General features: G+C 35.1%; 1 protein-coding gene across 1 annotated transcript; it reads left to right on the top strand.

Annotated features, from left to right (window-relative positions):
• Positions 1 to 16,762: 16,762 nt before the first annotated feature.
• On the top strand, positions 16,763 to 56,904 carry LOC150097547 (beta-alanine transporter-like). Its single transcript, XM_090406950.1, has 10 exons — positions 16,763 to 17,167; positions 24,412 to 24,515; positions 30,618 to 30,772; positions 41,117 to 41,285; positions 41,857 to 41,989; positions 45,777 to 45,889; positions 50,899 to 51,110; positions 54,284 to 54,465; positions 56,305 to 56,468; positions 56,604 to 56,904. The coding sequence occupies exons 1-10, from the start codon at positions 16,763 to 16,765 to the stop codon at positions 56,707 to 56,709; spliced, it is 1,743 nt and encodes a 580-aa protein (XP_090263076.1). The 3' UTR covers positions 56,710 to 56,904.
• The last annotated feature ends 15,185 nt before the right edge of the window (positions 56,905 to 72,089 follow it).

Here is a 72,089-nt window from a genome sequence, read left to right as displayed (position 1 = left end):
GCACACACACACACACACACACACACACACACACACACACACACACACACACACACACACACACACACACACACACACACACACACACACACACACACACACACACACACACACACACACACACACACACACACACACACACACACACAATAACTTGGAACGTATTGATTGCGTCGCTGAACTGGAAGCCTGAAAACGAATATATTGTGTTTCATTAAGTTTGTATGGTATTTTGGGTGCGTGTTTCTTGTTTGTAGTATGTCCTTAGAGCTCTTCTCAGGCTATTGTAGTTTGTAAGGTTTCTGTATTCAAAAGGTAATTTGTTTATCATGTCTGGGATGTAGAAGTTTCGCGTGGCCTTTCCGTAGTGATTATTGTATTTATATGTGATATAATTAGTGGTCTGAGGTCTTGTTATACGGTATGTATTTCTGTCTGTCCTGTAGTTGGTATCGAAATAATGTTTTAGCAAAGCTGCATAGTGGCATAAATGTTTTGCTGTCAGTATTTTGTGTTCTGACATTGCAATATTTATAAGGTCGTGATTTTCTCTTTGTTCCCAAAAGATCAGTTTTATCATTTTGTACTGTAGCGACATTAATCTATTTAATTTGTAGGGAGCACAGAAAGCATACGTTGTTATAGCGTATCTTAGTATATTTTGGCATAGTGCTTTGTATATTAGTGTTTTTAGGCGTATGGGAGCTATGTCTTTTAACCTGTAGAGTTTGCCACTTATTGTTCGGAGTTTGTTGTGTAGATGGTTTATGTGGCTATTCCAGTTCATATCTGCATCTAAGTAAATTCCAAGGTATCGTATTGTTTCAACCTGAGTGATTGTAGTGGTTTTGCTGTTCTGTGTGTTTTTTATGTTGGAAAGTGGATGTTGGATGGTTATATATTTGTTATCAACTGGTAGAGTCAGTGAATTTCTGAATATCATCAATTTTGTCTTTTCTGAATTTAGGTGTATGGAGTTTTTCGTGAGCCAGTCTATGATCGGATTTATGTCATGTTTCATATTTGTTTGTGCTATGCTTGCGTTATTATGGATGGATATTATTGCTGTATCGTCTACGTATTGGAATATCTTACCTTTGAGTGGTAACTGATTAATATTGTGCGTGTAAATGTTGAATAGAGTTGGGGAGAGTACTGCTACCTGTGGCACTCCACAGGTTACTGGTAGCTCTCTGCTTCGGTTTGACCCAATACGTGTGATATGCTTTCTATTTTGGAGGTAGTTTGTAAACCACCTGTGAAGAGGCCCGTATATTCCAACATGCCTCAGCTTTTCTAACAAGGTTTGATGTGTAAGTGTATCGAATGCTTTAGTTAGATCAATAAAGACTACCATGGCAATTTTGTTTTTGTCTAAGGTATACGAGAAAGAGCTAATAAACAATAAAATCTTTTCATTCCCTAAAAATCTGATTAGAACGAAAATTTGACGGTTTTTTGTTATGTAACATAGCAATAAGTGATAAAAGTTAATTATTGTACTCATGCTGAGAAATTAAAAAAAAAAAAAACTAATGACATTACCTACTCTAGAGATGTCAACGAAGTGAAGATAGGAGTGTTGATTAATATAATAGCATATTACGATGAATTCAATGCTGATGATAGAAGGGGAATATTATTTCTTAAATCTAGAGGCAAAGCATTCAGGAAATTGAAGAAGGGCAAATGAAATTGTTTCAGAAAGACGCCCTCAGTTATAGCTTAAATTGGTTAATAATAACTTAACTTTGGTGAATTATCAATAAAGAAGGCGTGGTTAGAAAACAGAAATGGGTGAGAACGAATAGTAACTTCGGTTTTTCCCCAAGAAAACCAGTTCTAATACATGCAGTTTATAATAATATTAATTAGACTTGCGGATGTTCAGAAAGTTAGGAGAAACTACCAAGACAAGACTTTCTTCCATTTACTTACATCACGAAATGACGGCAGACAACTACCGCTATCTCGTTGTCCCTAACACCCTAACTTTATATATTATTGTTTCATATAAAAAGCTGCTACTTAGTGAATAAACTGTGAAAATTCTTGATATTATTGCAAAGAACGTCCTCTTCAGCAAACAAGTAATTTTCTTTTAAAACTAAGAACTTTATGCTTGCCTGTACATAATTCGGTCTTATTGTGGTGCATGTTTTATAGTCTAAATTCTAATAAAAACGAAACAGGCAAAAGTCTAGGAATAGCTTATGTACGTTGGGAACAAACATTGCAATGTTCGTTTTTTTACTCTTGTTTAGTAGTAGGGTAGCCACTCTGAACCAGATCAAGATCAAGATAAGATAAGGAATCGTGACGTCATTGGTTGATAAGAAGATGACGTCATGAGATTGGAATGTTAGGAATTTCGCTGCTGGTATATGTGTCAGTGAGGTGAGTTGTTGTGTTTTGGTTCGCGAATGGAATTATGGGTGATGGTAGAGATAAGGATTGCTGAGGCTCTATTGACCAGATCAAGATCAAGATAAGATAAGGAATCGTGTCGTGGGTGTCTGTTGTTCTCATATGTAGATAAGTGACGTCATTTGTTGTTGTCAATAAGTGACATCATTTGTTAGTTGTAAATAAGTGACATTGTTGTTTTGAATGGAAAGGGATATTTATTAGTGTAAAAGGAATCGTGTCATGATTGGTGGGACACTAGTGACCAGATCAACATCAAGATAAGATAAGGAATCCTGACATGAATGTTTGTTGTTATAGAGTTTGGGATGTTTGGATTATTGCTAGGGGCCTTGTCTGTCAGGTACATCACATGGTGTTTTTAGTTCGCTTAATGCCTTGTGGGTTTTATTTAGAGGTAAGAATCGTGACGTTATATGTATGAAAATTTCTGGGGAACATATGTCTCTCTGTGATATCACATGGAATTTTGGTTTGGCTATGGAATTGTGGGCGATGTTTTTAGGATAAGATATCTTGGAATTTTCCAAGGGTGACACACATCCGTCATGGTCATCATGTTTTGTGTTTGGTTGTCTATAGATAGGTCTACTAATTTTGCAATACATTTTGAGGTATTTCTTTCCTGTTAAAGGGTGGGAATTCTTAGAGTAGAGTAGAGTCGTGATGTTGGCCTTGTTTAGGCTTTTCTGAATAATTTAATTATATGCTAATGTCACTCCAACACTTTTTGATAACATATTGTGGGAAATTATTATTGAATATCATATTGTGGGAAATTATTGCTGTAGTAAACTGTTGCTTACATTTATTTTTTTTTAAACCGATATTGACTATTAATTTTATCTGCATTTCCTTGAGCTCTTAACCTATATCTGTAACTGAAATTTATTTATTTTATTTATTTTTTTCTTTAGCATTAGTAATTTTAAGTAAGGGATATGCGACAAACAAGGTTTTGAACTCTACGTTGCATTGTCTTTTAGAAATTTCTAATGCTTTTTTTCCCATCACATCAATTTCGGACATATGAGTGAGAGAAATAGTCACATGGTCTAACATCAAAAACACTTTTTGAGGATAAAATACTTAACATAATAATGACAAATAATATAGAATACCCTTTGAGCCACAGAGATAACATTTGCTCTATGATGTCTCAAAGTAAGATAATCTCACATCAACATCATATCCAACAGCATGTAGAAACACGTCCTTGAATCATCTGCATGAAAGTTTCATTTTGGAAGGAACGGTCAGGGTTAAGGGTCAGGTAAACTGTACTATAAGGAAAAACAAACGAGTCAAGTGTCTTTGCAGTTATGACAATTTCTTCATCCCATACAGCTATCATATTGTGTTGTAGTGATTAGTATCCAGGAAAGTAAAGTAAAATAATGGGTGAGCCACAAAAGTCATTGAAAATTTCTTTCTTCAGGAAAATAGCATGAGGTAAAACTCTTCACCTAACTCTAAAAGGATGGAAACCGATTATTATTTTAGAAGACACATGCATTGTGATGTATTTATAAAGGACCACTTGGGAAAAGTTATGCAGGAAGTGGTCTGATATCCTCGGCTACTTGCAAAGAAGAGTTGACTATGAAATGGACCTCGGTGAGTGTTATATTCTGAAATGCCAAGATGGGAAACTAATTCTGGATGATACAGGAGCTGATGCAAGTAAAGTTTTTCCTATTAGTTGTGAAGAAGCTGAGAGATTTTTACCAAAAATGTATGACATTGATAATCATTTACTATTTTTGGAAACTAAATTACCATGTATTCGTATCATGGGGATAATTATCGCTAATCATTTAAATTCATAAATCGTAAAATTAGACTTTCAAGATTTTATCCAATTCAATAAAGATTCTTTATTTTGGGACATTTATGAATATTTTACAAAAACTGTTTGTGTATATTTGCTGACAAAAGAATACACAGAATGTTTAGGGAGGCATGGTGTTATTTCCAGACTGACACAATATCAAATGTATGGAAGTGTGGTTATGATGGTATCTGATTTGAAAACTCTTTTGCATGACCAGCTACCTTGATGTAATGTAACCAAGAAACAGTGAGTAACAAAAATTTTATTCATTGAACTCTTTGGAAAATGTTAAGAGTCTAAACTAAATATTGTGAAATATTTTTAGGTAATTACATGTTTTGAATTTTTGTCAGTGAATATACTTATAAATAGTATTTCAGCAAAATAAAATATGCATTTGTAAACTTAAATGAACAAAGATGTGTGCTTTTGTTGTTGTGTTTTTCCACAGTGAGTTTTTTACTCAGTTATTCTGATTAGAACTTGATATTTAAATCCACAACTTTATACATTAATGCAATTCTGTTTAATTATTTTTTTTAAAAATCACTACTGTGAAATTAATGCCAGGAACAGGGGGAAAAAGTGTTGAAAACTGATATCCATGTATTGATTATGTTAGAAATTGTCTGATGCTTCCTATTGACATTGTTTATCTCAAAACAATTCGTTCACATAACCGAAAATCTGAACTGTTGGAATTTGATTGTTTTACAGAGATATAGCAGAGCATTAACCACAAAACGTGACTTACTCTTAAAGTTTGGTATAGAAAAAATGTTTGTACTCACCAGATAACACATATAGAAATTTTCCCTTTTCCCACACAAAGTAAGATAAGACACACAAACAGCATATCCAGCAGCATGTGGAAACATGTTGTTAAGTCATCTGTGGGAAAAGGTTTATTTTTGAAGGAACGGTCAGGGTAGGGCACAGTAAGAGTAAACAGTACTATAAGAAAATACCATAGAGTCGAGTGTCTTTGGACTTAAGGTAATCGTTCATCCACTGCAGCTACTGTTTTGTGTTGTGGGGTTTTGTGTTTGATAATGTAAAAATAATGAGCCACAAATTTCTTTGAAAGTTTCTTTGTGAAAAGTTCTAATTGTTTAGAATTTTGTAACAGAAAGTTAACATAAAATATACGATCAGATCTAATAATCAGTGAAATAATAATAATAATAATAAATAATTGTTTATTTGTGGGTGCCATATGAAGTAATCTAAGAAGAAGAAGAATGGAGGAAAACGTTTATGAAAAATCGACTGTGGGTGAAAAATACGAATTTTCAGTTATCATTAGGATAATTGATTGCCAATTTCATTTGAATAAGACTTCAATTTTATTTCCTAAAGACATTTGTATTTCTGATGGAATTATTGTAACATATGGATTGACAAAAATCACCTTGTAGTTGGAAACAATTACCTGAAAGATTTAAAAAACAGAATTCTTGGTTATTAAAATATAACCATCAACTGAAGTGGGAAATTGGTTCACTATCTCTGGACAAACGAAGAAATTAGATAATAGAATCAACATGCAAATATCAAATATTATTGCCAAAGGAAGAGAAAAATCAAAATCATCAACCAGGTTAATAGGGAGGCCTCCTGTTCTTGATTTAAATGAAATTGGATGTCCAAAACGTGAAAACATAATGCGTACTTTTAAATGCTTTTGGAAACATAACAAAAGATTCTATGCTTTTAATAATTCTCAGAAGTGTATGTATTGGTTTCAAAAAAATAAATATGCAACCCTTAATTTTACTAATGTAATAAATTTCCAACGATTACCAGATAAAAATTAACTTTTGGATGAGAGTCGCATTCTCAAAAACCACACGATTGCAATTCCACAAGTATGGGAATTGAACAACAGAGTAAAATTAACAATAAGAAGATTAAGGAACAAAAAAATAAACTGTATTTTTCACTTTATTTATTTCTGTATGTTTGATTCAGTAAATAAAATTTGTAAATAATATTTCATTCAAATAAAATGTGTAAATGTAAATTAACAAATTGGGTGTTGTTGATGTGTTACAAATTAAAGTAAAACCATAACATTTTTTTCCTTATGAAATTCCATGTCATAAACTAAACAGAGACTTTTTTGATTCAGTGAATTAAAAGTCTTATTTGCTGATGCAAGCCCTTAAATATTCAAGAAACTGTCAACTCTTGGAAGCAAAAGGAATAATTGTGTATTAAATTAATAGCCAGAATTTCAGTGGAGAAGATTTCACCTGAAAAGTTACAATAGTGTTAGAATTTGGCTATTTTACAGAGCCATTTGTTAATAATATTACAGTCAAATAAAAGGTAACAGAAAGTAACAAAGTATATATTACAGAGCTAATATTCATTTGAAATAATAAGAAATAATTATTTATTTGTTGTGCAGGCAAAAGAAATTTCTAAAAGAAAAGGCAACAGTGAGTTCAAAACATCGTTTGTCGCATATCCGTTACTTTAAATTACTAATGCTAAAGAAAAAATAAATAAATTTCAGTTACAGAAATAGGTTAAGAACACAAGAAAACAGCGGCAAAATGAATAGTCAATATTGGTTTCAAAAAATAAATGTAAGCATTAATTTACTACATATAATTTTCCATGGGAACAAAGAGATCCAACCTAAACACACGAATTCTCACCTACATACAACAAAAATGGCGACTGGATAAGAGAGATTACAAAGCTAATATTCATTTGAAATAAATTCCAGTTTCCTAACTACACAAAATGTAATCAAACAAACAACTCGTCTACTTGAAAACAATAAATGTATAAAATCCTTAATCAGAAATGAATACTTTTAGGATATGTGTCATAAGAATTTTACACTAGAAAAATAGCCGTACTTCCCTGAACTGATAATACCATGCAAAGGGAGAACTTGATTCATGAAAAAGGAAACGATTGGATTGTGGTGTGTGTGTGAAGTATTATCAAACCCTCAAGTAAGACCAGGAGAATTCCAATCCCCCAGATGATTAAGTTTAGGATATGTGTCATCACAATCATGTGAATGCTAATCACTTAGTCATATGTAAGTGTTTGAGAAACAACCAACAGTGGGAAAATGATACCTTTTGAACAATACCGTAACAGGATGTGACGGTATTGTTCAAAATTAATAATACGAACAGATCACAGGATGTGATCTGTTTGTATTAAAGAGTAATACAAACAGAGTAAACTACAGTTCCATAGTCTTTTTTGTGTTGTGAATATATGTTACCCTCAGTAACGTACAATGAAATAGTCAACTGGATTTTAAAACTTGTGTTTGTGTTCTGTGCTGTGAATATATGTTAAAAATCTATAATTTGGAATATGCAGAAACCTAGATAGTACCAAGATGTTCCCATTCTGGAAAGAAATGTAAGTTTATTTATTTTTTTAACATAAACTTAACAACTGATAATTGTAATTTCAATAATCACTGCTCGTATATTTTGGTAAACGTAATTCTAATACTGAATAGTTTTTTTCATAAGAATAATCATAGGGTACATATTAGAGTATCAACATGGATACATTAGTGCCTTTTCATGCCTAATGTGTGTGTGTGTGTGTATGTGTGATACCAGCATATAATTAAATTATTCAGAAAACTCGAAACACAACTGCCACTAAACTCTACTCTACTCTAAGTATTTCCACCCTTTAACAGGAAAGAAATACCCAAAAATGTATAAAAATGAAAAAGAAAGTGTGTGCTTGAGTGACACCCGCATATAATTAAATTATTAAGAAACGCTCCAAAGGGTGCCACCATTACGACGACTTTTTCTAAGAATTCCCACCCTTTATCAGGAAAGAAATACCCCAAAATGTATTGGAAAATTAGTACAGTCATCTCTATAGAAGAAGAAAAAAATTGTATGCTTGAGTGACATTAGCATATAATTAAATTATTCAAAAAACCCTAAACATGGCCGCCATCACGACTCTACTCTACTCTAAGAATACCCACCCTTTAACAGGAAAGAAATATTCCCAAAATGTATTGGAAAATTAGTACAGCCTTACTCTTAGAAACTACACCTGTCTATAGACAATCAAACACAAAATATGACCACCATGATGGATTTGTATCACCCTAGGAAAATTCCAAGGTATCTTATCTCAAAAACATCGCCCACAATTCCATAGCCAAAACAAAACACCATGTGATATCACAGATATGTTCCCTAGAAAATTCCAAACATATAATGTCATGATTCTTATCTATAAAAAAGCACCCATAAGGCATTAAGTGAACTAAAAACACCACATGATGTCCCTGACAGACGAGAGCCTAGTGAAATTCCAAACATTCCAAACTCTATAACAACAAATATTCACATCATGATTCCTTATCTTATGTTGATCGTGATCTGGTCACTAGTCTCCCACCAATCATGACATGATTCTTTTTACACTAATAAATATCCCTTTCCATTCAAAACAACAACATCACTTATTTACAAGTAACAAATGACGTCACTTATTGACAACAACAACAAATGACGTCACTTCTCTACATCTGAGAACAACACACACCCACGACACGATTCCTTATCTTATCTTGATCTTGATCTGGTCATTAGTGCCCCACCAATCACAACACGAATCCTTATCTCTACCATCACCCATAATTCCATACGCAAACCAAAACACAACTCACCTCACTGACACATATGCCACCAGGGAAATTCCTAACATTCCAATCTCAAGTCGTCACGTCCACAATGACATCATCTTCTTATCAACCAATGACGTCACGATTCCTTATCTTATCTTGATCTTGATCTAGTTCAAAGTGGCTACCCTACTACTAAACAAGCGTAAAAAAACGAACTTTGCGATGTTTGTTCCCAACGTACATAAGTTATTCCTAGACGTTTGCCAGTTTCGTTTTTATTAGAATTTAGACTATAAAACATGCACCACACTAAGACCGAATTATGTACAGGCAAGCATAAATTTCTTAGCTTTACAAGAAAATTACTTGTTTGCTGAAGAGGACGTTCTTGGCAACAATATTAAGAATTTTCACAGTTTATTCACTAAGTAGTAGCTTTTTATATGAAACAGTAATATATAGAGTTAGGGTGTTAGGGACAACGAGATAGCGGTAGTTGTCTGCCGTCATCTCGTGATGTAATAAATGGAAGAAAGTCTTGTCTTGGTAGTTTCTCCTAACTTTCTGAACATCCGCAAACCTGATTAATATTATTATAAACTGCATGTATTAGAACTGGTTTTCTTGGGGAAAAACCGAAGTTACTATTCGTTCTCACCCATTTCTGTTTTCTAGCCACGCCTTCTTTATTGATAATTCACCAAAGTTAAGTTATTATTAACCAATTTAAGCTATAACTGAGGGCGTCTTTCTCAAACAATTCCATTTGCCCTTCTTCAATTTCCTGAATGCTTTGTCTCTACATTTAACAAAGTATATTCCCCTTCTATCATCAGCATTGAATTCATCATAAATATGCTATTATAATAATCAAAATTTACATTTTTCCAGAATTTGATTTCCGTTCTTTTTAAAGAAAAAAAAAACAACAACCATTTTTTATTTTATTTTATTATTATTTTTTATTTATTTGTTTTTATTAGAAGAGGTCGATCTCAGTGACACAACAAAGTTTTTTTTTCAATTCACTGTGTTTTATATAGCTTATTATATAAAAAATACAATCCAATTACCGGAATACACCATGTGAAGTAAATCATATATCCACGACGCGCGTATTGTCTCACGCGCACTATTTTGTTATTGAAATAGAATTGCCAGTTAACGTTTAGCTTGTAATTTTCGTTTTCTTTGCTTTCCTGATAGTACCCTGATGAAGCCGACTGCATAAGCCGGCGAAACTAGTTGGTAATTAAAATAGTTACTCACCTACACTTGGCCAATATCTAAATAATAGTTTATTCTCATTAATCCTTGTGGTCAAGAATCAACAATTTTGAAAGTTTTTTTTTCTTTGCCATAATGCACATCAGATAAATTCTTGAAGTTTATGGTTATAATAAAATCATTATTGTCATTAAGGGGATTTATGACAGTTTCCTTAGCGAAGCTGGTTTTGACAATGTCCTTTGGTTGGAAAGACCAAGATTAAAATCCTGTCTAGGAGAGGAAAAGAACTTTTCATCTGTGGCTAACTTAGAAGTTTTCATAAGGTAATAAAACTATTTTTCCTGCTAAGAAACTCGGATTTTTTCATCCTTCTCTTATATATTCGTTAGGAATGATGATTATATATATATATATATAATCATCATCATCCATCATCATCATCACGAACCATAGGCTCACTGCCCGTTGGTGCGAGGCATCCTTCACTATCTTCTTCAACCTTTCTTTGTCCAGTGCACATTGTCGCAGTTTCTGTACACCCATTCTATCCATTCTCTGAATGGTCTACCTCTTCTATTTAAACCATCCAAAATACCAAACATAAATGTCTTTATCTTCCGGTCCTCACTCATTCTACACGTGTTCAGATAATTGCAGCTTCCGTTTTATAATCTTTTGCCTTAGATTCTCTTTTGGTTGTATATTCCGATAAAGCTCTTCCTTTGTGATTTTCGGTACCCATTCTATAAAAAATCTTCTTGTAACAAGTTCTTTCAAATGCCAAAATTCTTTTTCTTGATTCCCTATTTATTACCACGTTTCAGATCCCTACAGTACACCGCTAAAGATGCGTGTTTCCAATACTTTTAGTTTTGTTTGCAGCTGATCACTTTACTTCTCCAAATGTTACCCATGGCCTTCAGATTTGTTGTTCCCTTTGCAATCCTGATCTTTATTTATTTTTTACAGTCCAAATCATACGTCATTTTACTTCCAAAATATGGGAATTGTTTTACATTTTCTATATCAAACCATCCACTTGTATCTTTTGTTTCATGTTCTTCACACCAAATACAATTTGATTTGTTTTTTCCAAGTTCATAAGAAGTCCAAATCTCTTCCCTTGCTCTTTTAACAGCTTCATGTTTTTTGTAGTTCTCTTTCGTCTTCCTTAATAATAACAATGTAATCTGCAAATCTCAGATTGTTAATTCTCATTCCGTGTACAGACATTCCTTTGGCATCTTCCTTCAATTTGTCTATTGCTCTTTCTAAATGTGCGATGAAAATGCTTGGTGATATTGGGTCCCCCCCCTGTCTAGTATCTCTGCTTGTTGTAAATCATTTCCCTAAATCATCACCTATTCTAACTGCTGCAACTTCATTCTAATGAACATCTTTTAATATAGATATTAGTTTTTTTATCATTTCCATAGGATTCCAGAACTGCCAATGTCACTTGCTGGTCAATACTGTCAAATGCTTTCTGAAAATCAACAAAGCAAGTATATGTTTTTGTTTTTTCTCTTAGCTTTCTCTGCTATAAACCACATTGTCAAAATCTGTTCAATTTTAGTTCTATCCTTCCTAAGTCCTGCTTGCTCGTCTGCAAGGAGGTATGCTTCCGAATGTGTTCTCAATCTTTCTGTGAATATGATCATCATCTCTTTATCAAGGTGACTTATCAAGGCAATTGTTCTATAATTTTTACAATCTAGCTTATTTCCTTTCTTGTATAATGTCCCTAATATTGATTTCACCCACTCCTCTGGCATTTTCCCTTCTTTCCATACCATGTTACATAGTTGGTGCATTTCTGTAACCATACTCTCACCACCATATTTAATAATTTCTCCTGTAATGTTACGTTATCAGGACTCTTGTGTTTTAGCCGTCCTATTCTACCTCTCCTCTTAAAATATCCATATCATGCTCATTACCTGGTGGTGATATCCGCTTCAATTCTTCAGTCAGTTTCCCAACGCTATCTAAATCTCTTCATATAACTCACTATAGTATCTTATCCACCACTGTAAATTTTTTTCTTTATTCATCAATACTTTACCTTTTTCATCTTTAATTGTGGTCTGTTTTGGTTGCCACTTTCTATTAATGGTCAATTTGTATACCTCACTCGTTTTATGCTCTCCATAGTACTGCTCTATATTGTTGCACTGAGCTTCTACCCATTTCATCTTATCCATTCTGACTGCTTCTTAACCTCATTACACTTTCTTCTATATTGCTCCTCTATTTATTCTGATATATCCCTTCTTATCTTCAACATTCTTTTCCCCTGTACTAACTTCAGTGTTTCTTGTCTAATCCAATTCTTCTTAATCTTCTCTTCTTCTGGTACTGTTTTTTTCAACTGCATCTTCTATCCCTTTATTACTCTTTTCACTCTTAGATTCGAGTTTTTTTCTTTCTCCACACTTTTAAGTTTCTCTTCTAACACTGTTCTGTACCTTCTTCCTCTTTCTTCTTCACTTATTCTTGCTATATCTCTTCTATTCTGATGTTAGGGTTTATATTTCTTTTTTAATTTCAACTTGATTGTTATAATCACTAAACTATGGTCCGAGTCTATATCCACTACTTGAAACGTTCGACACAGCTGTACTGATGTTATCCATCATCTTTAATCATAATGGCATTAATCATTTTCTTGGTTTTTCTCATCACTTGAGCGCCACGTCCATTTTCTACACCTCTTTTATTGAAATCTTGTGTTACAGATCATCATCTCGTGGTCCACAGCAAATTCTAACAATTTTTCATATAAACGTTTTCTACGGTATTTGTTGAAAAGTAGATGCTGCCTATGAAAAAATATCTTCCATTGATTTTAAATTTAAATTTACCACGTATGTCTATTGCGGAAGTCGAATATAATTGGATTTTCCTTTATTTTAGAATAAATATTGTATGATAAGCGAGTATGAAAATACTACGTAAAATAGGAATCAGCTGAAGCATATTAAGCGGAAATGCTATCTGCTTACTGTGGTACATTGACACGGGATTCATCAAGGTTGATTTGGCCTCCTTCTGTCAGTGCATCAGGAGATTGGAGGAAAGCAAATCAGAGATTAGTTCTAGATGATGGTAATGGAACTAATTATATGCAAAACAAGTGATGAATGAATGAGGGGATAATGACTTTATTAAAAAAAAGAAAGAAAAAAAGCACAAGTATCATATGTCGCTATGTGGCAGGTTTTCCTGTTTTTGTTTTTTCCTCAAGTTGCCAGTTTGTTGGTAATTTGCTTTTTCCGTTACTAGCTCTGGTACAGAGAATAAAAAGTAACCTAATGTAACAATCAACATCACCTTTTCTTTTTCTTTTCTTTTCTTTTTTTTTAAATTGAACTCCTACTAATGGATCTCCTAGTGGTGGTTTTTCTCTTTTTTAAGTCGTTTCCGACCCTAGGTGACTTTGTAGACATTGCCACAAAGAGTTTTTTTGTGAGGTGTTTTTACAGGGTAGTTCGCCATTGCTCCCCCAACCCCCTTTCAATTTTATCTCTGCTGGGGAATGGCATATGGCTGGGACGTATTCATGTTTGTAATCCATGTGTGTTCACAGGGTCGGTTTGCCTGTTCTGGGGGACGAAAAACCCGAGTTTCCGGCTGAAAAAAAATCCCTATCTCCTTATGAGTCCCGCTAACTCACTTTTAGTGGAAAGAGACCAGATAACGGTTCCTCACCTCTTTGACGAGAATCGAACCCAGGTCTTTCCGACCAGAAGGCTTCGTCTATACTGGCTGAGCTACGGAGGCTCAATAAACATCGTAGAGATAGTTAAAACACACAACACTCAACTAAAATAATGAACTAAAACCGAAACCAGAAATTAAACAAAAACCTCAAACTTGTCGAAAAGTTCGCTTCTGTAGGCATTGATTAAGAAAAATATTTTATGCCTGTAGACTAAGAAGGAAGGTAATAACTTATTGCAGTAAAGAGTGAAACGCTCTGTTAGTTGTTGTTCTACATTTATGTTGAACAAGAAAATTAAAAAAAAAATTTTAAAAATTAATTCACGATTTGCAATTATTGCAAAGTTAAAGCAACCAAATATTTTTTTATTTTCTTTTTATTTCATTTTTTTTACTCACCTAAAGTTTGTAGTAGAGCGTGATTTAATTCTATATAATGGAAAGATCGATCTGCATACTGCCGCTTACATTATAGTTATAAAGTGGATTTAAATTTATTTTAAAAGAGTTTATTTATTTTTTTTAATTTAAGAATGTTTTTTTAATAACATTTTTTGCCAAAATATGTGCAGCGGGAGCAGTGAAATAAAATATAATATCTGACAATAAAAGCTTCCCTTTCATGAGAAGCTAGATATTATTATTATTATTATTATTATTATTATTATTATTATTATTATTATTATTATAGACCTTATAAGAGTCATGGACTCATCGGGGGTTATATAATAAAGTTTTTTTTTCCATGAAATTTGAAATACTATTTATATTGATTATCGATGTATAGTGATTTTCAAATGGTTTCTGATTTAGGCAAGTCGTATTAAATTCGACTAATTCGAAATTCGAAAAAAACTATTCTCTCTCAAATATTTCTAATTTCCATGAAAACGTTTCTTCATGATACTGTGTCGGAAATTCTTTGGAATAATTTATTAAAACTGATAATATATTTCTTCAGATGGCGCCACTGCAAACGCAGTAACAATTTATTCTGCATGGAGGTGGCTGTTTCCTCTATTGTTCGTATTTTTTTAATAATTTTTGAGAAATAAATATTTTCCAAACGGTTTTACTATATTTTACAATATCCACATAGGACTGTTTGGAAAAATAAAATCAACTAACGCTTTTTATTCCCTTATAGTAGGCGAGGCCGTATAAGCACTAATTGTTTCAGGTTAAGTGGGTCGCATTTCCATATTATTTGTAATCTCTTAGCCCACGGATTTCATCTAACATGCACAAGGAATCAGGAAATCAAATAGATGGATATCAGATTTTAAACAGCGTTAACTTCTTAAGTAATCTATACTATATCTTAACCTTTACCACATTACTTTACGTAGTACTGGAACCTTAATTACTGGAACAATTGACGGACAGTTAGGGTGGATCTTTAAAAGCTATATTTTATAGCGATGTTTTCCAAGAAAAGTTATAATTTAATTTCCATTTATACTTTTCCTCACGCCCACTTGGAGCGCTGCTGTTAACACTTGTAATAAATAAATAATAAAATCTTATTCGTTTAAATTAAACCATTATAATATATAAAAAGAAAAAGAAGACTGCAAGTTTCATTATTTTTAAAACTAAGAATTCCATTTCATTCTACTCAATAGTATTGTTTTCCATCTAAGAAGACACGGAAGCAACTATTTCTAATAAATCGCAAGTTTGTTCGAATGGAAGTGGTTGAATCTAAAACTCTAAGAAGCATTAGGGTTAGTAAATGGTCACTAACCCTAATTCAAGCAATTCTATTGTTCAATGAAAACAGGAAATGTATTAACTGTGGAGCATTGATGCCGAATAAATTATACGCAATTGGAATGTTTTCAAACAGATTCAAATAACAGACATAAATATCATTTATATTCTAGTACAAATCACGACATCTTTATGCATCACTAAATTTCGTAAACGAGCACTATTTACATAAGCCATATATCGTCTGCGTTTTGGTTTACTGCGCATGAATATTGCTTGATGTAAGAGTATGTTGTCGTTTGGCAGAAAAAAAAATACAAGAAATTATAACGTTAACAAACTGATGCATTTTAGTAATATAGGATAATTTTTTTATTTGTAAATGAATATGTAAAAAATAATTAACAGAAATATGACAGTTTTAGTTGTTTAAACAGGCAATCCATGAATTTGTATGTGGACACGATCAGGTGGAAATGTAGGACAAGAATCCCACAAACAGTTTATAGAATTGCGGTATTCATATGCTGATCAGTAACGTTTTTTTCACTTTTATTCATAAATATTAATAATATAATATATAATATAATGTACTCTAGTTTTTAAGTGCAGTATTATTCTTCGTCGGAGATATATACATCTTGTCGACATAGCAAAGCACATTATGACATTGAATATAAATACCTCAGCGTTTGTAATACATTAATATTTTGTAATATAAATAAAAAATCATTTTAAGATACGTAAAATGTTTAGGAGGTCCCTTTTAGTGATATATTAGATGGGATTATTTCTATTTGATTAATGTCAATCAAATTATAGATATACGAGTGATTTAATAATGTGTATGTGTAATTGTTTAAGCTAATAAAACTTACAACAGGAGCATTCAGAATTGAGAAGAAATGCTTCATTTTTCTAGAAACTGTTCAGCTCGTCATGACGCTGTATAAAGCTGCAATAAAGCGTATGACGCAGATGATGAAATTATAGTCACGTGATATATACGACATAGTTGTTTCGATACATAAGCATGATGAGACTAGTTCGGGTAATTTAGTGTCATCATGGAGCAGGTTCGGAACTAAGTGAAGCTGTAGAAGAGTCTTGAGGAAAAGTAATCAGGGCGCCTTTGAAGTTTGGCGTCTGCGGTGAAATAACTAACCAGACCGCATCTTAACATCGATCTTCAAATGGAGTTTGAACACATTCTCGCTGATGTCGGAGATTATGGACGCTACCAGAAATTTCTTGCAGGGTTCTTTCTCTTACCTTCATCGGCGGTAATAGCGATTCTTGTGATGAATAACCTTTTGCTGTTGTCCGAACCCGATCACTGGTGTCAGGTACCGGAGCTTATGACCTCGAATCTTTCGTTGTCATTGCAGCAATTATTGATCAGACCGTCAACTCCCGATGGTCCTAGTAAATGCGAAATGTATTCGGTCAACTACTCGGAAATCCTCTCTGGTATACAGAACATGGGTCAAAACTGGACTGAAATAATTAGAGTCGAACAACTGCAGTGGAACACCACTTCCTGTCCACACGGATGGGAATATGACAAAACGAATTATGAAGAGACCGCTGTTACAAAAGTAAGTGATTATAATTAACGAATTGTTGTCCTAATTTGTTATTCTTCCGTTCTTTGGCGGGAACTTCCAACTAGGTATTTCCGTATATTTTGTCAATCGTAAAATAGGTGTATTGAAAGATGCTGCAATTTATTGAAGGAAACCGAACCTTGAATTTAATTAGCGATTTTCTAGAATCGCTAATTATCATTGTGTAAAATCTCAAGGGATTTTACACAATGATAAACCATTGAACGAATGGAAAATAATTTTTTTTTTCAAAAAATGGATTATAATTTGGTTTACTGCGCATGCATATTGCTTTATGTAAGAGTATATTGTCGTTTGGCAGGGAAAAACATAAAAGATATTATAAATTATCTTACTGATGTACTTTAGTAATATAGGATTTTTTTGGTAATGTTGCGCTATCTGAATGCAAGCGAAAATTAAATCACTATTATTATACATACATACATACATACATACATCTTCAAGGCCCACCCTTCCTAATTGGGTTGTGGTGGTGGTGGGGGAAGCAGCTGCAAGAGGAACATCCAATGGTCACGATCCTCTTGCACCAAGCTCAGGTGTTCTGGTGGGATTCCCCAACGTGTAAACCCAAGGTTTTGGATATAATCTATCCAGCGAGTCCTTGGCCATCCACGTGCCCCCCCCCTCTGGCTTGGCAAAGAGGGCCTGCTGAGGGAGCCTCTCTTGTGGCATTCTGACCAGTGCCCGTACCAACGTAACTGTGATCTCTCAACACGGAGAAGCAGCGGTTGAGTATTGAGGGTTTCCCGAATTGCAGAGCTTCTGACTCTGTTGAGTCTTGTCAGCCCTGCAACCCCTCAAAGGAACCTCATTTCAGCCGCTTGGATTCGTGTCCGCATTTTTTCAGTTATTATCCAACTCTCATGACCATAGGTGAGGATGGGGACATAGACTGTATTGAAGACAGCCAGCTTTGCCTTCTGGCTTAACTCCCGCTTCAATACTACCGAATGGCCAAGCTCCCGCAATATTGAGCTTGCTAAGCCAATTCGAGTATCTAGCTCTACGTCCCATTTTCCATCATTCGTGAATATGGACCCCAGGTATTAAAACTTCTCCACCCGCCTCATTGGGACTCCACTTACATTTAGAGTGCACTAGAATGGTTGTCTTGAGACCACAAATGTTTCAGTTTTGGCCACACTGATCTTCATTCCGACGTATGCACAAACAGCTACAAACCTATCCAGGGTTCGCTGCAGGTCATCTGTGGAAGAATTAAGCAGAACTAGGTCATCTGCAAAAAGCAGACGTCCAATGCTACATCTTCCAATTCTGACACACTCACTGCCTCGGCTGTGCCTATCAATCCAGTCCATAAATATTATGAAAAGGAGGGGTGACAGAACACACCCTTGGCAGAGGCAAACGGAGGCTGTGAAAGGTTCAGACATTGTGCTGTTTACCCTGACACAAAACTCTGGGCATTCATACAGGGACTTGATGGCAGCTAATAGTTGGCCATCCACTCCATACTCCTGTACTACGTGCCAAAGCTCATCCCGAGGAACCCGGTCATATGCCTTCTCCAAGTCCACAAAATATGTGTAGACATTCTTGGCATATCCCCAAGATTTCTCATAAACTTGCCTTAAAGTGAAGATTTGGTCAGTTGTGTTTCTACCAGGATAAAAGCCACATTGTTCTTCCTGGAACTTTGACTCAACTATGCTCCTTCATCGTCTTTCCAAGCACTTTGCATACACTTTCCCAGGCAGGCTGAGCAGAGAGATGCCACGATAGTTACTGCAATCCTTCTGGTCTCTCTTCTTGAAGACTGGTATTATTCTGCCCGTCTGCCATTGCTTTGGTGCTCGCTCAGATATCCAAGCAGCCTGACACACTCGAGTCAGCCAGAGAACACCGCCTCGATTTAAGGCTTTTAGCATTTCGGGTCGAATTTCATCATCGCCAACAGTCTTGCCCGATTTTAGCGATTTTATTGCTAAATGGACCTCTTCTGCTGTGAGACTAGGCATTGCCACGATCTGCACCTCTTGGATGTCCACAACTGCTGGGCCACCCTGGTTAAAAAGGCTCTCAAAATATTCCCCAAAATATTCCCACAGCAAGGGCAATTAAGAGGCCTTAATTGCCCTTGCTGTGCACGATTTCCTCCCTCGAAGGCGGGATGGTCGGCCAGAATACTTTGTTTGCATTTGCATAAGATGAGTCTAATCTTTCTCCAAAGGATTCCCAATAATGCAATAATTTCAAACCATTCGTGTTAATATCAGGGGCGTCGTTTCTCTCAACCACACCTCTCCATGTCTGGTTATTTGTTCCAACATGTGCATTGAAGTCACCCATTAGCAGGACTAATTCCATGTCTGCCACCCTGTCAAAAGCAGCATCCACTTCCTCTAGAAGGCAGAGTATTCTGACTCCAGATTAGGTGCATAGGCTTGCACCACAGCCAAATCATGGTTTTTCATCTGAAGCCTTAACACACATACCCGTCCCCCCTAATGGGATCCACTCAGCAACACAGTCTGACAGCTGGGGGCTTGTGAGTATTCCCACACCCGCCTGAGCAGACATTGTCAGGCTCACACCAGAGTAGTAGAGCTTCCACCCCTTATCAGGTCGACAGTTCCAGAGCCTCTCCTCTTGGTCGAAGAAAGCCCGATTAAGTCTAGCCGGTAGCGCTTGGCTTCCTCGACCAGTTCCAACTCCTTCCCTGTCAGAGAGAAGATGTTCCAGTTGCCTAAAGACATACTCTGGTGCGGTTGTCGTTGCCATTTCCGTCCTTTTGCAGAACCATTTCTTTAAGCTGCCCCTAAACACCTCCCCAAACGGGCCCATTGATGGAGTTTCCTCTAGCAGAGTGCTGAGGAGTGGTGTCCAAGGGAGACTGTAACATATTTTTCGAACGGGTCCCTCTGCCTAAAACCCGAACGCGTCCCATGGTAACCCGCGCGACAGACGATGCGGTATGAACAATTTTTGATGGCCTGATCATGTTACAGTGTTTGATAATGTCCTGTTAGCACAAGACGAAATGACACAGCAAAATAGGAAAGATTCCCCTCGAATACTCTAATAGCATTCGGGGGAAGGAGCAAGAAGAGAAGAAAGAAAGAAGCAAGGGAGGAAGAGGAGGGACCAGTCTACAGATAATATAACAGATGCATGTTACATGAAGTAAGCAATGTTCTTCTTCTTCTTCTTCTTCTTCTTATTATTATTATTATTATTATAGATCACTATAAGGCTGAAGTCCATTTAAGGATGGTAGATGAGAGCGGCATAAACTAACTAATTATCGTAATTGAGGGGTCAGTAACCAGCTGCTCTTTGAGATATTTTTGCCTCGTGATATACGACATGTATATCATGGCTATTCAAGATATTAGTTTGATTTTTGTTTTTTTCAATGAAAAGAATCGGAGAATTGTCTATTTCCATTTTCTATTTTCATTGTAAACTTTTATTTCATGATAAACGTGCATATAATCAATTTAAATCAAATGTATTTAAAAGGCGTATCAGAAATGCATTTCGAGAGCTGTAAGTTGTTCAAGAAATATTCGACTGAATGCGATCTTCACTAAAAATGGCTTATCATTCCAAAAAAAGTCTTTGATCCCTGCCCTAATCCACACTTTATGGTTTCATAGTACAGTACTTGTAATCTGAACTATTTCTGAGGTAAGAGGCAAACATTGAAAAGATCCGTAACGATAGCAAATGCCAACTGCCAACTAAAAGCTGCACACTGGAGCTTTTGTAGGAAATATGGTTTCCCAACTTGCAAAACCCTTGGGATCACAGAGTTGAAGATGTTGAAAATGAAAGTGCCAAGATATTATGGGACTTTCAGATTCGACAGATATCGCTGTAGGTGAACACCATTTGCAGGTGATATCGCAGACATCACTGTAGGTGAAGAACAACATTTGTAGTTTATTCATGGCAATGCCAGGGAATAGTAGAGTAGAAGAAAAAAATGCATGAAAAAGTAACCAAATTGAGGAATCTGGAGGTTGAAATTCAATGACTTGGTAACAAAAAAGCATCAATAGTTCCACTTTTCATAGGAGGGTTAATAGCGATACCAAAACCATTTACGAAACAGAGAAATCCTGCTGCCTCTCATATAACACCATCTCAACTTCAGAAAATTGCACTTTTAAATTTCAAATTCCTCACACACCCAGATTCTGAATCTTAAAAGACGAATACATTCTCCTTCATCTCTTCCACAATTTCCAGAACTTTGTCCTTTTATAAACCGAACTATTAAATTATATCGCTGCTAATCCTATCTCCATATGTTAGCTACCTGACTGAAATGCTTGTACTTTTCTGATCAGCTTACCCTTTGCCAGAAAAGTTAAACTGACCTTAATTTATAAGCGCTTTATCCGTTGAAAAAACCCTTGTAAATGTAACTCGAGCCCTAATCCTATTTCTGGGATTTTATTTCTAGTTTGCATCCTTATATTGAAATACACTTGAAATAATTCATCTACGCAGTTGTTTCTGAAGAAAACCTTTTCACCTTTGCTTCTTCTTTTTATTATTACTCTCTTCAATTAGTAACGAGCTCATGATTTCATCAGCTTTAATTACAGATTGTTTCATGAATCTGCGAATCTTTATTCAGATAAGTAAAGAAACGATTGTAAATAATTATTAAATAATCATTAAAAAAAAGGCGAGTTTTTGTTTCAGCAGTCTTGTTTCATGACGTCACTCCTAATGACAAAAATTGAGCGTAGAGACGTTTTCGACAGCTTATTTCACTTTTGTAGCAGACGATTTTGTTCTCTTTTGGATCATTTTGCCTAATTTTGTTCCACACTGAAAATTAGGACGATTTTCAGGTAGTTTTGATTTAATCCAAGATTAAGAAATGTCTGCAAATTTAATTAAAATCGTCTGATCTGATGTTATCAAGAGAATACAGACGGACATACAGACAAAACGAACCTAATCGGCACCACATATTCGATCACAAATGAACTTTCCCCCTCTTTTTGTTAGCATTAGCACTTCGCAGTTCACTTAAAATATGCTGTCCAGTTAAAGATTTTTATTAATTTATGAATTTTTTTATCTTTAAATGAAAGAATGTATAAATCTTTAGTAACCAAAATACTTCGTACTATTTTATGAATACTTATGTTATTAATTAATTGATTAGCACTTTTTCATCAATTTTCCTTTTAGAAAATTAATTTTTATAAGTAATAATTTAAAAGAAAATAAATCTTCTAGCACCTTATAATCCTCAGAGAAAGAGAGAGAGAGAGAGAGAGAGAGAGAGAGAGAGAGAGAGAGAGAGAGCGTTAAGACCTAATTTTTTAAATTTGATGGGAAACTGACAGGCAGATAGCTGGTTAAAGGCAATCGATGATTTTATAGGTATTAAAGGAGGAGAGTACAACAGACAACCAACATCTTGTGGTATAAAAAGCTTAAGCCAATAATATTGTTTCATATTATTGTTTGAAATGATGTGGGTTCTATGGTTTTCTTGATTTGTATTGTTAAAAGTCCAAGATTCTGCTGAAGTCAAGATTCTGACTAAATTGACTAACTCGGAACCGGTTGAATGCATCCCAATGGCTTTAACAGGCCTTTAAAGCTCACAACCTTCAAATTTTGTAGCTGAAGTACGAGGATAGGATAGTCACCCCTATGCCTGTAAGTATTCTTGGCTGTATCCCTGTGTGTTCACGGGACCGGTTTGCCAGCTTGAGGGATGAAAACTCCCAGAAAACTGGCGGAAAAAACCCTGCTATCCACGCCCAAGACCGGCTAACATGGCTATGGAAGATCCTTAAGCTCCTCACGTCGTTGACGCAAATCGAACCTAGGACATTCCTTCCGCGGGCATATGGTTGCGAAGCCACTAGGCTAACCGCGGTTGAATACAGGCGTTGGGAAAAAAAAAATCTTCTTTTAATTAGAATCACACTTCTAACAGCCATTCTTTCTGGTGGTCTGGCCCTATTGAAAGAAAGGCCATTTCCACAGGGCTACACCTAAGTATTAATTTTATTATTTTATTGAATTTCTTACTTCTAATAAGTAGTTTAAAAATATAACAGACTGCGGAGTTCTATTCTTTCTTATTATTATAAAAGTTCATACATTCCGGACTGACTTGCCTACCATTGCTTGAAACTGTTCTTAACAATTTATATCAGTTAATTGTTACAGTATGATGCAATAATGAAATGAAAATTAATGACATCAATTGTCACAGTATAAACAGATTGTTGCAAGAACGCAGCTCGCTAACAGAGAGACAGAGATCGATTAAGAGTAAATTAAGATCAAAAATTTATTTTAATAAATTTTTAATAAATTTATATGATTTATTAAAAACGCTGCATTGTTACTCAGTTTTTCCATTTTTTATTTAAGATGTGTTAAAAAACTTGTTAAATTTATACAATTTCTAATAAAAAAATTTCTCAGATTGCTTCGTCTCTTCGATTAACATATATTGCATTGACATTTAATGCAACTTCCTTCACTGTTTTATTTACAGAATTATACTTTAAGTACCAATAATAATACTCATATTTTATGTACCATTTTTATACTTAATGAGGCAACGCGCAAAGTATGCAGTCTCATAAGTATAAAAATGATACATGAAGATCCGTATAGTAGTTCGTTTTTAAGATTATTCTTGGTACTTAAAGTATGTTTTTCATTCACTAAGACAGAGTTAAGCCTTAAAAGAGAGTTTTTTTTTAAAATTTTTTTATTGTATGCAATAGCTGTTTGACAATGAAGGGAGGTTTTGTCATTGTGTATATTCAGTAACTATAATTTCACGGTTCCTTTCAAGGTAATCATTCAGAAGGCCCTTTTCCTAATTTATCTTTTCACATTACCTTGAAAGTACAAAATGACATCACAAGGGAATGAGCAAAGTTAGCAACATTGCAGCTAATCGTCTCACTGTCCACACCCATCCGTAACACTGTGATTAGTTCTTTTGTGGAATTAAAAAAAACACGATGTGCATATATTCTATAATATCGTTTTAATATATGGCTATTAAAAGAGTTTGTAGTGATTATTCCTAATTTGAAATAAAATTAGGAACGAACAGCATATTATACACTTTATATTGCATTTGATTTTTGTAAAAAAAAATTCTGTTTTCACTGCTACAATATTATTATTAGCATTGTTGACTTCAAAATTGTGCATGAAAATTAAACAATTAACTTTAATTCTTACAGTGGAATCTCGTGTGTGATCGAAAACATTTGTCAAGTCTCGTGCTGACTATGAGTTTAGTCGGGAACACTATTGGCACATTCATTTATGGGCACCTTGCAGATAGGTAAGTGTTGTATAAGTGGATGCAAAAGAAAGTCCAAAAATACGAGTTTTTAAAGAGAATAAATTGAATTTTAGTTTGTTTTAATTTATTATAGAACTCTATCTTCATATTGATTTTTATGTGTATGATTCGAGACAGCATGCGATCTCTTATTTTGTTGCTGTGAGTAGACAGGGTATGATTTAATGACACAGCGCAATACGCTGTACTTCTACCTCTTTCTTTTATTCATTCATTCACTTTCCAGAAATGCCTTCTCTTCATGAATCAACAGAAATCCCAAAAACTTTATAGTCTCATTACTGTTTTCAGAAATATTTTTATGACATTTCTACAAAAGACTGGAAACCCTAAAGCAGTTAGTACCGTGGTATTAGCCGGTTCCATACACACATATATATATAACCCCCTCCCGTGTGTGTGTGTGTGTGTGTGTGTGTACACACACACACACACACACACACACACACACACACACACACACACACACACACACACACACACACACACACACACACACACACACACACACACACGGGAGGATGTTATTGTTGTTGTTTTGATTTAACGGCCGAAACAAAAAGACTATGATGTCAGTGTATTGTCTGTGGTTCTGTTGGCTGGTTTGTCTGTTTTGTGGAATTAAAAAAAAAAAACGCATTTTCAAAAGGAAAATCTTTCTACATTCGTATGAGTCTAGCTAACTCAACTTTAGTAGAGAAGTCTTTATAACGATTATGACCGAGACTGGAGATTCGAACCCAGATTTTAAATATTTTAAAAGTTTAAATATTAAATGTCTAAAATTTTAGATATTAAATTTTTGAAAATGTTAATTATTCAATTTTTAAAATTTTAATTGGTGAATTTTTAACATTTTACGTATTAAATTTTTTTAAAATTTAATTGTAAAATTTTTTAAATTTTCATTATTAAATTTTACAAATTTTAATTATTAAATATTAAAAAATCGAATTCAGTAAATTATCTAAAAATGCTATAGATCTTAATATTTATGTGATACAGGGAGACGTTCACTGCAGTAGTAAAACATTTACTTCACTGATTTTTTTTCTGAAGACAAAATTTCAAAGAAAAAAAAATCTTTTCAATGACTTTTATTGAGGAAGATCTCTTCGACGGAAAGCAAAGTTGAACTCTGCTTGACTTTCCAAATGTTTCTGTTGTCTTTGACAGGAAAATTAGAGAAGCACATCCGTAATAGTTTTTGCATTATCAGATTTTTAATGTATTTTCCCGTTTGTGTTCTCGCAAAAATCCTAACGTGAGTGTTAGGATTTTTCCGAGAACAAGTTCTAAGAATCATGCGGACTATTCGACTTCGCACTATGATGTTGACACGCAAAAATGCAAGCTTGTCATGAATGTGCATTTTATCATGAAATACCTTTTCTTCACATCGATATATTTTAGCGCCATATACTGTACATATAGAACTGCCACAAGAACAACTTTAAAAAATAAAAATAATACAATAGAAAGATAACCGCATTCTTAGATTCTCAAATTTCAATTTTTTGTCAATATTTTAAAGTAGAAATTTGTCATCATCGTCATCAAATTCCTGGCACGTACCCTTAAAGGGTGTACATGATATTATGATAGTACTACATGAAAAATTTACATCCTTACTAACTTTCTATCTACAATTTTCCTCCAAATCAGTCTGTTACTTGTCAAGACTCCAACATTAGCAGATCTTTATTTCTATCTTTTAAGGCATTTTTTTAACATATCAATCCAATTATATCTCAGTCTTCCTCTGGGTTGGTTTCCTGCCAACCTGGCAGAGAACACTTGTTTTGCTGATCTTTCCTCGCCCATTCTGTTTAAGTGACCATACCACCTCAGATTAGCTCTGCTAACGCATTCCTGGATGCTGACAATGTCGAGTTCTTTCCAAATATCCTCATTTTTAATGATATTACCATTGATGCCATCTTTTCATGCCCCTATTCTGTCTAAAGACTATCATATCTACTGTCTCTAGTCTTTGGTCAAGTGTTTTTCTTTTGACCCAGCTCTCAGATCCATAAGTCAAAATTGGCTTGAATACTGTCTTGTATACAGCTAATTTAGTGTTCAGACTAATTTCTCTCTTATTCCGTATGAATTTATTCAATTGACTTCCTACCATACCAGCTTTGTTCATTCTGTTGTCTATTTCCATATTTAATTTACCATCTTCACTAAAAATCTTTTACTTGTTCTATATGTTCTCCATTCGCAATACAGTTGATATTTTCAATGTTTTCAATGTTTCTGCCGATTTTCATTATGTTTGTCTTTTTAATGCTGACCATCATACCATATCAATTACAAGTTATTCAATTTAGTCAGGGAATCTTGCAGGCTTATAGTGGATTTATTTAGAAGTATAATATCGTCTGCATAAAGCAAAGAGATGAGATTAACATCTCTAATTTGATATCAGGTTTAATATCACTTTCCATCATAATGTGATCCATATAGATAAAGTATATCCTTAATATATACCAGATTTAATATTAAACCACCTTCCTCTACTTCCTTCTATTCTAACTGCTGACTTACAACTCAAATAAAGACTAAGTATTGCTTGATATAATGCCCCATTGACACAATATAACTGTAGCGTATTGAAGAGCTTCTCTGTTGGCACCTTGTCATATCCTTCTCCAAATCTACAAAACTTAAATACAGATCTTTGTTATATTCTCATGCTTTCTCAACTATTCGCTGTAAAGTGAAGATCTGATACTGACAGCTTCTATTTGGCCTGAATCCAGCTTGTTTATCACCAAGCTTTTCTTCTACAATTCTTCTCAACCGTTTTTCAAGTATACTTGCATAAATCTTACTAGGAACACTCAGTAGGGAAATACCTCTGTAATTCTCACATTCAGTTTTATTTCCCTTTTTATATATGGGTACTATGAGAGCTCTGCTGCAATCATTGGGAATACGTCCCTCTGTCCAAGCCTTCTGAAGTATGCAGTGCAGCCACTGTAAGACTTTTATACCAGCATACTTCAGCATTTCTGGTCTAATGTCATCTACTCCTGCTGCCTTTCCACATTTCAGGATTTTGATGGCTTTTTCTACTTCGAGTATGGATATGTATTCCTGAGTGCATGCCTGGCCTGGTCAGTGTTTTTTACCACTGTGCTGTCATCACTGCTTGTTTCATTTAGCAGTTTTTCAAAGTAATTACTCCATACTTCAGAGATATCTTTTCCCCCGTTTTCATGTCACCTTTATCATCTCTAACTCCTTTTACGGCACTCTTTCCTCCATTTGTAAGCTTCTTCAACAACCTGCAGAATATCTTGCCGCCTTCTTGATTTTTGCTATGACTTTTGTTTAGTTAATTTTACACAGTGCTTCATTTTCTTATATTGTTCTCTGTATTCTCTAAGAGCACAAACTGTCTTACTTGCCAGAAACGTTTGATATGCTTTCTTCTTTTCCTTCACTGCCTCTTTAACTTCCTCTGTCCACCATGGAGTTATGATTTTTCTATCCTTGCACACAACCTCACTACATTCCTCTGTGGCTGAATCAATGAAGGTTTTCTTCAGGCCTTGACACTGAATATCGAAGGTTTGGTTCCTGTTCTTAAACGTTTTCATTTTTCTTCAATAATTTTTGTGTATTTTAGTCTAAAGTTCACATCTGAGAGCTGCTCAACTTTTATTCGCTTTAAAACTTACATGCGTAGAAAGTTGTTCGGTTTCTTAATCAAATATATTTTTTAATTTTTTTAAGTATAAAAACATAACAAATACTACTAGAGAGGGGATGTAGCACATGAATGATGCAGTGTTGTCAGGATTAAAAAAAAAGGACCTGAAGCAATATAGGAAAAAAATAAAAATCTTCAAACAAGTTTAAATTACACTAAGTGTAATTTAAACTCCTTGAACTTATCTTTCCATGTAAATTCTAGGGCTGGGATGAATGATAACAAAAAAAAAGACCTAGTTTTCTGAAAAGAAGAATAAAAAAATTCTTGGCTGATGTTCAACTACATAGGAATCCCGAAATCGTGCTTAAGGAGTGGTAATTAATTATAATGCAGTGTCACTCTTGATGTCTGCAATCTTTACAGAACCAGAGTCATTTCGCCTCTTCTCTGATTAGCAACAGGATATAAATCATAATTACGGATCAGAAACTTAAGTTAGTTTTTTTTCTGTTCATTTGTTTAATAGAAAAGGGTGGGGAAAGATAAAAGAGTAAAAGGGGACTTTCATTTTGGGAAGACGAACTTTAAATGAGTTCTTCCTGAATCGAAACAGGATGCTTAAGTTATACCAAGAAGAGGTCATAAGGAACAAGGAAATGTCAACTGGCGATAAAGAAAGTCTTAAGAGTCCGGTTAAGAGTTTGGGAATGTCTTGACTTGATGATAGTTAAAATGGTAACTTTAACTGGTAACTTGTTTTCACTGCTCGATATCACGATATCGCACTCCATTACATGAAAATGACTACTTCCGCATATCCATAAAAAAGAGCATCGCAACCCCTCTTCCTTCGTGAGTTAATATGAAAATACCCTTCTAATGAATTCACTGGAGTAACTACACAGAAGACATTGAGGATATTTTTATTATCAACCATTAAGCTAGGTTATCATTTTTTTTTTTTTAATGTTGAGCCCGTATACGAGAGGTTGGCTGGTCAACCTGTAGTACGTTAGTACCATATACTGGTAGTGGGTTGGGAAAGGAGAAACTTGTTTATATTTGATTTAAAAGCCTGTATGTTGTATTCCATGGGAAATACGTTAGGGAGAAGACTGTTCCACAGTAGCAGGGATTAAGTAGGAGGAAAAGAAACTTGTTCTGTGGGTTTCAAGGTGTACTGTGAAAGGACGTTTAGCGGCAGCTGTGCATGTTGCAATGGGCTTAGTTCTAAGTGGGGGAATTATTGATGCAGTTGGAATATACAAATCTCAGAGACCAAGCATCTATGTAAGAGTGAGGGGAGGGAGCGAGTTTATAAGAGATGAGTCATTTATCAGTCTAATTGCTCTCCTCTGTATTGAGTCAAGCATTTTGAGGGTGCTTTTAGGAGTCCTACTCCAAATGTGAGAACAGTATTCGATAGCTGGGCGGATTTTTGATTTGTATAAAGGTAACAGGTGTTTGGAGGTGAAGTAACGTCTTGAGCGAAAGAGAAAACCGTAGTCATGTGATGAAAGCGATGAGCTAATATGAAGAAATTGGATCTCATGGATGAGTCGTGTTGCAGGTTTGACGTGTACAGTTTGCAAACGCCATAAGACTTAACTTTAAGAAAGACAGTTTACAGTCATGAATAACTGATATTTTCAAAACAGTTCTAGTTTAGCATGATGACATATCGTTATGAAGTATAAAAGTAACTAAAGTATCTATAAATGAATATTAAGTTTCCTAAAGCTGAGGTTCGCCTGCAGTGGTAATAAAGACAAGAATAGAGTATTCTTGTCTTTATTTCCACCTCGTCTACGTTAATATCAACATTTCACTTTTATCAAAGAATAAATGAATTGACAGTTCTTCATTGTTTGAGCTTTGCAACGAATAACAACATTAAACTTTGAATAAAGAATAATTTGAAGCAAAAAATATAGTTGGATTGCCCAACTTAACCAAGTCTGTGAGTCCAGTGTGTTAAGCCTGTGGTATTCTGGCCAGTTTGTGTTTCTTGCTGAAGAAAAACTGAAATTTTCAGGGTTGTTCACACACACACACACACACACACACACACACACACACACACACACACACACACACACACACACACACACACACACACACACACACACACACACACACACACACACACACACACACACACACACACACACACACACACCGAAAACATGTAAGTGACTTTTAATGAATTAACAAGGATTCTACTGAAAACGCGTTTTATTGTTATAATTTTCTGATCGTTTCCCCATATATACTGATGATCGCATTTATTAATCTTCATGTAAACTGGAATATTAGCGAATCATATCTTTATGTTTGGTTAATTAAATATTTTTAGATGATTTTATGACAGTTATTCAGAGTGTTTTGTTCTGTGTTTTTCTTTCTTTTCACAGAATCGGACGACGTCCCACCTTCTTCATAATAGCGATAATCACTCTGATCACTGGATTTGCATCGATGTTCGTTCCAAACTTCATTGCATTTATTTGTTTAAGGACTATCAATGGAGGATTGATGCCATCCATTTTCCAGCTGACATTCATCATCAGTGAGTAACTCTCGAGTCATTTTTGAATCGAATTTTTCTTAAATATAGCTTACCCATGATGTACTATATCAAACTAAAGTGACGCATGCTTATGTCGCAAAATATATATACGATAACAAAACAGTAGTTTGTTTGGAAAAATCCATTATAAGAAAAATCCTTCTTATAATGGATTCTTATATTTTATTTTCTAATCGTTTCCATACATGCTAATGATCGCATTTATTAGATTTCATAATTATAAATTTATAAATCATAATTATTAGAATTAAAATCGACAATTGACAATTGACATTTATGTCTTTAGGGGTCAAGCAAGATGATTTTCATATTCCCCGATATCTGTTGTGGTTATAGTGAGGGAAAATTTATGAGCTGTTTGCTCGCCCTGAATAGGCATGGAGATTATGCATCGCTATAGGACACTAATATAGCTTTTGGTCGTCTATATTTGAATATGTCCGTTGCCCGTATGCTGCAGATTGCTGAACCAAATAGTTGGGGTGAGTGTGTGAACGTCTTTACGATAAACTTGGATGGTAAGGATTGTAGAAAAGAGAACGTATAAGGAATGTTTGTATCTCTATGAAGTTGATTGTTTCTAACATACCAAGGGCCATTCAGAATCATTCTCAAACACTCGTTGTATTTTGATAATGTTAGTATTAGAGGAGTGGCTCCAGGCTGGAGAGGCGTAGGTGATTATAGGACGAATAGTCATCTGGTATAGTTGCAATTTGATTCTGTTGCTGAGCTTGCTATTTCTATTAATTAGCGGATAGATCTGAGCTATGGCTTTAGATGCCTTTGCGCATGTAGATTTGATGTGTTGGTTGAAAGATAGCTTTTTTGTCGAGAATTACAACCAGGTAATTTGTTTCTGTCTGCCAGGGAATTTTAGTATTGAATAGTAACACATCTCCTGCAGGAGACATTGGCCTTTTTTGAGAAAAGAACGGCTGTGCTTTCCTGGGGGTCGACTTCCAACCTCCATTTGAAGAATCAACCCTCCAGTTTTAGAAGGCTTTCTTGAAGCTTTCTGATAACGAAATGGGGTCGGAGAGATCTGGTTAGTATTACTGTATCGTCCGCATACAAGGCCAAAATGGAAGACATCGGATTGTTCGTGATGTTCGACATGTATACAGAAAACAGCAATGGAGCCAGTAGAAATCCCTGCGGCACTCCAGAAAAGATATGGCGCTGGGACGATGTAGAACCGTTGATTTTTACTTGCATTGATCTACTATGAAGATATGAATGGATTAGGTGAACCATTTTTAGTGAGGTACCGGCTGAGATAAGTTTGTGTAGGAGTCCAAAATGTCAGATTTTGTCAAATGCTTTGGATTGGTCTAGGAAAACAGCTCCTGTGTACTGGCGCCAGTTGTAGCTGGTGGTGATGTATTCCACAATTCTGTGGATTTGCTGGATAGTACTATGGTGTTGCCGAAAACCAAACTGTTCTTTAGGGAGGATGGTTAGGTCATTTACTGAGCTTTGGAGTCGTGAGAGGATGACCTTCTCCACAAACTTACCCAGATTAAAGATAGGACTGATTGGACGATAATTTTGCGGTAGGTGTGGGTATATGCCTGGTTTATGTATAGGAATTACATCAGCCAGTTTCCAAGTGGAAGGAAAATAGTGAAATCTTAAGATAGGATTTATTATAGTGGTCAGGTGCACTACAGCTTTCCGAGGCAGCAGCTTGATCATCCTGTTTGAGATGCCGTCTGGTCCAAGAGCTTTATTGTTCTTAAATTTTTTAATAATATCATATAGCTCAACAGGTGATGTGTGTGCAATATGGTCAGCGCTGGTATCTAGGAGATTTAAAGTGTGTCTTACCTATCTGTGGATTTTGTACAAGTGATTGAAATCTAAGTTGTTATAAGAGGGTTTGCACTGCTCCTCTAGATTCTTTAGTATGGCTTCTGTCTTATCTACATCTGTGTGAACTAAGCCCTGGTTTGAGATTATGGGGGAGAACTGTTTTTAATTCCCATAACCCCCACATAGAGTGATCAATAGGTGAGATAGAGGATAACTTTTTATACCAAGCTTAGTTTCTATAAGTTTTAAGTGCATCCCTTACTGCCTCTTTTATCCTGTTTTGAGCTGTTTTATCTTGTGGTGCACGCGTGTTACGGAATCTTTTCCTAGCTCTGTTTTTGTCTCTGATCAAGTTCATGATGTCTTCAGGCAAACGATCTGGCTTGCGGGCAGATTTGTAAGAGGTAGCTACCTTTATAGCAGAATTAATTTGTTGTGTGAGATTTGTAACTGCAGTTTCTACTTCTTCTTTTGTGCGTATGTGAGGAACAAGTCCAATATAATCCTTGAGTGCTGTTGACAGCCTTTCCCATGCAATGTAGGAGTGAGAAGGAGGACACAGGTATTCTTGATTTCCCAGCTGTAGTAGAATTGGATTGTGATTACAATTAAAATAATACTGATGACTGAACTTGTATTTAATTTATTTAAAATGTTAAATAGTGTAACTTTTAAATTTCAAATTTTATTTCAAATTTTAAATTTTTAAAAAGTTAAAAATTAAAATTTAAACTTATATTAAATATAATATTATATTATATTGAAATTAAAATAAACTTCTATATAAAATAGTAATATGTAAACGTAATACATTTATACTGATTCAAAGATTATGTTATATTATATTATAAAAAATTAAAAAAAAAACGAAATTATATATAAAATATAAAATTATCTAATAAAATATAAAATCGTAATAAATGTAATGCATACGCATACACATAACATCCTACACCGAGGAGACTTCTAGAATATAATGAAGCTAGAATTTTAAAGCACGTGTAGTACGCTTAAGATTTTTATTTCAGTAAAACTGTATATCCGTGTGTGTTCACCGGCTGGTTTGCCTATTCTGAGAGACGAAAAACACATGTTTCTGGGTGAAAATACTCCCATCCTACCTCCCTATGAGACTGGTTAACTAACTCTTTAGTCGAAAGATACCAGATAACGGTTCTTCACGTTATGGACGGGAGTCGAACCTAGGAAAAAAAAACGAAACTGAGCTAAAGAGGTTCCACCTCATGGGATCTTCTTTATATATATCTTTTAATTCTTTGTATTGGTTATATTCTTGGTTTCCATTATAAATGCGTTTCTTAAAAATTCTGTCTTCTATCATTCTTTCTCTTTCTCTCTTTTTCCAATTCCGGTTCTGAATGGTTTCCTCATTTAGCTATGAAATCTATGAGTCTCCCACGAATCCATCTAAAGTTCATCGACTGGTATGTCACAGGTTTTTTTTTTTTTTTTTTTTACAAGTACTCGTAAGTTAAATTTGAAATGAACATTTTATTATTTAAAAAATTCATAACATTTTCCCCCTAACTGATCAGTAAATTATACTTAATTTATTTAAACTATATTTAAACCTAAATATTTAAATATTTAAAAGACTATATTTAAACCTTTTCTCCTTCTTGATGTTACCAAACAATTTAAAAACAGTATATTTAAGATTTATAAGGTATCTGAGGACCGGGGATGATTATTTTACCCTTTATTACAATCTATTAGCTTATTAGTTATCAAGAATAATGGACACGAAAAATCAGCTATATTTTAATCATTCAGAGGTCGTCATTATAACTCTTTGAATCAATATAAATGTATTAAATTTATATATTACTATTTTATATTTATATTTTATATAGAATTTTATTTTAATTTCAATATAACATAATCTTTTATTTAATATAAGTTTAAATATAAATTTTTAACTTTTAAAAAATTTTAAATTTAAAACAAAATTTTAAATCTAAAAGTTACACTATTTAAAATTTTAAATAAATTAAATACAAGTATAATCATTAGTATTATTTTGATTTTCACGAATAATTTATATGAGTTAAATAACAACTTGCAGAAAATACTGGAAAGTCCACCACTACATTTTTTAATTTTTAATATGAGCATCACTCCTTTCAGCATTTTCGAGGAATATTTTTGGAGTATTTCGTCGATTCAAACAACAGCCTGTGTAGTATTATGCTTCAAGTTCTCCAAGCATCGTAGATTGTTAAAAAAAAATTTAAAAAAATGCTCCCAACTTTCCTCGAGAAAGGAGGTGGTGCTATCTAATAAAATAAGTCAGAAATACCCATCAAATGAATTTTACAAAAATCAATTGTCTATAACAAGAGAACACAAATATTTTCATACACATATTCTCACAAATACAGACATTTATTTTTCATATTTACAGAGAGTTAGCGTATCGCTTGTTAGAGGGATGACACTGATTGGCTACTTTTCGTTCTGGTCAGCAGTTTCAAAATTAAGAGCAGCCAAACCACCATATTTAGGATAAATTACAAGACCGTTTATTCCTTTGAAAATAGAAAGGTGATGTCAATGTAAAACCAAACAAGCTTCAAGGTTTTCCGACCATTTTTCTCTAAGTCGAGGTCAGGTTAGATGATCACTCTCTCTCGTCTAAACTAAAGATATTACCATCACACTTTTTACTTAGGTTCCGCACGACACTTGACACGCTACAACAACTCATGTATACTTTTACAAAACGCCTGCAGAATATCGAAACAAAATGAATCTTGAAACATCATATATCAAGTCCCAGTTTTGTTCTCAAATCTTTCACAATTTTTTACTTTCGGTGAAATATATTTTTTCGTATTAATTTTGAGCATAAATGACCAATTAAATTTCGAACTATAGCTTAGTTCCAAACTGATTTTATTTAATGTATTTTTTTTCTTTTTAAACATTGCAATATATAAACGTCGAACTACTTCCATAGTATTTATCATAATTACTATTATTTGCTTTGTACCATGAAAGGTATGAAAACGTACATCCTAGCTTTACAGTTATGATTGTCATGAAGTTAATAATATAGAAAACACACGATGTGGGAAATCCTTAACGTAATTACACATTTGTCTAAATGCACATTCTTACCTATATTTATAATTATTATTATTATTATATCTTTGCAACCTCGTTGTAGAAGAGTAGATGAAAGTTGTTGAGTTTCGTGTCCTTCACGTATCTTCCTTAAAAAAAAAAATATCTTTCAGAATAGTATTACAATTATGAATAATGAAGTAACCGAACCTTGACTACAACTAGCTCAGCCAACCAACAGTACATTATCAAGGTTATTTTCTAAAAAAACTTTGAGAATTGGTATTAATGGCATATTTGTCCTTGTGTTTAAAGATCCATACTTCCTTTCAAAAACACTGTAGAGAACAGAAATTTGGCCTATTTTTATGCTCATATTAAGTTTATATTTGCTTCTGATTCTTATTGATGTTATTGTGTGTTTATTTTTGTGTTGAAGATAACATTCCTCTACACACGTACGCACGCGCGCGCGCGCGCACACACACACACACCAAACAGGAGAAATTGTTTAGATGTTACACAAAAATCGATCCTAAATGTAATTTTGTAATTATTTTTAGTTAATTCCCAGATTAATGCAATAACAGCATATTATTTCGTTTAACTTTTGGTACATAAAAGATGCACAAGGAAAAGCTGCATTGTGAATGGAGAACCTATAGAACAAGTAAAACATTTCAGCTACTTAGGCACGATTTTTACTGAAGATGGTAAAATAATTTGGAAATAGACAGTAGAATAAGCAAACCTAAGTACGTAGTCAGCTTAATAAATTTAAATGGACTGAGAAAGAAATTAATCAAACACTGAATTAGCTGCATTATAGATGGTGTTAAAACTGTAAGTTATGATCCGAGAGTTGAATTAGAAATAAAAATTATATCGTTCATTTACTACTCTGCATCAGTAGAAGATTTTTTTTTAAAGACAAGTTTCCGCTCTAGTACTATCGGTGGCCAAAGATTAGGTAATGCTCAAAACTTGCTTTAGAGACTTAACGCGGATTTTTTTCAAGCTACTTCCGTCCTCCAATGAACAGGTATTGGCAAGAAAATTGCCAATTTGCAGAAAGTGATTCATGATATCTCCAGGAGAGATTGCTCATCTAAAGATAGACCCTCAGCAATTGTACACCAATAAATGTTATCGACAGGAGACTGCTATACCTTTCTTATATTTTCGAAACGAAAAGATTTAATTCTTTGCAATGACATTTATCAAAAACTGATCTGGCCAAACATGAATACGCATATTATTATATTTAAAATATCTAGTATGTGATCCCTGAATTTATTCAAGGATCTTCTTAAATTCCGATGATGTTATAATCTGACATTTGATGAGTAATTTGATCTTTATTTTGGATCAAAAGTAATTAGCAAGATTTTAGTTAACCAAACGAAGTCGTCAGAGAAATAAAACTCGGAGAAATTTAAACATAGATTATTAGAATTGACAGCAGTGGTGAGCTTGAATTTACCAGTATACTGAGCCAAAAACGGCGAGTCAGAGGCGATTGGTAGTCGACAAGTTTTTTTCCTGAATTCTATTAGAAATTCAGAAAATAAAATGAATAAAACTTTCTAAGGTAAACAGAATTTCATTAATATATATATATACATTTAGAAAAGTTTTTTTTTTTTTATTTGTTGGAGAGCACGATACACATGGTTAAAATATTTATGAAGTTACATCCAGATATCGCATTAGTAATGGTAAGAGATCTCCTTTGTGTTAGTAATAACCAGTGATAACTCGCGGCTTGAAATCGTGGGGGGTGCTGCAACTTTCGAAATATACATACACACTGTAAGTATCGTGTATATACGAGTTTGAAAATATCAAAATTATGGTAAAAATTAAAAAAAAAAAATTAAACATGAAAAAATATTGTTTATTATCGATAAAACTATACAGTTTAGTATAATTCAAAATTACTTAAAAATAAAATACATCCCTTTAATTGTAATTAAAGGAATCGATTTACAATTTTTAGAGATTACAATAAAATCCTTTAATTTTAATGTCCAAATATTTAAAGAGACGGAGTAAACGCGATAAGCACTACGAACACTCTACTACTGGTGCAAACTGCATATAAACAACAATGGAACTGCGCGACGGACAGTGCCGCATTACGCTAATGACGTGCATATGCTTGCGCGCGTAGCAATATGACACTGTGGTAAACACAGTGATGCTAGCGTCCGTCGCCTTCTTAAGTGCTACAAGATGGATTTTTATTTTTTTTTATACAAAATAAGAGAATTGTATAGGATTGTTGATGATAAAATTAAATATTACAAGCAAATATAAATAAATTAATACATATATTTATATATCGAGAAAAATTGGGGGTGCTGCAGTTCCGCAGTGCCTATGTGCACGAGTCGCCCCTGGTAATAACATTTTCTTATCGATATATGTATGAATGTCCTCCATAACGGATACCTCGATTAAGTGAAGATAGCTATACCTCAACTTGAATGCTACATTCGACAAGCTCTCTTAGTTCATTTGATAACAGCTGTGTTCTTTTATTGTAAACATTGGACACGAAGAACCTTTTATATGAGGACTTCTTACCTGGAAGGAAGGCAGAAAGCTCTTATGAAAGGACACTTATTGAAGCATTTACGCAATCAACAGATATTTTAGCTTCATTTGACCAAAAACAGTAGTGTCCGCTAACTGTTGCATATCCGCATCTACCTCTTTTTGCAACCATTCACAAAACTCAGATCTTAGATATGGATTATTTTCAGTCACTACATGTGGCTGATATTTCTTTTCAGCCATTGCAGTTTTATACATATACATACATACATACATACATGTTCAAGGCCCATCTTTCCTAATTGGGTTGTGGAGACAACAGCTGCAAAAGGAACTTCCAATGGTCATGATCCTCTGCCACGAAGTTCAGGTGTTCTGGTGGGATTTCCCAACGTGTAAACCCAAGGTTTTGGATATAATCTATCCAGCGAGTCCTTGGCCTTCCACATGGCCTCCCATCCTCTGGCTTGGCAAAGAGGGCCTGCTGAGGGAGCCTCTCGTGCCATTCTGACCAGGTGCCCGTACCAACGTAACTGTGATCTCTCAACGCGGAGAAGCAGCGGTTGAGTATTGAGGTTTCCCGAATTGCAGCGTTTCTGAATCTGTCGAGTTTTGTCAGCCCCGTAGCCCCTCGAAGGAACCTCATTTCAGCCGCTTGGATTTGTGTCCGCATTCTTTCGGTCATTACCCAACTCTCATGATTATAGGTGAGGATGGGGACATAGACTGTATTGAAGACAGCCAGCTTTGCCTTCTGGCTTAACTCCCGCTTCAATACTACCGAATGGCCAAGCTCCCGCAATATTGAGCTTGCTAAGCAAATTCGAGTATCTAGCACTACATACCATTCATATCATTCGTGAATATGGACCCAAGGTATTTAAACTTCTCCACCTGCCTCATTGGGACTCCACTTACATGTAGAGTGCACTGGGATGGTTGTCTTGAGACCACAAATGTTTCAGTTTTGGCCACACTGATCTTCATTCCGGCGTCTGCAAAAACAGCTACAAACTATCCAGGGTCCGCTGTACCAGGTAGACTTATAGATCTCGGTTCTGGAAGAAGGTATTCATTATGGACAAGCTGTTAATACAGCAGAAGTCCAATAATTTCAACCCATTCGTTTTAATGTCAGGGGCGTTGTTCCTCCCAACTACACACCCTCCATGTCTGGTCATCTGTTCCAACATGTGCATTGAAGTAACCCATTAGCACGATTGATTCCATGTCTGCCAACCTGTCAAATGCAGCATCCACTTCCTCTAGGAAGGCAGAGTATTCTGTCTCCAGATTAGGTGCACAGGCTTGCACCACAGCCAAATCATGGTTTTTCATCTGAAGCCTTAACACACATACCCGTCCTCCCCAATGGGATCCACTCAGCAACACAGTCTGACAGCTGGGGGCTTGTGAGTATTCCCACACCCGCCTGAGCAGACATTGTCGGGCTCACACCAGAGTAGTAGAGCTTCCACCCCTTATCCAGGTCGGCAGTTCCAGAGCCTCTCTTCTTGGTCGAAGAAAGCCCGACTACGTCTAGCCGGTAGTGCTTGGCTTCCACGACCACTTCCAACTCGTTCCCTGTCAGAGAGAAGATGTTCCAGTTGCCTAAAGCCATAGTCTGGTGCCGTTGTCGTTGCCATTTCCATCCTTTTGCAGAACTTTGCGCTGCCCCTAAACCCCTCCCCAAACGGGCTTATTGATGGAGTTTCCTCTAGCAGAGTGCTGAGGAGTGGTGTCCAAGGGAGACTGTAACATATTTTTCGAACGGGTTCCCTCTGCCTAAAACCCGAACGCGTCCCTTGGTAACCTGCGCGACGGTCGATGCGGTATGAACATTTTTTGAGGGCCTGATCATGTTACAGTGTTTGATAATGTTCTTTTAGCACAAGACAAAATGACACAGCAAAATAGGAAAGATTTCAGATAATATAACAGATGTATATTACATGAAGTATGGCATGGTCCAGCATCAGGTACCTCGGGATTGCCACGCCCGTACTCACTAAAGTGAGTCCCTGAGGAATAAATAAGGAAATGCCATATTACTGTTTTAGCATACATAATTAGCACATTATTATTATTATTAGCCTTGCAAATTGCAACGTCAGAAGCGTATTTCCAGAATTTTGTGCGGATTGCGTCAATTGCTGTAACACTGTAGCAGCATTTTTGTCATCATTACTGAGCAGAATCGTTTAGAGCTTGCAGAGTAAAATTTATAAAAATAAAACTTTCAGATTTATCAGAAATTCCTGAACTTGTTTTTCCTGATGAAAATAATAAATTTCACTTGTACGTTGTTTTCGAGTGCCAAACACGCTTCCGCAATGCAAGGGTAAAAGCTGTTTTATTTCTGCCTTTGAAACTAACGCCACCTATTTGGTTTACACCAAAGCAATAATTAATGGCATATCAAAATCATATTGTATTCATTCTACTTTGTTAATTTCGATAATAAGAAGTAGAATCTTTATTATGCGCTCTTTAAACTAAAACTAATTTAACTATAAAAATCACCGTGTGGTGGAATTTAACGTTAGGCTTAGCATGCTCTTATAATTCTTACACGCTTAATAATTGTTCAACGTGGAATTTTTAATTACTGACATTTCCGTTCTTTTTACAAGTTATTCATGTGCCTAGGACAAAAAAAAAGTGAAAATGCGCTTATAAATCTCATTATTTTCGTATATAATACCTTATTTATATTTTTAGTAATAGCGATTATTGCTGTAGCGATATAGCGATGAGTTTCCTATTCATATTCTTGTTCTTTATAAAATACGTATTTTTTAAAGAAGAACTGATTTACTTAAAATTGATTCTAATTTGGTACTATTATTTGTGTTCTTTCAGTGGTTGAAATGGTTAATCCTAAAGTCAGAACTTGGCTTAATAACGTAAACAATTCGGCTTGGGCATTCGGAATGTTTTTTCTACCTTTAGTTGCGTATTTGACACGAGACTGGATATTGTATGGCATCATAACGACTGCCACGTGTTTCATTTTATTCTTCTACTGGAAGTAAGTAACTGGTTTCCTTTTAAAAAAAACTAAACATTAAATGTTAAATTATATTTTTGACACTTATGAAAATTGATAGTCGTGTATTTTAGAAATATGATTTTAATATGTAAATTGTGTAAAACATATTTAGAATGTTCTCAGAAGAACAATTGGTTGTGTGCGAAACATGACAAAAAATGCTAGCATTGTATGAACTCCTTGGATCCTATTACCGAAATTCTAAAACCTTTCAAGTGTATCCTGTAACCTCTTGAACCTTCACTAATATCTACACGCATTTCTTATTTGAAAGAGTCATTTATTATAGTTCGAACTTTTGAAAATCAGAAAAAAAAACGTTACAGTGATCCAGTCGCAAGGCTGAGAGTGTAGGTATGTGAAATACTGTGCAGTTAAGTCTTCCAATTTCTGCACACTGGTCTTTTTTTTTGGCGTATGTAGTCAACAGTGAAGTCAGATGATATTTCAGATGATGTTGTAATGAGGTTTTATTGCTGATTTCTTCCACTTTATATAGTTTATCAATTTGAAGTGATACCTACTTAGAAGTCATTTTTATTTGGTGCAGGATGCTACCGGAATCTCCTAGATGGCTCGTCAGTCAAAACCGCTATAAAGAAGCCGCGATTATTTTGAATAAAATAAGCAGAGTGAATGGCAAATCGGGCAATGAGATCGGGGAACTGGAGGCAAAGTTAAAAGTGAGTGAATTATAAACATTTATAAAGTAGAATCATAATTTACATATATATATATATAAATTACCAGAATTCGGCGAATATTAGTTTTTTATTTATTTATTTTATTAGAATGATATAATGCAAAATGACAGAGGAAATGAGTGGAAAGCGGCCAACTCACTAAAATGACGAAATTTATCTACAATTATTGCGTTCTTAGTGTGAAAAGAAATTTAGAAATAGTACTAAAAGAAACAAGCCAACCGACCACTTTTGCAGAATCATGCTAACTCAGTAACAAAGTCCGCATTTTGTTTTATTATGTGTTATGGTATTATATAACAATAATTATAGATGGAGCAAACTTGACATACATTTTTCTTTTGTTTCACCAACCGTGTCTTTTGGCATTTGTTCTTTTCATGATATGTGTTGTGTTTACTTTTTGATTTGTATCTTCGTTCAGTCACAAAAATCCAGCTTATATTACATGCTTGTTCTACGGCAGAGATTATCGTCTCTATTTATTTTATTTTTTCGCCTAGTAATTAAATTCACTTAGTGAAAAATCTTTGCAATATTTTGAATCTTCGATTTGAATCATTTCTTTCAATAATTTCTTTGAATATATTTTAATTTCAATATTTTTGAATTTTCTTTGAATATTTATTTCGCCACTTGCTGACAAATAATCCTTCGTGTTCTTAGGTTAAAAAGATTAATGAAATAAATGTAGAATTTTTTTCTTCAATATGAGTATATACATTTTTATTCATTACAAATATATAAATATGCATAAATAGCATTTCTCAGTTAAGATTTATATATAGCTTCACAAGGAATGCAGCCTACAGTTATTTTCAACGCACTAAAAATACTCGGGATCAGTACGATGTTTGTGTACCGAAGTATTAACCGTTATAACGACAGAAAACGTATCTGACCTCCAAAGAACAGGTCGACCACGCTGCGTTAGGATGTACCAACTTATGAGGGCTGTGAAGGCACCCCTCTATCGTCATCCTGTGAGAACGAAATTGTATACTGTTATTGTTTATTCTTGTGACTAGCAAATGCAAGTACTGTTTATCTATTAATTCACTTTCTCTCTCTCTCTCTCCCTGGGCGCGTTTCCAGCTATATGTTCACAGCTGGAACAAGTAAATTGCCAGCATCGTTTGCCGAGTGGTTAGCCGATACGCTAACCGAGGTTGGAATGCCACTTCTGGCATAAATGGTCGTGATTATCTTTAGGTGGGAGATGAATTACATCGCTTACTGTGAGACCATCTCCTTGCTTACTGGAGGCCTGAAGTGGCTCGAAAAAAAGTTCTATATTTGGTTCTCTGGAGCAGTTAAAAATAAATAAATAATACAAGGGATCTATAAAATTAGTTAAATAATAAAAGAAGAAAAATTTAAGTCTGTCCACGGTACGATTGTACTATAGGTTCACAAAAAAAAACTTTCGTGGGTGAGAACCACATAAAAAATAAATAAAACTAAGAGTTATGCAAATGTGGATATTCTAACTCACAGCCTTTGGGCTATTTTCAGATATAAACTTCTCCTTATTTATACCCTATATATATATATAACGAAATAGATTAGATTGATATGTGTTACAATGGATGACTCTAGAGAGAATGAAGAAAAACGAAAGATGAGAAAAGATGAAGTAACTCCCATCTGAGTTGAACTGCAAATTATCATAATTGCTGAAGTCTTTTCAATCTAAAACGTAAATCCGCATGTGGTCACAATGATTTTTACTGCAAGTTCCCAAACCTAACAGGGTGTTGACACAGACTGCGTTACAAGAAGTGAAGGAGGCAAGAGATGACAATGGATTCGATTAGCCTCCTGGCTTCGCAGTTTTCCTCCGCGATCAAGAAAAGCAATTACAGTGGAAGAGAGACAGAAAATGTGGAAGATTACCGATATGATCAAAAGGACAATGATGAGGAAGATTTTAATTTTTATTCAATCCGTTTGTGAAAGGAAATGTTAATGTATGTGTGTATGTGTATGGGGGGGTCTCGCTATAATATACTCTATATTAACTATATGACTGTTCCATGACAAATGAAATGCTCTTTTGAAGTAACAAATGAAGTGACAAAAAAAAAAGAAGAAAAAGAAGAAGCTCTAATATTTTCCGTTGAAAATAAAGTGGAAAAAATTATGGTATTTGGACTAAGAAATACGATACGTATAACACTTTGATTCATGAAAAGAAAGTTGTATGCATTATAGTCATGTGTTTGTGCGCGTAGACAAAAATGTCGTCCTGATTGGAGTACAGACGTTTCGGAGCAGATATGTCTGAAAAACACATCTGACTCATGACTGACTGGCAACCGATTCTACTCACCCCCCCCCCTTCCAAGTAAAAAACAGTCCCTGCTGCTGATCGCTAACTACATGCTGAAAGAAGAAACTGACAATCTATGTTTATCAGTATTGGTATTAGGATCACGTGTGGATTATGAGACCACAGGACTGCGAGTTACAGAATTTGATAAAGAAGGCCAATAAGAAGGGATAAAAGAAATACATAAGCTTAAGATACATTATAAGATAGATAAAGGAGAGATTTTTCTTAGCTGGGTAGGAAGGGAAATAAAAATAAGGGCTACTGAGTAAGCTTTTAGCTAGTAAAGGCAGACAGGAATATATTTCGGCAGCATTCCAGGAGGAAGTGATGAATGAATTTACAGAGTTAGGATGACGTAGTGTTGTATAGAGTGGTGACCACTCCTATTACAGGAATTTACCGAGTCTTGAGTGATTCCTGCACCTCCCCCCCCCACACATTCGATAAACCATGCAATACTTGGACATCCCAGGCTAAAGATCATTTACAACCAGGGTTTTAAACATTGTTCTTCATACTATCCTTCAATGGGAAGAGTACAACCTTGTCATGTTCAATGCCACCAAAACACAGTCTCGCCCTTTCTCTCCCAAAAATGATCTCAGCTCATTTATCTTTACCTTCAGTAATACAAACAAATCACCAGACCAGATCTCTCTTTGCACTAACTCTAGCCTCCACAGCATCCAAAAAAAAAAAAAAAAAAAAAAAAACTACGCATGCTCTTTTATTCAAGAGGCTATTTTACACCCAACAAATCAAAACAATATACAAATCCCAAATTCGCTCATGCTTAGAACACTGCTGCTCACATATTTGGGGTGGTGCATCTAAACTTTTTCCTTAAAATCCTTGACGCCGACCGATTTATTATTCAAGACGACCAGAAGGGAGCAATTAGGATCATAGATGGTTCCTCTAATACTTTAGCATTATCTCACAGGCCCAGTGTTTCCACGCTGGGTCAATTTTAGGGGACTTCCATGATCATATCCTTGGATCCTATTACCGAAATTCTAAAACCTTTCAAGTGTATCCTGTAACCTCTTCAACCTTCACTAATATCTACACGCATTTCTTATTTGAAAGAGTCATTTATTATAGTTCGAACTTTTGATATATATATATATATATATATATATATATATATATATATATATATATATATATATATATATATATATATATATATATATATATATATATATATATATATATATATATATATATATATATATTGTTAGGATCGTATTTGTTTTTTCTGCTAGTTTATTGAATGAAATTAAATTCAAAACTTAATTCATCTATTCATTATGAAATTTTAAATACTATGTTCCTTTCTTTTTTTTTTTCTTCTTCTCAAAACCCCTGCACTTTTATATGCCGATATAGTTTCTAATTTATATTTTCTGTTTTCTAATGCAACTTAAGAAATTTGGAGAGAAGATTAAGAAAAAGAAGACAAGCGAAAAAAAATATTCCTGGAAAGATATATTTATGTATCCAAGACTACGGAGAAACTTTCTGATCATAACATTCGGATGGTAAGAGCCACGGTCTTCTAGAGATAGTTGTTATTGTGTTACAATCACATAAATAATGCATGAGTATGTTATTCGATTATATATAAGATATTTTCTGCGAAAACTATTTCAAAAATTCTGCACACTGCGCATGCGTGAGCTGTGGGATAATGTAATAGTTTCTACTTCCACGTCAGTTGTAAGCTGGACTGAATTAAAATGCCTTGTTCTTGTTCGGATAATTATGACTTCAAAATCATGAATCTGAAGTCGGAATCCTCATTTTCCATGACAACATGAGGCTGCATGGATTGTAAGATTTTAGCTTAGTTCAGTAGACGATTTGAGAATACACACTACACATTGCATACGACCAATGACTGAGCATCTGCGGTGATCGTCAATACATGAAACCCGTGATCTCCTCTGGCCGAGCTCGGACAAACGAAGTATCACTCGGTCTGCCCGAGCACTACTTCGTTCGCAGCGGCCGTGATTCCCAAGAGCTATAGGGTATTCCCACCTTATGTGACCACTATTCATAAGTAGTATAGACATACAAGACACGTCGTCGTTCGGTAGCATCCTCTTGCAAGCGGGTTGCAGCAGATGAGCAGCTCTTCTCCATTTCTCTCTGTCTGTCGCCTCCGTCATTCTTAAACCAGTCCATTCCACGATATCATTGACCCACTCTCTAGTTGGTCTTCCACGTCTTCTCTTCCCCTCAACTTTCCCTTGTAATATAGTTCTTGTCAGATATCCTGAGGAACCTCTCAGAAGATATCCTGCAAATCTGGTCTTTCTTTGCATAATATTCTTGAGGAGTGTTCTTTCCATCCCAACTCTTCTTGAAACTTCTTGATTTGATATTCTCTCTGTATAGCTAATCTTTTCCATCTTTCTATAACACCACATTTCCAATGCATTAATTCTTTCCATATCTCTCTTTCTGAGTGTCCATGATTCACCTCCATAACTTGCAATACTCCAAACTGTTGCTTTAACTATTCCAATTCTAACACCTATTTTAGTATTCTTGTTTATTAAAATTCTCTTCATTTCCATAAATGCCGATTTAGCTTTAGCCATTCTATTTCTAATGTCCAACTCAGACGTTTTTTTCTCTGAGATCCACCTATCTAAATATTGAAATCTTTCCACTTCTAAAATCTTTCCTCCACATCTTACCTTTACATTATCTCCAATTTTTCTGCCCATTATCATTATCTTGGTCTTCTTTGTGTTAATCCTTAGTCTGTACTCTTTACAGTACTTTTCAATTCTTTGAACAATTTGTTGTAATCCATTTTCACTTTCGGCCATCACCACTACATCATCGGCATATCTTAAGTTATTAATGATTCTTCCATGATTTTTCCCGAGAGCTATAGTGCAGGGGTGGCCAGAGTTTTTGCAGCAAGAGCCATAGTTACCTACCAGAAATTGTTAAGAGCCACAAATTTACTTTTTGGAACATTTTTAAGGGGAAAATCAAAAGTTTCCTTAATATCAACGCCACGGGTACTATCTTTTAATGTTATTAAATCTAATAATTCTTCTCGCGTCACTCCGTCCTCAAGAACGAAACGAATAAAATTACTAATTGTGGTTGGTCTGTAATGTCAGTTGATTCTTTGGCATCTTTTTAAATTTTCTGACAAGGTAATATAAATATAACTGCATTGCCGAACAACAATGTAGTTAATTTAAAAATTAAATTAAAAACAATAAAAAATTAAGAAAAATTATAAATTAAGAAAAAGCGCCTCGCGAGCCGCAGATTGACCACCGTGGCTATAGTGTATTCCCACCTTATGTGACCGCTAATTCATAAGTAGTATAGACATAAAAGACACGGCACAACGTAGATAAAAAATAAATAAATTTTTATTAGGAAAAGATATTTGGAAACTTTTCTAGTGTTTTTTCCTTTTTCTTTTGGGGGGACAGGGCTCCTTGGCCTCCCCGTGGGTGCGCCACTGGTAAGAGTGCTTCCTCATTCCTATACGCCAAACCCGATTGGCCGTTAGCGTACCAGCTCTCCAACCAATAGGTTGCGGGTTCGAATCCCACTGCCGCCATGGATGTTTGTGATTATCTTACCTTAGCGTGCTGCTATCACCTGTGATATGACACAGTATGACCTTTGCTGTCCTTGAGCTATTAAAACTATTGAACATCATCCTTATATAGTCGTGATATGAGTCCTGATATGAGGACCCATATCATATGAGGACTGATATGAAGTTTCTGTTGAAAGAACCACTCCGTGGGACACCCTTTATTACTATTGACAAGATTACTTACTTCTGAACTAACTCGACTCATCGAACACATAAATAAACAAATAAAAAATTGGCTGATAGAAACACAAGACTTATCCGATCGTTGGGTAGCACTGATAAGACAGAATAGTCTTTGCGATTCGGTAAATGTACAGGGTATCCCAAAATTCACACAAGATTTAAATTTAGCGCCATTTGTGCGGTAAAGTGTTGCCAAAGAGAAAAAAAAAAGACAGCGTGACACCTGACAGTTCACGGTTATTAAAAATGAAGCGCTACACGAATGAACAACGCATTTTCATTGTTGAGCAATATTTTAAAAATAACGAAGGTTTGGCAGCTACAGTTCGCAATTTCCGTACAAAATATGGTCGGAATAGTGATTTAACTTCATCAACTGTAAAAAGATTAATTAAAACATTCAAGGATACTGGATCAATTAGTGATCTAATACATTCTGGCCATCCTTCAACAAGTCGTTCAACAGAAAATATCGAAGCAGTTCGCGAGAGTGTTGCTGAGAGTCCAGGAACATCAATTCAGCACCGTGATCTTGGATTGGGCATTTCCAGAAGCTCTTTACAGCGCATACTCACGAAAGATTTGATTCTTTATGCCTACAAAGTTCAATTGACTCAAGAACTGAAGCCTACTGACCACACACAGCGAAGAGAGTTCGTTGAATGGATTATGGAACAACAGCAAGTGGATGCTTATTTTTCGAACAAAATCATCTTCAGCGATGAGGCTCATTTTCATCTTGATGGCTTCGTTAATCGACAAAATTGTCACATTTGGGGTTCAGAAAATCCACGAGTGATTGTTGACAAACAAATGTATCCACAACGTGTTCGGTGCGGATTTTGGACTGGAGGTATCATCGGTCCATTCTTCTTCGAAAATGCGGCTGGTAAGGCAATAACAGTTAATGGTGCTCGCTATTGCGACATGATAATCCAGTTTTTAGTGCCTAAATTGCAAGATATGGATGTGGACGACATGTGCTTTCAACAAGACGGTGCCACATGCCATACAGTCCGAGAAACAATTCAATTACTGCATGAGTCATTTCCTGGTCGTGTAATTTCCAGTTTTGGTGATCAGAATTGGCCGCCCAGATCATGTGACTTAACAGAGTTGGACATTTTTCTTTGGGGTTTTTTGAAGTCTAAGGTTTATGCCAACAAGCCCACGACCACCCACGCCTTGAAGGAGGAAATTGAGCGCTGTATCAACGAAATTCAGCCACATTTATGCAAAACGGTCATGGAAAATTTCGAGAAAAGAGTGCGTATGTGCCAGCAAAGCCGTGGAGGTCATTTACCCGATATGCATAGCCCTATATTGTATACTTTATGAATCAATAAGAAATTACAATTTTTAATTAAAAACCTGTGTTTTCTATCAAAATTACTTCTTTCGTGAATTTTGGGACACCCTTCATTTTGTTAATCACGTTTGGCTTAATAACAGGGGGGGGGGTACAGTGTACAGTGGACAGTTAGTGTATAATGCGCAGAACTTTTGAAATGATCCTCATAATATTATATTTGGTGATAAATATTTTAGCTTTTTTAAATAAAAGATCTTTTCTAAAAACCAAAAAAAAAAAATGGTCAAGTTATAACGAAGATCCATGTTTTATTACTAAGCGGTAAAAACTGCCAAAAGATTGCGCGAAAGAAATCAAGTAGTGTGGTTCCATTAGCGTAGTGTGATCAATGAAAATACAATAAAATACGAGGGATGTTCATAAAAAGACCGAACTTTTTGAATAGCGCTCCAATCGGCACGCGTCAACTTAGCGCACCTAGCGGCAGGTGTTGACAACAAACTGCGATTTGCCCCGTTCTGCTATGAGCATTAGTCGAGTTATATGCGCTGAAGTGAGCACTTGCACAAGCTGTAAATCGGATGAATGAGAATGAAAAAGCTTGAAGAACAACATTGTGTGTGTGAGTGTGTGAAATTTTAGTGCAAACTTGGGAAAACTTTTACGTAGGCATTTCGATTGCTGAACCAAGCATACGGAGGAGACCAAAAAAAAGCACGGATGAATCTCTCAAAGATCAAGGTGATGTTGATTGTGTTTTTTGATTGGAAAGGAATTGTCCATAATGAATTTGTACCACGTGGTCAGATTGTAAACAAAGAGTTGAGGAAGTTTTAGCGCGTTTGAGGGATGCTGTGTGCAGGAAGAGACCTGAATTTTCACTAAACCAGACTTGGATGTTGCACCACAACAATGTGCCGACTCACACATCGCTCCTCATCCGCAGGTATATGGCAAAACATCAGACATCCGTTGTACCCATCCACCCTATGACTGAGATGGTGCCGTACATTCCCGTAAAGGGAACTCACGGCCGCTGAATCATCATACGATAATTAAATTAATTTGAAATACTTTTCTTTGAGTTCTAAGTTAGGTGATCTAAGGCTGTAGTTTTACCGTACAGTAATAGCTAATGTATCTATGATTATGACTAACCGTACTCAGATAGGAAAGAAAGTATCTTTACAAAACTCAGCGAAAAATATTAACCTTGAAAAAATAATTACTTTCCATTTTTTTGAGAATATAATAAGTGAATGCTTTTTGAAAGAAAGCGGACATTCTCTCTCTTCAAATTCATCACTAGTTTTACAATAATGTGAGAATATAAAAACATTCACATTTTTGTATGTTTTTATATTCACGAGTTAAAACACGTACCGAGTTACATTTTTGTCTCTTTTTTTCAGGTATTGCGTTCTTCAGGGCTACTATGGCTTACAGATGAACGTTTCTAACTTGGGTGGCAACGAATTTCTTAACTTTTTCCTGCTAACTCTGATTGAAATTCCAGGCTATGTATCAAGCTGGTTGTTTATGGATTACTTTGGTAGAAGATGGAGTGGAGTGGGATTATTTCTAGTTACAGGAATTGTCTGTTTATTACCTGTTTGTTTTCCCGGTAAGTTATTTGATATATTATGAATAACGCGATCTTTTTCTGTTAGTTTTACTAAATGATCCAAAAGATTTTGTTATATCAGTTAATTTCACTATCGTGTCGGATCTGTCAATTTCTTATATTGAAGTTGGTTAATGTATGTGATGAAAATGAAGAAAATGAAGGAACATCGGATTGTCCAAATTACGTAAGTTATTTTTCATCTGAAAATAAATTTTAGGGGAATATTTTTTCCTTTCGGAAAATAAATTTTAACTAAATAATTTTTCTTATAAAATCTAAAAAGAAAAAATTCCCAAATGTGAGAAACAGCGCCCGGATGAATGAATTGTCATAAAGGTCGCAGTTACAGCTGATCAACTAACATTCCGTAGAACAGAGGCGGACAAAGCGGACAAGATGATATAGTAGATAGGAAAAGAACTCGTAAAAGAAAGCCATACAAACTTTTAGGAAGAGTTCGTGTCATTTAATTTACGCGATAATAAAACGCAGCTATAGTATGATTGTAATGTCCGATTCTAGATCAGTTTAAACTTTTATCATTTCAAATGGTCAGCAGTACTGTTTGTCTACTTGGTTATAAAATAATAATGAACATTTATTTAAATATAAAGAGCCAACAGGCTTCATTTCGGCGATATAAACATTATTTAAATTAAGGGGATATTAGATCCCACATTGCTTTAAAACCGAATAAGAAACTCAGAGATTGGAATCAGAGAGTTTCATGCCGAATATAGTATAAAAAAACTATAAAAGTATCGGCGTAAAAATAACTTAATGGGTGCACCTTTTGGACAACTCGTATAGCATAATATATAAGTTCTTTTCGCTATACCCTTTGTCATTAATTTGGTCTAGCTACTCACTGATGAAGCCTCAAAAAAGGCTGAAACCGGTGGGGGACTATTATGAGTTCGCTCTCTTAAGGTTTTTGCCTTAAGGGGAGCAATTTGAGTCCCTGCGGAAAATGTTCTCCGGCAGGGCCGCTGAGGGGCTTTGTCGGTGAATGCTTTTCTTCGGAATTTGAGCGGTTCTGCTGGGTGGTGGCGTGGGTGGAAGGTCATCACTGAGTGGAACCAACGCTGAGATGGACGGTCTTTCGCCCACGATTGAGTGGTCTAGGGATCATCCGAATTTTTAGAGACGGCTTTACTTATTCATAAGGCTGAAACCGTTCTGGGTAGTGACCTCCCACCATAATGTAATAACAGCATACATTTCCTAGGAAATGTGTTTTTACATTATGGAAAATACCAAAGAATAGTGATCAGAACTTTACTCACCTTTGCAACAAGTTGCCCGTGTTTGTACTACGTTCTAGGACTACTTGCATTGGCTCACGCTAAGTATTCGCCGATAGTTTTATAGTTTTTTATACTATATTCGGCATGAAACTCTCTGATTCCAATAACTGAGTTTCTTATTCGGTTTTAAAACAATGTGGGATCTAATATCCCCTTAATTTAAATAATGAACATTTATTTATTCCCTTAATTTAAATAATGAACATTTATTTATTACACTTCTTTTAATGGTGATTTTTTATTTTAAATTTTTTTCTCATTCGAACAGCTAAAAATTTTAACCATTCGAATGAGAGGGAAAAAAAGGACATTTTGCTGCATTATAAGAACGTACTATTGCCCTAACACAATTGCACTAAACGCAACTCTAAATAAAATTTTTCGTCAGGTCTGAAAACACTTGAAATGAAATGTAAAAGACGTGAATCAACGAATTATTTGAATGGTTGAGAAGGTAATGGAAAGTCTCCAAGAATAAAGAAAAGAGAGTGGAATATAGATAAGACTGTAGGATGAAATAACGTCAGTAGGTGGTGTGGGGGAGTGCTGCTATGCCATTTCTTCTATTTCTGTGACAGTGATGACTTTAAACAACCTTAAGAGAACTGTCCTATCATTCTGTATGCGTGTGTGTGTGAGAGGAAGTGGGAGGGAACATCTCAAGAAGAAAGCATATAATCGTGATCTCTTAATGCCAAAAAGAAACTCCACATGTAGTGGTGGTGTAGTGGTGTTGTGGAGGAACTGACAAGCTCATCAGTGAAGAAAACAGACGGGAAGAAGGAACTCAAAATTAGTAAAGCACGTTATAAATACTATTGATATTTTCCAAATATAAATAACAATTTTTTGTGAAATAAAATGTCATAAAAATTATTCATTTCCAACAAACACATCCATCCATCATGTGGTTAAATCCGATATTATATTCTGTCTCCTCGTTCATGATTTGATATACAACTAAACTAGTGAGTCATACATGACTAGCGAATAACAGGTATAATTACTGACTCATGGGTAAAACAGTGGACGTCATTTAAATGAGCAAATATCATCGACTTCATTTACTCGATAGAATCGGTAGCTGCTCTAGTTGTTCCAGTGAAAAGCATATTCGCTCTCCAACCAACAGGCTGCGTTTCGATTGCCGCCAAGATGGATGCTTGTGATTGTCTTTAGGTGAATTTCGTTGCCCAGTGCCCGACCTCAACCACGATCCTGCTTACTGGAGACCTGAAGTGGATTGAAAAATTTCCATGTTCAGTCTCCAGAATAGTCCGGATTATCTAATTCTCAAAACTGTCTAGTTTGAAATAAAAACTAAGTTGACTTGAAGGATTATAAATATCAAATCCATTAAATTCTATATGAAATTTCCCACTACCATTAACATTATTCCTTACTCACGAATAGATTTCAAACTAACAATGACTTAAGGTTATATATAAGTATCCTCCACATTACTCTATCTTGTAAGTCGGAATCCCTTTCGAAACTACTAGACTCTGTACGACGAATGTTTTATCTGTCGTGTAGGTAGACGTTCCACATAAGCAGAATGACATTCCTTGTACCATTTTGCAATATCTTTTTATACTAAAATAATGTTTTCCAAAGGCAATGAATATCGACTACGAAATGCACCTGTTACATTAGTCAATAAACGTCACATCATAACAAGGAACGCGGAAACAATTATGCCAAGGTCTAATATGAAAAGATCGTAAAAATGAAGTGAAACAATATTGACCTAGCTGATGACACACTTAAAATATTCAACAAATAGCAATTTCAACATGGGCAGTAATAATTATTATTTTCTTTGTTTACTGTTGCTGAGTTGTTTGTTTGTTTGTTTTTCAGATATGGAATCTGTTCGCATTGGGGCTTCTCTTATTGGCAAATTTGGGGCATCAGCAGCTTTTATGGTTGTCTACCAACAATCAGCTGAACTTTATCCTACTCCGATAAGATCAATAGCAATGGGACTTACGGCCACTTTAGCATCCATTGCAAGTATTGATGTTCCGTACATCGTATATTTGGTAAGGTTAATTTTTGTTTATTTAAATTGTTTTTTTTATATAAATTTTTGTCAACAGCTTTTTCGATAATTTTTGTCAACAACTCTTTTCATAAAAATTTTTGTCAGCCATTATTTTTTTTTATCAAAAACGATAAAAAAATAGTGTCACTTGTCACTTTTTTGCATATTTTTATTAAACAGTGTCAATATTTTTTTGTGAAAAACTTCTTTAAATAAAGGGGCAGCGTATTTTTGCGTAAACAGATTAAATCTTAGAACATTTGACAGTCCCTATTTCTACAGCAATATTTTTTTTTCCCTGATATGAATAAAAATCGTTATTCTGAAACTCCATTATAAATGTTCGTTCTTTTTATGCATGCTTTAGTTTAAAAATATTCAATGTAAGAATAAAGCATATGACATATGCTCTATTCTTACATTGTTCTAATGTTATATGTTCCGGAATATCACATTAAGTGGAGACAGGTGGCAAGTCTCGGTATCTAAGAAAGGGTGATGAATTAGTATTATATGGAGCGATTGAGATGCCACATCAACTATTAATTGTTGATACGAAGCAAAAACATTTCATGAAGCAAATATTGGCAACGTTTCTTTACTTGAAATCTTTTATTTTTATTTATTTATTTTTATCCTGCTTCTGTAGTGCAGTTGATACCACCATTGTACAGAGAGATGTGGATTCGCACTGGATGGGAAGAACCCTATAAGGAGTTTTCAAGTGATGATGAGCTAGTCAGTCTCTTGAGGACATGGTTTCTTATTTTTATTTTTTTTCTCCCTCGAAAACTGGGATTTTTCATCTCCCCAAAACAGGAAAACATCAAGGAGAACAAAAGCAAGAACAGAAGCCATCATACACTGACTTCACAGCTTAGTTACTTACTTCGATCGTAACTACGATAAAAAGGAAAACAAATAAACAGTTATGCATGTATGTTTAATTTTCTTTCGTTGAAGATATGATTCAACCATTGTATGATAAATGTCACTTGGTGGGACAGTCTGGAACCAAAAAAAAAAAAAAAAAAACGAGTAATATTTTCTTTAAAAAATTGAAATTATTCAATAAAAAATTTGGGATAATAATAGTGGGAGATAGTGCTTAATAATTGTAAGGCAGTTTTGTACATTCTTCATTTCGTTTGACAAGCGTTACATTTGCGCAAGCATCTGGGATGAAAAAAACCCAATAAAGCAACCAGTGTTTGGATAAAAAACAAATCTAATAAGTTTTTTTGTTCCCCAAAGGAAGGAAGTTTTTTTGTGTATTAAATGTCTGGAAATCGGGTGATAGCTGGTCTTCACTCTTTCATCACAGTCTTTTAAGTGCATTCCTAGTTACCAAAAATACAGTCAATTACTTCGGCTATCTCGTCTTTGTAATCCTAACTAGTGTATTAACATGCATTGTGGTCTACCACTGCTTTTTCTGAATTGCTCTGACTGTAAACCCGAATTTCTTCAAAACGAAGAAACAATTTTTACTCAGCACATTGTGAAACTAGTTGAATATTGTTTCGATTCTATTTACGGACTAAAGGAAAAAGTTTTAGTTTATAAACTAGAGGAAAAGGTGGAGGTGAATGACTCATCTGGAATCATGAGACCAATCAAGCATTACGATACTTTATTTTAGGATTACAGAAATTCATTGAAGACTTGCAGTGTTCCCTGCACCTAAACGCGCAAGTTGGGTTCACAAATTAGTAAAACAACCTAAGTATGGATGTAAATTCACATAAACGACTGATGAGAATATCTTGTTATCATGAGTTTACATTTATCAGTTCTTTAGCCTTTCTTTTATATTTTTTTCGATATTTTTTTGCAGAGTATATATCACAAGTTCATCCCGTTCGTCATATTTGGAGGAATTAACATTGTGTCAGCATTTCTTTCTGCTTTTATTCCCGAGACAATAAACCAGAATCTTCCTCAAACTCTCGAAGATAGTAAAAACTTCGGCATGGGTCAGAGCTGCTGTGCTTGCATAAGGTAAATCACTGAATAGCTAACGTCTTCAGTTTTCTGATAAATGAAATATATTTTATAGTTATGTGGCTTGTTTAAAATGGAAATGTCTTCTGAAATTATTATAAAATATCATTTTATTTTATTTATATTTTTTAGCTTAAGGAAATCCATGAATAACGCGAATCAAGATTTGAATGAAAACGAAAAACCACCACAGATGAATTCATCTCCTGTTACTGCTGACCTGAAGGAAAAGTATTGAAAGACCATCCATAAATTAGTTACAGCCTAAATCGAAGGTCCTAAATCTATAGACTAAGGACCGGATGCGATTCGAGAAAATGCATCATCCAGCCGGTGAAATCGCTGCTTTGTAACTTCGCAATTATATTCGTGAATACTTGTAAGGTTGCTCTGCTGATTGACAATAAATAAAATCGGGCGTTTTCATAATGCATTAAGTTGGTTGATGTTTTAATATAAAAAAGCAAATAAAACAGGTTACAAGGCGAAACAGTCGATACCAAGAAAAGTGAAATAAATAAATTTGAATAATATTTTTAAGTAAAAAAAAAATGCAATCAACATTGGGTTAAATTATTAGCAATTTGGAACAATAGTTTATCTACTAATTGTAGTTTGTAAATATTATTTCTGTAGCAGAAATCTATTTGACATACTTATATATTCGATCATAGCGCCCTCTTACAGGGATCGCTACAAATACACTCAGAGGAAATGCAGCATCTAGCCTGTGAAATCGCAGGTACCAACCTATTCGAATTTTGAAAATTTAATTATTTTAAAAGTTCGTTTAATTGCAGTCCTCCTCCTCTGCTAGCTGACCAATAATCTCTCTAGCTAATAGCAATCTGTAGTATAGCTTGTCCATAATGAAAATTTCCAATTTTAATCATTATATATCATTTTGCCCTCTTCTACTACTTAAATTTATTTAAGTTTTTTTTCAAAGGCTTAAAATCAACACTTTCTCTTCCTGAAAGTGGAACCCTTTGTTTAAAATCTATAAGTGTGCCATTTTTCTATTAATAATGAATTATATTTCCTAGTAATATTTATATATATACTAGGAATATATATATATTTATATACTAGGAATATAATAAATATTCCTAGTATATTTCCATGAAAAATTTCGTTCTGCGATTAGTTTAATGTTTGGAGGATAGATGGCAGCAGTTTGAAACTGCCATCTAGAGTAATAAATTCGAAAATTTTAGTTAGATACAAGTAATCAAGGAATCATTTATTTCTGGAAAAGGAATGAAAAATTGAGAGAGTGCAGACGTGTTTTCTAGTGCTCCCTATTGTTAGTAATCCGCGCGACCCTTGCCCCGACCCCCAAGCTGCAGGCCGCAGAGGAAGACCGAAGATCAACCGTAGCTTCGCAGGCTAATGCGAAGGTTAGAAGGAACTGTAAGTACCTCTTGGTTTCAACCATTTCGTGATATGAATAGCATAATGAATAGAAATAACAATTTTGAACCTAAAGTAGATAGTGAACAAGAAAATCGGTCTGAAGGTCTTAACTCGCAGGACCTATTAAAATCCTTAAACTTACCACCCGAAATAGACTGGTCTAAAACTGTTATTCTTAAATGTGACGCAAAATGCGGTCCTTACACCGAGGAGGACATAATTAAAAGCCTTACGGAAAACAAAGTTAAAGGAAGTGATGTGTGGCATTTAGGTCATTTAAAATACAATTATGCTTTTCTATTGTCGTTCAAACAACTGACCGTTAAAGAACGATTTGCCAGCATGGGGAACATCCAAGTGAGGAATGGCACCAGTGAAATTATTAATATAAATGCATGTAGAAAATTAGAAATTTTAATACACTGGATGCCACCCCACATACCAAATCACTTGGTTGCTCTCCACTTTGAAAGATTCGGAAAAATAGAATTTTTGGAAAATATATCAACAATTAAGAATGATGACTGGTCTCATGTCCTAAGCAACAAAAAAAAAAATTAGTCATAGAACTCAACGAAGGTGCAAAAATTGACGACATCCCATATACTATAAGAGTGAAAAAGGTTATGGGAATAGTCGTGGTCCCAGGAAGACCGCCATCCTGCTTCCGCTGTAAAAAAATCGGACATCTACGCAGACACTGCAATGAGCCGAAATGTGAAAAGTGCAACCGCATAGGTCATACAGCAGATCAATGCAAGGGTAGCACGTACGCTTCCATATTGAGGCAAAACGAAGAGTCCCCAGACATAGAAGGCGGAGAAGAGGATGTGCAAGACACAGATGGGCATAACAAAGGTAAAGAAGAAAATAGGGAGAATAACAAAGGAAGCAACAACTCATCAACTGACAATGAAGGAAAAAAAAACTTCACGTTACAAAAAGACAACAAAACCACTGTTCCAGAAATGTCTATATCAGACGATAAGAGGGGGGAAGGCAGAGAAAGTGAAATTCCAGAAAGTCGCCCTGAGCCATTACCGAGGGAAGAGATTAGTGGAAAGAACTGTACAGGTGACAAGCAGGAAATCTCAAATGAGTCACAAATAACCTGTAATCCGAAATCCCAAGGGCAAACAAGTAGCAAGTCGCCAGCAACACAAAACGTAGCTCCTAAAACACAGCGAAGAACAAAAATTAAGGTCACGCCAAATACCACCAGAGCCAGAAGCAAAACATAAAACTATCCGAATAATTGTAACAGAACAAATCAGAACCAAAATGAAGTTAATGAGCCTAAATTGTAACGGGATAAATACCAAAGAATGCCAAAACCTGCTGATCAATGAAATTCACAAAAAATTGCCAGACATCGTAATGCTGCAGGAAACAAGAATTCACTCGCCAGAGCCAATAATACGACTAGAAAAAAGACTAGCCCATCACTACATCCTAATCAATGAACCTGCCAGCAGTAGTTCTAGCGGTGGAGTAGCTGTCCTTATCAAAAAGGCACCACACATGCAACTGCTGTCCCACGAAGTCTCTGTCAGGCACAGGACCCTAGAAGTTGACATACATCTCGACAATCAAATAATAACCTTAATGAATGTGTACGGTCCAACAAAACGTGAAGAAAAAACAACATTTTGGCAGATAATCAAAGAAAATCTGCAACAGAAGAACATAACAGTAATTGCAGGTGACATGAACTTCGTGGAACAGCCCTACATTGATCAGGAGAAAGTGTCCCAAGCGCCACAGAAAGGACACATCAAGACCTTTGTAGATTGCGGGCTAACAGATGCCTTCAGATTCTTGCATCCAAGAAAAAAGGAGTTCACACATTTCGCTCCTGGGAACGCCTCAAGAATCGACAGGGTTTACGTGTCCCAATACAGAGGCTTCACTGCGAGCAGTGTTGAACATATCCCTGTAACTTTCAGCGACCACTACATGGTAATAGCAGAATTTCAACCCCCTCACAAGGAAAAAAGAACAAAATTCGTCAACAGAAATTTCCCACTGTATAAATTTAATCAGAACTTAACGAAAGATGAAGAATTCAACAAAGAAGTACAAAATATAATATCAGACGTAGAAAAAATAGTCAATCCAATAATAGCCTGGGAAACTTTCAAAAGAAAAATTAAAAACGCAGCCATAAAAATTAGCACTAAAAGAAAACACCAGCAAAACCAAGAAAGAGAGACAGATCTAAAGAAACTATCCAGCCTGTACTACATGGATCGGACCAAACCAGAAGTTAAACAAGAAATAAATCTAATTAGAGAAAAAATTAAGGCGCAACAACTTCAGGAAATAGAAGGAGCATGGCTCCGCTCCCGGTTAAGAACCATAGAAAATGATGAGGGCAAAACATCCACAGCTTGGATTTTCGAAAAAAGGAATTATGAAAGAAAGAGAATAGAATGTTTACACTACGATGGGAAAATCATTCAAGAAGATGCGGAACTACTGCATGCTATTCACGAATACTTCGCAACACTGTTTTCGGAAAAACAAAGCGAGGAACGGGACAGAAACAAATTCCTCCCATTCATACCTAAGATATCCCAGAAAGAGGCGGAAGAATTTGACATCCCGATAACAGCAGCAGAATTCAGGCAAACAGTAAGGCATTTACCAGACAAGAAATCCCCAGGAGAAGACGGTCTTACAAACGAATTTTACAAGCACTACTTCCAAAAATTCGAGCATTTATTTATGAGAATGACCCAAGAAATATACCAAACACAAATAAAACCAGACAGATTCAGCACAGGGTACATCACACTTATCCCGAAAACTTCAGACACAGAAAAATTAAAAGACATAAAGCAATGGAGAGGGATAACACTTTTAAACACCGATTACAAGATCATCTCAAAAATCCTATCCAATAGAATCCAGAAGTACCTACAGAAATTAATATCTCCTGCACAGACTTGTGCAATTAAGGGCAGAAATATAGCAGACACAATTACTCATTTAAGATCAGTATACGAGTACTACAGTCTGACTGACAAACCCTGTGTCCTACTAGGCTTGGATATAGAAAAGGCGTTTGACACCATAAGCCACGTATATATATTCAAAGTTGTAGAGGAAATGGGATTTGGCCCAAAATTTAGGAACTGGCTGCAAACTTTCTACGAGAATGCAGAAAGTCAAGTAATCGTGAACAGGAAGCTATCCGCATCTTTTAAAATGAAATGCTCAGTGAGACAGGGAGACCCCCTATCTATGGCCCTCTTTGTCCTTGCACTAGAACCAGTCATCAGAGCGATCAACTCCAACAAAGAAATCAAGGGAACAAACATTCACGGGGAGAGCCAAGCAAAATATTGGCATATGCTGACGACATCACATTAACCCTAGAGACGGAAACATCCATTGAAGAGTCAATGAAATTACTAGACGCCTTTGCAAGAGCTTCTGCCCTGAAAGTAAACCTGAATAAATCTCATTGCATGCTAATAGGAAAATGGGAAAAGAACCCTGAGATTCCTCAAGGCATAAGAACTCAGGAATACTTACCGGTTCTGGGAGTTAAAATAGGCGGCCCAGAAACGTATGAAAAACAGTGGAAAGAACTCCACGCAGCTGTTGCGTGGAAAATAAATACTATGCGCCCAAGACAACTATCTGTAAGAGGAAAAGCGCGAATATGTAATATATATTTATCCTCTCGCATCTGGTACAAAGTGAACAACATCCCGTACCATGGGCAATGGGCAGACAAGATCCACAGGCTGTGCGCCACCTACATCTGGGGCTCTCGGTACGAACCGATGAGGAGAACAACGCTCTTTCACGAATTAGAAGCAGGAGGTCTAGGTCTAATTAATATCCACTTAAAAACAGTTATCAACAGAGCGAAGACGGCAGAAACAGCAAACACCAAATCATACCACGGATATGCAATAGCATTTCTACAGAAATGCCTTCCACACAGAATAATCAGCACAATGCCAGAGATTCACGGAAGAGTTCCCAGAATGTTTACAGAGATGGCGGAGGGATACGTATTTGTAACAGATCGCATCAACACTGAAACCTTAATAAGTCAAAAAACAAAAGCAACATACTACAAACTAAGCAGAACAACCATTCCCATACCACAACATAGAGAATTAAGAAGAGGACAAATCACACTCAGTCCGGTATTAAACAATATCTTCAAGCTCCCAATACATCCAAAGTATAAAACCTTCTTCTTTAAAGTACACCATGCCTGCCTACCAACCAAGATGTGGATAGTGGCTAAAGGTATACCCCTTGAAGGGCATGCAACATGTCAGTTTTGCCAGGAACCGGAGACACTATACCACCTAATGTTATATTGCAAGGAAGCAGAAGTAACTTGGAAAGCCGTTAAAAGATGGCTTCCAGAAATCAAAGTAATCAATGAAGAAATGTTATTCTGGCTAAAAGGAAAACATATAAACAGGGTGCAAACAATTGTTCTAATCCTAACGATGTACGCAATTTGGGCTCACAGATGCGACCAAGCGTATGGAAGGGAAGACAATCCCGGAACAATATCGAAATTACATCACTACATCCAGGAGGAGATCACCAATTCGGTCCAGTCCAGAAGAATGACTACAGAAGAATGGACACACTTAACCTCCAACCTTACATCAGATGAACCCTCCAACCAACAACAGAACGACACCTTCATCACTCCTAGTGGAAATGGGGCAAATTGGAAGTAAATTCGGAAGGATACTAACTCTCCACTTCCACCAGAGGAAACAGCACCTGAGTCACTTGGAACAGACACTTGGAACAGATCTCCTACCGCAGGGAAAAAAAAGTGCTCTCCTACTTCATTGCATGCAAATGTTATTTCGCTGTACAGATGTATATATGATTTATCTTGTAGAATATATAGATTGGTAAATATATAATAAGTGTGATATATAATTATATATGGTATGTAAATAGAATTAACTGTATATTTAAAAAAAAAAAAAAAAAAAAGCTGAATTATACCTCAATTGATGTAATAGAGAAAATAATGTGTCTGTAACTAAAAGATGAGATTCCCTGTTTATAAGTAAATGAAGTTAAGGCAGTTTAAGAGAACAGTAATGTAACAACTACATTATAACATGATGATATAATATAAAATGAAACTTCTATTGAAGTAATGGTATAACAAATGTATATATTGTATATAGAATTCATTATGATGTAAATAATTGCAAAAGTTTATAATAAAGTTGTTTAAAAAAAAAAAAAAAAAAAAAAAAAAAAAAAAAAAGCTCAGTGGATGTGGCGTTTGCCAACCACGGCGCTTGGCCGCACGAAAGAAGTCTTGGTTTCGAGTCTAGTCGGCGACTAGAGGAAATTTTTCTAAGCCTTTTTTTTTTTCGACCGGTTCCCGAGTTAGTCGATCTCTGGCACGGGCAAGCAGGTTTTTCCTCCCGGAAACTCGGGTTTTTCGTCCTGTAAATTCAAGAAAATCGACCGTAGAACCCACATTATTTCAGACATTAAATATATTGTGTTAGGGTTAGCGACCACGAGATGGCGGCACATTTGAGCCGTCTCTCTTCACTGCGTACCGCTTAATTAGTGATAGCTTTGGGCCATCTGTCTCTGATTGGGTACCAGTGGAGATTGAACTGCCCACTCAGTCTCCAAAAGTTAGATAGGGCTAAATGGCCTCGCCTACTCCCCGTATACGGAAAAAAAAAAAAAAAAAAAAAAAAAAAGGCGTTAGCTGAATGAAAAATTATGATTCATTTCACTTGACCTTTGCATAGAAGTGATATAACCTTTTTTTTTTTTTTTTTTTTTGCTAAGTATTCAAAGTGGGATGTTTATGTTTAGAAAATAATTTAAGCAATTTAAACTTTTAAAATTAAATATCTCTGTAAAAATCCTGGGTGTAAAAAAGCTTTCTATGGACTTCGCAGTTAAAGCAAGCTACCCACTTATACAGCGACAATCGAGGTTACACTCCACAAAACAGACAAAATAAACGTTAGAAGCAAATAGCCTAACTTAATTCGTTTTAAGAATGGATTTTATTCATCATTTTATTGCTTTTATCTAGGTTACAGGCTTTTTACTTCAAAATAGAAACATTTTTACAATTTTGAACATTATTTCTCAAATAACAGCATCGGTGGTTTATTGCGAAACATTTTCGCAATAAACCACCTAATTTACAATAGATTTCTGTTGGAATAGGTAACCATTTAATGCACTTCCTTTCCCAACAAAATCTGACTTTATGGGCAGAAGAGCATCGTGGTGAAATGCGAAAGACAGATCTTCATAGAATAAGTTCAACAAGGAGTTTGGGAATTGTCCAAAATACATGAAGTAATGAGAATATTTGGTACCATGACTAGCAATCTCAGTCTGAACCATTGATCAATAACCTTGGTATCTGAATATCGCAAAAGGTGGATTGGTCCTATGAAACACGTTTCAGTTATTCAAGCCCAAGGACAATTAAGAAATACATCGCTCTCAATTATATTCTAATTTCTCAGGGAAAAAAGAAAATTCTAGAACAAGTCTAAATAGATTGCATATCTAATCATAAGAATAGGCTAGGTGGTAATTTATTATGTCTATACACAAAAGCCAGGAGCATTAGAAACAAAGGGGTTGAGTTTGTTGCTTCATTGAATACGATGTGGCCTAAGATTGTTGGCATTAGTAAAACCTGGCTGTCAGAATCAGATATGGTAAGTGGGATCGAGTGTAATGGATATACTATTTTTAGGAACCGCAAGAGAGGAGGAGGAGGAGTGCTACTCATGATATCAGATGACTTAAGTCCAGTTAGGGTAAAAACACAAGAAAACAAAGATGGCAACAATGTCCCATGTAGCGGTGAGTTTGAATCTGGTGTGAAGTGGAGATTAACAGAATGAAATATATGGTGGGGTGTTGCTACAGACCTGGTGGCTCAGTTGCTGGGGACGAAGAAATGCATCGCCAATTTAGCCTTATGGGTACAAAACGAACGATCGTTATGGGCGACTTTAATTTTCCAGACATTGATTGGGTAGAAGAGAAATCTCATGATAAGAAAGAAGAGGAATTTATTGAATTGTCGCAAGACGACTTTCTCAAGCAGCATGTGAAAGAAGGAACTCAAGGCCAAAGGATTGCTCATAGCATCAGAAGGGTCTCTGTCAAGAATATAGCTATTTTACCACCAACTGGTGATCATTGTCACCAATTAGTGACAGTGATCACCAGTTGGTGGTAAAATAGTCATATTCAGTGACCACCAGGTGGTAAAATAGCCACATTGACAGTGACCACCAGTTGGTGATCACTGAAACAGCCATATTCTTGACGGAGATTAAATGCTCCGATTGAAACAGGTTACATGCTGAACTACAAAGCTGAAAATTATGATCAACTTAGGAAATACTATCTTTGGTCCCATGGTATCAGTTACTGAATGGTAAAATGTCAGCAATGCATGGGAATCTTTGAAAAAGTGCTTAAATGAGGTGGTATCTGAATGTATCCCTAGTGTTCGAAGAATAAATAGGTTGGGAGTGAAATCGATGTTCAACCTTATTAAGCAAGAGATCCACATGAAGAAGAAGATGATGTGGAAAGAACATCGTGAGAATACGGAATGAGAGGAGTTATAAAATATGTAAAGTTCAGGTCAGAAAAGTAATGAGTACAGGAAGATAGTTTAATGTTAAATCTGGTGTCATACAAGGATGTACATTATCCCCCTCTGTTATTCATTATCTATATGGATCACATTATGAAGAAAGTGGTATTAAATTAAACCTGATATCAAAATTGGAGATGTTAATCTCAGCTCTTTACTTTATGCAGATGATGTTATACTGCTAAATAAATCCAGTACAAGTCTCCAAGATTCCCTGACTAAATGAATAACTGTTGTAATAGATTTGATATTAAGGTCAGCAATAACAATTCAAAGACAATAAAATAGGCAGAAGTATTGAAATCACGAACTGCATTGTGAATGGAGAACCTATAGAACATGTAAAACATTTCAGCTACTTAGGCACAATTTTTAGTGAAGGTGGTAAATTAAATATGGAAATAGACAACAGAATCAACAAAGCTGGTATGGTAGGAAGTCAACTGAATAAATTCATATGGAATAAGAGAGAAATTAGTCAAAACACTAAATTAGTTGTATACAAGACAGTGTTCAAACCAATTTTAACTTATGGATGTGAGAACTGGGTTAGAAATAAAACACTTAACCAAAGACTGGAGACCACAGATATGTGAGTCCTGAGAAAGATTAGAGCATGAACAGATGATATCAATGGCAATATCATATTAAAAATGAGGATATTGGGAAAGAACTCGACATTGTCAGCATCCAGGAATGTGTTAGCAGAGCTAAACTCAGGTGGTATGATCACTTAAACGGAATGGGAATGGGAGAGGAAAGATTAGCAAAATAAGTGTTCTCTGCCAGGTTGGCAGGAAAAAGATCCAGAGGAAGACCAAGATATAGATGGATTGATATGGTAAAGAATGCCTTAGAAGATAATGTTGGAGTTCTTAACAGCTAACAGATTGATTTGGAGGAAAATTGTAGATAGGAAGTTAGTGATGATGTAAATTTTTCATGTATTATTATCATATCCTGTACTAACCTTGAGGATACATATCAGAAATTTGATGATGATGATGGTTTTTTTTTTTTTTTTGCCTTACTAACTACCATAGGCTCAATCCAATGCATACCGTCAGCATTTGCTTAAAATAAAACTGAAATTCGCTCCTTTTGTAGTGTATGACCATAGGTGCTTGTTTCGTGCTAGTAATCCTGGGTATTTTTAGGAACAGCACAATAAAAAAAAGCCCAGTATTGTCAACATTATAAAGTCATGATAAAATGAGACCCTCATTTTTGATGACGTCATTTAGATATTTTCTGAAAGGTTCATCTTGTTCTTCTTCTGCACCTAAAGATTCACCATAGGTTCTTTTATTAACAATGCTGTGGTGCTTTTTAAAATGTCACAGTCAACCAATACTCCCCTGAAATTTTAGGCACTTGGCAAGCTTTTCAGCAGCTGACTTTTAACTCAACATCTCTAACAGCAACACCACCACCTGGGTGCTGTTGCTGAACAAACCACTTGTACAATGCTTCCTCTAGATTTTTATCTTCAGCCATTTTCATGTTTTCTACTACAACTGTAGAAAGTAGTCTGAGAACAACCATCTACACTGTATTTCAATGCTAACTCCTTAAGTTTTTTATTTTTTTGAACATCTGAAACTATTTGCTTTTTGACTCAATAAATCTTGCACACATGCAATGGTTCAAGAAGCTTGAACCTTCAAGCTTCTCAATCTTCTAGTTTTTGTGCAACACCCAAGTTAGCACGTTTACACTTTACTTCTTTATCCTGCGAGGCCATAATGATAGACAAATATTGAGAATTTTGTAAAATATCGACAAATTGTAAATATTTAACATTTTTGATGAATATTGTAAAAATCACAATTATATAAAACACAAAAACAACCCAAAAGTATAATACCTCAAGCCCAACATTGGATGCATGAAAAGATAATGCTGATTCATTGAACCATTCTTTTAGCATGCTTTATTTGCGAATAAAAAAATTTCTTTTAGGACCGAAATTTTTGTCTGTTAAATTCGAAATCCTTTAAATCTGGATCCATCAAATCGAGGGCCTACTGCATATGCTCTCTTGTTTAATTATTGTTTTTGCTTCATTATTATAATGTTTTGAAGTCAATACTCTATACATCCAGAATATGATTATCTAATTTTTTGTCATCTTGATTGTTTTTAATTCTTTTTTTTTCTGTTAATGGCTCTGTAATTTTTTTCCCTTGTGACCTGAGAACACTTTGCCAATTTCATAATATTCCTTTTTTGTATTTGTTTGTCAAACTCCTACATAGCTTAGGATTTCAAAGCGGGTGTTATCATAAGATGCTGCGTTAGTGACCTATCCATACATGACATTGATAAAATACCATCACACAAACTCATTGTAGGCAGTATTATCAGCCAATGGAAATGAGATCAACCACCTCAACCAAGAAATACAGGAAGCTAACATCAGCAAGCAGAGAGCTCATAATTGTGGTATAGAAATCTTGACCGGCTGGTGTGGAAGTAATTAACCAGGATTTCAAAAAGAGAATACAAGATTCAGGTAGTAGGTCACTATGTGGAGGAACACAGTCTTGGTTTTCACAGAAGGGCAACTGCACATAAGCCAGCATTGGGTCATTAGCATGGATTGTGTTGTTAAAAATATTATGGCCAGTCTGTAAAGTATTAGAAGTCTGTGATATGGAGCAATGATGACACATAGTAAGTTATTTTCTGATTGAATGGGCAGCTGCAGGTATGATGGATGCCTGGGGAATGCTCAAGTGCATTACCTCCATTTCTAACCATATCTGACCTCCATTTCATCCCAAAAGTGTTTTATTAGATTGAGGTTAGACTCTACACAGTCCACCTAAATTTTTTTATCTTTTTGCTCAAATTATGTTGAAACACCACCTGTAGTAAGACAGTGCAATGTGCCAAATGTTGGCTCGAACAGTTTATCCAGCAGTGGTATATGGATTAGTGGCCATGTTATCAGAAGATGGTCTAAAATACTTGACTCATTATCACAACTGATGAGGAGTTTCTCTGAAATATGGTGCAGCTCCATTAAGGGCACTTGTTTTGCATATAGTTTTGCATATCAAAGGTTGGTCTGTTGGTAGAGCCTCTGCTCCTAATGGCTCACGCAAAAAGTTAAGCAAGTTTGAGCAGGGTTAGTAGTTGGAAAGGGGTCAATCATTCGATGCTGTTGGCACACTCTCCCTCGATGAGTCTTTGGACTCCCTGGAGGTGTCACATAATAATAATAATAGTATTTAAATTCTTTCTACTTTTTCCTAAACTGCTGCTACACTGTTCAAATTTAAATTGGAATGATTGTCTCTCTGTTGTGAAGATTTTGGGAGAGTCTTATCCTCATAAATGGTAAGCAATAATGCATCCTTCCACCCTCTCTAATTAATTAATCAATTTCTAAATTTAATATAACGTGTCATTTTGTTATCTAATTAAATTTTATTTTATTTCAAATCACTTAATTTTAAATTTAGATTTTTTATTGTTATCTTATTTTATTGTAACCATCCACTAGGTGACAACTAGTACATGGTCCAGCTCTGTAAATAGGATTAAATCCTTTGTTCTAGCTTCACCTTGTGATTCTGCTGATGCGCTGATGATGACTAGTTTGTTTCTTTTTGAAATATTTGCAGTAATAAAATAATAAAATTATTATATTCTTGTGAATATGAGTGTCTAATAAACATTATCTTAGCTTTGAAAATAATTAACATATAGGAAGCTGAAAGGTCAATTTTTTTTTTCTTATAAAGAGACACCTGTAAGTCTAAATATAAATATTTATATGAAACATGTATGCCACAGTGGAATGATTATTTATTAATCACAAATAAATATCCATTATTATTATTTATGTATTTATTTTATTTATTTTTATTTTATTTTATTTTTGACAAATAGCCAGTATATCTGCTTTCTAACTGCAGTCTGGAGAGCACTATGACCGTGTAAAGGTTCTTGAGCTGGTGGATGAATTTCATCACCTGATATTGACCTAAAGTAGCTTGAAAAAGTTCTATATTCAGTCTATTTTAGGCCTATAAACAGAGCTGATTGTGGTGTAGTCTCACACTGAACCATGAAATTCATTACCACCTAAAATGGCAGGCATCAGATATCAAATCCTTAGTCCTCCTACAGTACTAATGTGTTATTGTTTTTGACATCTTGTGGTTGGGATTCACATAAGTGATGATAAAGCCTTTGGAGGGTTTCTGCTTGGTCTTTGATGAGGGTGAACAGTTCTAAAGTCAATAAACCAGTGAATCCCTTAATCAGAAGCACACATAAATGATGACAGTTTGGATTTCTGGTTAGAGTTTATCATATTTTAAGAGTGGTGTGTAATACCAAGACAACTCTTGTACTGAATATATTCCCTTAGCTTTTCAGTAACTTTAGGAACTTAATTTTCAAAAGCAAACATTGTTTTGCCTCTTGACTATAAAACAGTAATGGATCTTTATTATCCTTTGATTTCATAGTTTTTAATTTAAGATGTAGTACATTGTTGGGTATAATGTAGTATATATTAGATATATTTGTCACTTATTGTATTTGCAAACATTGAGGGAAGAACCTAAAATGCTCTTTCTTCAATCTTTTCTTTTGCTTCACTTTGGCATAATAAGGTACTCAGAGAGAAAGAGAGAGAAGATACTAAATGTCCATTATTCTTTCATAGCTAAGTATAATTTTAAAACTCTAATAGTATTATAATATAGTTAAAAGTTTCAAAATACTGTTTGATGATAAAAGAATAACGGATATCTAATATCACAATACTGATATTTTCGCCAGTGCTAAAGCATCATATGTTGAGCTTAATGCTCAGTATCATATATGTTGTTGTTGATTAAGCTTATTCACACCTGGCATTCACAACACACTCTGGAAACATGTTTCATTTGTTCACCACTCTCAATGTGAAACAAATCTACTGTCATTTTCTTCTTCATCATTCCAGTCGTATACAGGTTCCAAGGATAGAAGGCTCTCATTCTCTTCCCCTTGCTCTTCACTTTATGTAATGTTAACTCTCACTGTAACAAACTTCTCATTTCTTATAACAAACTTGAAATCCCCTTACCAAATTTTGATAATGAAAAAAGATCAGAAACTATTTTTTTTGATTGGTAGGCAAAATATTTAACTAAGATTTCATCAGACTGTACATAGATATGCATATCACATTTATCAGAACTGTAGTAAGATTAGGAAAATACAATGTAATGAATTAGAATTGAATGAAAACATTTTTAGATTTTATAATATATTTAAAAATTGTGAAAGTTTGAACAGAATGTTTCTACTATTTATATTTAGAAAAAATGTAGGGTAACTTTTACAGAAGTTAAAAGAAATTAAAAATTGTACTTGAAATGTTACATTCAATCATATATATCAAAATAAAGCAAATATAATGACACTTTGTGACTGTTTCCTATATGTTAAAGGCTTAATATTTGCTTTAAGCTATCTTCATCATTTTTAACTTCAGTTGATCTTTTGTGTTAGTGTCTGTTGATTAAACTTAAATGCAAAAAAAAATGTAGCTTCTCGACAATAAGTTGTTCGAAAATGAAGAAATGATCATGTTGATGCAGTCAGATATTCAACAGTATTCTTCCATATGTATGGTAAAGCTTAGACATTGTGAATATTCATAATAGTGCTCTGTGGTATAAACAGCACCAAGAGAGGAAATAATACGTTTATCTAACTTAATATTATTTTGCTATATTTTTAACCTTTATTATTATTTATTATTATTATTATTATTATTATTATTATTATTATTCAGGCCTCCAAGGAGTCAAAAGACTCATCGAGGGAGGTCCTTCCTAAGACATAAAGTCTGTCAAGACTCACTGAGGGGAGGTCCCCCCCCTGAGAAACACAAAGTCTATCATACCACTCTTTAAACTCACTGACCGTTCTCGCTCCCACCACTCCATCAGGCAATGCATTCCACGGCTCAACCACCCTCCACACAAAGAAACCACTCCTTACCCTCTTGCTCACAGTTTCCTTTCGTAACTTCCACGGATGGCCTCTTGTCATCACTCCTTCCCGCTGATCAACCAAGCGAAAGAACTCCCCAGTGTCAACCCTGTAACCACCTCTCAACAGTTTAAAAGTCTCAATCATATCACCTCTCCTTCTTCTATCCCTCAAACTCTGCAGTCCACATTCTCTCAGCCGATCCTCATAACTATCCTTGTACAGTCCTGAAACCATCTTTGTCATCCGTCTTTGTATCCTTTCCACAGTTAATTTATCCCCTTCAAATCCTGGGGACCAAATCTGAGAACAATAGTCCAAGTGTGGTCTGATCAGAGACTTATACAACGGAATGATAACCCTCTTATCTCTGCAGGTCAGTGTCCTTCTCATAATAGCAGCAATCCTCTGTGTTACCTTCACCACCTTTGCAATATGTCCCCTAAACTTCAGGTTTCTATCAATCATCAACCCCAGATCTCTTGTCTCCCCTACTTCCTCCAGTATAACTCCTCCCATAGAGTATGCAG

This window comes from Typopeltis vanoorti, chromosome 17 (assembly GCF_054136105.1).
Source record: "Typopeltis vanoorti isolate ZY-2024b chromosome 17, IOZ_Tvanoo_1.0, whole genome shotgun sequence".
In the NCBI taxonomy this organism is placed as follows: domain Eukaryota; kingdom Metazoa; phylum Arthropoda; class Arachnida; order Uropygi; family Thelyphonidae; genus Typopeltis; species Typopeltis vanoorti.
This window is presented reverse-complemented; position numbering and strand designations above follow the sequence as displayed.

What these genes read in the sequence shown, in the direction of transcription:
- LOC150097547 (XM_090406950.1), top strand. Translation starts at nt 16,763, where the DNA reads ATGGAGTTTGAACACATTCTCGCTGATGTCGGAGATTATGGACGCTAC. An exon ending in AACTGGAGGCAAAGTTAAAA is followed by an intron (nt 41,990 to 45,776) that starts GTGAGTGAATTA and finishes ATGCAACTTAAG; the next exon opens with AAATTTGGAGAGAAGATTAA. An exon ending in AGCTGCTGTGCTTGCATAAG is followed by an intron (nt 56,469 to 56,603) that starts GTAAATCACTGA and finishes TATATTTTTTAG; the next exon opens with CTTAAGGAAATCCATGAATA.